A 62,391-nucleotide genomic window follows, 5' to 3' on the forward strand; every position below is an offset into this window, starting at 1 on the left:
TAAAAAAACTATTTGCAGTGTAATAACCAAATTCTACCAGCATGTCCTCGCCTTGGCCTTTGCTGTGAAGAAGATCAATGAGGACTCCCAGATCTTACCTAACATCACTCTTGGGTTCCACATCTATGACAGTTACAACAACCCTAGGATGACCTATCGCACCACCCTGGACCTGCTATTCAAATCCCAGGAATTTGTCCCAAACTACAAATGTAACAGCCAGAAGAATCTCGTGGCCATCATTGGGGGACTAAGTCCTGATACATCATCCTTTATGGCAGAGACTATAAATGTCTACAAAATTCCACAGGTAGTTTGGGATGGAGTGAGAGAGAAAATTATTTTGTAATTAATAGTAGATTCTAGTTGCTTACCATATCTTTCTGCAGGAATTCAATTAAATTCACTTCTGTTTTTCTCACAATTCAATAGACTGGCTCAAGGTAATCCAATTAAATCAAAATTGTTTATTACAATGATGCAGGTGTTTTGACTGCCAGCCAGCAATAGGTCACAACTCTTCTTACTACAATTTGCTTGGTGTAGGATAAAATTTAGTTTAGTGCAAAACTCTACTGTTTTATTTAGCATTTGTTGAAGGATTGGTGCTGTAGGGTTAGTAAATATTTTGCCATTCCTTTCTGCAGGACTTCAGTTTTGCTCTCTTTTCTCTCCCTTCTGAGAGAAAAGGAGCAGGAGACCCTATATCATTTCAGAGAAATCACTATCCAGTCTCTTTTTGAAAGCTTCCAGTGAGGGAGCACCCAAATTTCAAAAAGCAAATTTTTCCATTGGTTAATTATTTTCACAATTAGGAATTTTTTTCTTAGTTCTATGTTGCTTCTCTCCTTGATTAGTTTCCATCTAGTGTTTCTTGTCTTGTTTTCTGGTGGTTTGGAAAATAGTTTTACACCCTCCTCTTTGTAGGAGCCCTCAAATATTGGAACACTGCTATCGTATCTCACGGTTTTAGGGAAGATCGTGTTTCAGCCACTTTCTGCCCATTCCCAACTCAAAGCTATCTGCATATTCACTGATGCCCTCAACTCAGCTCCAGATTCCACCAAGCTAACAGACAATAGGTTACAACTCTCCTTAGTATGTCTTTGTCAGGTCTGAAAGTAATAACTGAATTTAAAACTCAACAAATTTACATGGAAATTGTTGTAGGATTGGGGCTACGTGGTACTTTTGGAGATCTCTATAATAATTGTAGGAATGAAGACATTTTTAATTCTTTCTGTTTCTGCAGAATCTTATGGGCATAGTCTTTCATATGTAAGTATAAGATAGTTAGCAATTTTCCAGATGTTCTAAGGGGATGAACATACTGGGACTCTGTGTTAGAAAAGAGAGTGTGGTTGTAAATTAGTTACATTTCAGATGAGAAAGTATTTCATTTTGGGATTTTAGTTGCTTATCTTTTTTGTCAGAATTATCATAATCTACACAGAATTGGACAAATGTTCATTGTAGGGAGACCTTCATTAAGTTTCTCACAAGTAGTCTTCACATTTCTCCCATGATTTTCATAAATAACAAATTTATTTTTTTCCATTTGTTTAGTTGACTTACGGTTCCTTTGCCCAAGAAGACTTTCAGATTGCTGAGTTATTTCCACTTTACTGCATGGTCCCAAAAGAGGAGCATCAGTTCCCTGGACTTATTCAACTTCTTCTGCATTTTGGATGGACGTGGATTGGACTCTTTGCTTCTGAAAATAAGGAAGAACGTTTTTTGCAGAAACTGCAGCCGTTGCTTTCACAGAACGGGGTCTGTTTAGCTTTCATACAAAATATTCCACAACATCTCCACTTGGAAAATGTGTCAGAATTGTTAGATTCAGTCTCAATTATTTCGAATAAATTGATGGAGCGAAAATCAAACATTTTTATTGTCCATGGAGAATCGTTCACCGTAGTGTGGCTCATAAGTGTCATGTTTCTATGTGGTTCAGAAAATAAAGAGAGTGCATTATTAAGGAAGGTTTGGATACTGTTGAATCCAATTGATTTCATCCTGATGGGAATTCAAAGGAATTGGGGTCTCCAGTTCTTCCATGGGGCTCTTTCCTTTACTGTGCATTCAAGAGAAATTCAAGGCTTTAAAGAATTTCTACAAATTATCAAACCTTCAACCCACAAAGATGGATTTCTTCAAGAGGTTTGGGAGCAATTGTTTGATTGTTCATTTTCAAATACAGAATTACCTTCAATGGTCACTGAAACCTGTACCGGAGAAGAGAATTTGGAGATGCTACCTGGTACTCTGTTTGAGTTTCATATGACTGGCCAAAGCTACAGTATCTACAATGCTGTTTATGCAGTGGCACATTCTTTGCAGAAGGCTATGAGATCAAAATCCCAACCAAGAGAGATTCAAAGGGTTGAATTTCCAAATCTGCTGTCTTGGCAGGTAATCTTTCCATGCCACACCTATCTTGTATTTCAATGATTATCCACCATCACCCACAATCTATTTATCCTCATCTATGGCTGTAAGTCAATAGAGATGCTGAGGCAATAAATTTATTAATTTTATAAAATAAGAGGATGAATATAAACCATTTATTTCCTAATTTCAGTATAGACAACGGGATTTACTGTATGCATCAATTTTCATTGTATAAATAACTTTTCATCTCCACGTAGTATTGGTCTGTCTTGTGAATTTATCCGAATGGGTTCCAAGAAGAATTCAATTGCATTGTGTCTGAAAGCAATTTTTCTTTTTTCGTGCCCAAAAAACATTTCGGAAATGTAGACATTTCGCTTTTCTTATTAGCTTGTGAATAATGATTCTCAGCAGAGCCATGGTGGCACAGTGGTTAGAAAGTGGTACTGCAGGCTACTTGTACTGGCTGCCAGTTGCTGGAGAAGTTCAGCAATCTGACTCCCACTCCCACTGGCTCAAGGTTGATTCAGCCTTCCATCCTTCTGAGGTTGGTAAATGGCTTAGGACCAGGGTATTTACGGAACCGCCTGCTGCCACCGTTTGCCTCCCATCGACCAGTGAGCTCCCATCGGGGGGCCTCCTCAGGGTGCTGTCAGCCAAACAATGTCAGCTGGCAACCCCCAGGGGGAGAGACTTCTCTTTGGGGGCACCTACCCTCTGGAATGAGCTTCCCCCAGGACTTCGACAGCTCCCTGACCTCCGGACCTTCTGCTGTGAGCTGAAGACATACTTATTCTTCCATGCAGGACTGGCATAAAATTAAAAACTATTAGTAATTTTAATGGGGTTTTTTATGGTTTTAATGTGTATTTTAATTAATGGGCCAAATTGAATAGGTTTTTTAAAATCAGTTTTTAGCTGTATATTGTATGTATTTTATTTTAACTGCCCTGAGTCCTTCGGGAGAAGGGCAGTATAGAAATTAAATTATTAATTATTCATTCATTCATTCAAATGAGGAGCCAGATTGTTGGGGGCAAATGCTGACTCTGCAAACCACTTAGAGAGGGTTGCAAAGTACTATGAAGCACTATATAACTCTAAGTGCTATTGCTGTCCGAAATTATTCTCAGCCAGATCTTTAATCTACTTCTCCTTGGTTCATGAATCTTTCAGATTTGGGACGCAGAGCATTCTGTCTCTATCAATGTTCAAGAGGAATGGACCAAAAGTCATTCCTTTTCAGATGTGTCCTCCCCCTTTGAAACAACTCTATGTTTGAAAGAATCTCCCCCCCCCTCTCTCTCTCTCTCTCTCTCTCTCTCTCTCTCTCCCTCTCCCTCTCCCTCTCTCTCCCCCCCCTCTCTCACAGACACATTCAAAACAATTGAGTATCAGATGATAAAGTCCTCCTAAAGGAAATTTGCCAGGTCTCAGGCGGTCAAATACCTTTGTACTAATGAAGAACAAACAATGTAGGATGAGTTTAGATATGGTCCAAGTTTGATTGTCTAGTTCTTTAAATAGTGAATATAAATCATATCTGAATCAAGTTTTGTAATGCCAATACCTTGTTTTGATTTTGATTTGTTAGCTTCTGTTTCATTTCCCCCCTGGAAATAACATTAAATTAATACTAGAAGAGACCTGTGTCTTTCTCTGAAATATAGATTATCTATATTCTAAGTGCAATTATTTGATATTTGTTAGAGCAATGGAAAGAATGACTAAGAGAAATTTAAATACCCGTATACTGACCACTTCTTCATTATTATTCTTTCAACTCTCTTCCATTCTCTTTCAAGTAGCTCCATCCATTTCTTCAAGGCATTTCTTTTAACAATTCAGCTGGGGAGACAGTGTTCCTGAATGAGAAAGGAGAAGCAAGAGGTGGATTTGACATCACCAACTTGATCATTTTTCCAAACAGTTCCTTTCAGAGAATTAGAGTTGGAAAGATTGAGCCTCATACTCCCAGTGTGAAGGAATTAATGATTGACGAAGATGTGATTGTGTGGCACCCAGCTTTTAACCAGGTGTGGACTCATTTAATCAACTATTTCTTGATGCATTATGATCCAATATTGGACACAGTCTCTTTAGAAATCTAATTTGTGATTTTTGAAATGGCATATTCTGTACAGACATTGTCAATGATCAAGCTTTCATCAAATTGACAAAATGACATTATAATTTAAAAGAGAGGTATTCACATTTGGATTGCATTTCAATTTGAAATCATAGGAGTCACAGGATTCTCATAATATTGTAATCACATATCTTTCTTTCTTTCTTTCTTTCTTTTGTCGAGTACATATTAGATAATATATATAAGGATGAATTGAATACATAAAATGAATACAATTAAAGGAAACATTAGGACAGGGACGGTAGGCATGCACCACTTACAGACTTCTTAGGAATGGATTGAGGTCAACAGTAGACAGTTTTAGGCTAAAGTTTTGGGGATTTTGGGATGAGACCACAGAGTCTGCAATCGAGTTTAGAGTGATTCACTTAAAATTTGTATCTATTGTGTGCTCGTGTATTGTTGTGGTTGAAGCTGAAGTAGTCATTGACAGGAAGGACATTGTAGCAGATGATTTTATCAGCTATGCTCAGGTCATACCGAAGGCGGCGTCGTTCTAAATTTTCTAAACCCAGAATTTCAAGTCTGGTGGCATAAGGTATTTTGTTGCGAACAGAGGAGTGGAGGACTCTTCTTGTGAAATATTTCTGGACGCGCTCAATTGTATTAATGTCCAATATGCAGTGCGGGTTCCAGACAGATGAGCTGTATTTGAGAATTGATCTAGCAAATGTTTTGTATGCTCTGGTTAGTAGTATAAACTTACCGGAGAAGAAGCTACGCAAGGTTAGCTTTACAACTCTTAATGCCTTTTTGGCGATGTTGTTACAGTGGGCTTTGGCACTTAGATCATTTGATATGGGTACTCCAAGGTCCTTGACAGAGGGAGGGTCATCTACAAGGTCATATCCACTTAGCTTGTATTTTGTGTTCTGATTCTTTTTGCCAACGTGAAAGACAGAGCATTTGTTGGTTGAGATTTGGAGTTGTCATTTTTTTGACCATACCAACACAAAGTCAAGGTCTTTTTGAAGAGTAGCAACATTGTTGGTAGTGTTAAATAGTTTAACATCATCGGCGAAGAGAATGCAGTTACTTATAATATGATCACAAAGGTCATTTATGTATAGTATGAAGAATGCTGGCCCTAGAATGTTGCCTTGAGGGACACTGCTATTAACAGGTGCAGGAATTGATAGGGCGCTGCCTATTTTGACCACTTGTTGCCTGTTTGACAGGAACACAGTTATCCAATTATGGATAGACACCTTGGTGGGAAGGTAACAATGTTCCTTGTCATACAGCCATGCTGGCTACATGACCGTGGAAAATATGTTTGGACAATGCTGGCTCCATCGGTCAAGAAAAAGAAATGAGCACTGTGTCCTAAAGTTGCATACAACTGGCCATGGAAACCTTTATCTTATAAATACACCTAGACTAATCCTTTGAGAATTCAAATATTCTTCCTCTCACCATAAAGGAGAACAATAGAAACTTTTTAAAAATTTCTTTTTGCAAAAATCTTTTATGTTTAATACCAGGTTCCTCCAATTTCTCTGTGTAATGACCATTGCTCCCCTGGATCCTGGAAGAAAGGGTTGGAAGGAGAGCAGTTCTGTTGCTACGACTGTGTTCCTTGCCCAGAAGGGAAGATTTCAAATGAAAAGGCTAGGTTAGACATTTCAGCAAGTTCTCATTAGATAAACTGAAGCAAATACACCACTTTTAGTATAGCAAATAGTTTTGAGTTCTTAAAGGTGAATATTCACTTCTATACCTGTGAATGTCAACCTGTCTTTCTGAATTCCAAGTTTGCTCAATAAAACCTAAGCTCTTCTATCCACCCTTACAGGTTTTTTCTCCATGTTTTGGAATAATGGAAAAAGTCAAAATGCTCTAAATTTTAATATATTTCAAAATTTATTTATTTATTATTTATTAATTAGATTTTTATACCGCCCTTCTCCCGAAGGACTCAGGGCAGTTCACAGCCAGATAAAATAGACAATAATATAAATACAATATAAAATACTAATTAAAAAACTTATTCAATTTGGCCTAAATTAAGATAAATTTAAAATCATAAAACCCATTTAAAAATTAAAAACCATAAAAATCTAAAATCCTATTCCAGTCCTGCGCGAGTGAACAAATAGGTCTTCAGCTCGCGGCGAAAAGTTCGAAGGTCAGGAAGTTGGCGGAGTCCTGCGGGAAGTTCATTCCAGAGGGTGGGAGCCCCCACAGAGAAGGCCCTTCCCCTGGGGGTCACCAGCCGACATTGCTTGGCAGACGGCACCCTGAGGAGTCCCTCTCTGTGAGAGCACACAGGTCGATGGGAGGCAATCGGTAGCAGTAGGCGGTCCCGTAGATAACCCGGCCCTAAGCCATGGAGAGCTTTAAAGGTAGTAACTAGCACCTTGAAGTGCACCCGAAAGACCACAGGTAGCCAGTGCAGCCTGCGCAGGAATGGTGTTACATGAGAGTGGCTCCCTCTATCACCCACGCAGCTGCATTCTGAACCAGCTGGAGCCTCCGGGTGCTCTTCAAAGGAAGCCCCATGTAGAGAGCATTGCAGTAGTCCAAGCGAGAGTAACAAGAGCATGAGTGACCGTGCATAGGGCATCCCGGTCGAGGAAGGGGTGCAACTGGCGGATCAGGCGAACCTGATGAAAAGCTCTCCTGGAGACGGTCATCACATGATCTTCAAAAGACAACCGCCCATCCAGGAGAACGCCCAAATTGCGCACCCTTTCCACCGGGGCCAATGACTCGCCCCCAACAGTCAGCCGCAGCTGCAGCTGACTGTACTGGGGTGCCGGCATCCACAGCCACTCTGTCTTGGAGGGATTGAGCTTGAGCTTGTTTATCCCCATCCAGACCCGTACGGCTTCCAGGCACTGGGACAGTACTTCGACGGCTTCGTTGGGGTGGCCTGGGGTGGAAAAGTACAGCTGCGTATCATCAGCGTACAGTTGGTACCTCACCCCAAAACCACTGATGATCTCGCCCAGCGGCTTCATGTAGATGTTGAACAGGAGAGGTGAGAGAATCGACCCCTGTGGCACCCCACAAGTGAGGCGCCTCGGGGTCGATCTCTGCCCCCCTGCCAACACCGTCTGCAACCTGTCAGAGAGATAGGAGGAGAACCACCGATAAACGGTGCCTCCCACTCTCAAACTCCCCAGCCGGTGCAGCAGGATACCATGCTCGATGGTATCAAAAGCCGCTGAGAGGTCTAATAGGACCAGGGCGGAGGAGTGACCCCTATCCCTGGCCCTCCAGAGATCATCCACCAATGCGACCAAAGCTGTCTCCGTACTGTATCCGGGCCGAAAGCCAGACTGGAACGGGTCTAGATAGACAGTTTCCTCCAGGTATTGGGGTAATTGACGTGCCACCACACTCTCTACAACCTTCGCCACAAAGCGAAGGTTGGAGACCGGACGATAATTTCCTAAAACAGCTGGGTCCAGGGAAGGCTTCTTGAGGAGGGGTCTCACCACTGCCTCTTTCAAGGCAGTAGGAAAAACCCCTTCCAACAAAGAAGCATTAGTAATCCCCTGGAGCCAGCCTCGTGTCATCTCCTGCATGGCCAGTACCAGCCAGGAGGGGCACGGGTCCAGTAAACATGTGGTGGCATTCAATCTCCCCAACAACCTGTCCATGTCCTCAGGAGCCACAGGATCAAATTCATCCCAAACAGTCTCAACAAGACGCGTCTCCGACCTCTCACCTGGATCTACCCAATTTTGATCCAGTCCCTCCCGAAGCTGAATGATTTTTGTTTTTTTGTTTTTATCGTTTAGATAACCTAAAAATTTATTAGATAGGACAACATTTCATAGAATAATTGTCCTTCCCACTGAACTTCATTTATATGTGGTCCCAGGTGACACAACGATGGAAAAACAGCATTTCCATAGAAACATAATCCAACTGGTAGCCAATAGAAAAAATCTTGAGAGGGATAACAGTTGGCACCCGTAAAGAATATTATTTTGAAAAATATGGAGTGTATAAAATTATGTCTTGACTTTTCTTCCAGATATGGATGACTGTTTCAAATGTTCAGAAGATCATTATCCAAATAAAGAAAAGACAGGATGTATCATGAAACTGTTGGTCTTTCTAACTTTTGAAGAAACTTTAGGAATTGGTTTAGCCTCAGCAGCTCTTTGTCTCTTCTTCTTGACATCTTGGGTACTTGGAACTTTTATTAAGGATAGGGATACTCCCATTGTCAAAGCCAACAACCGGTCCCTCACCTACACCCTCCTTTTCTCTCTTCAGCTATGTTTACTCTCCTCTTTGCTCTTCTTCAGCCAACCTGGCAAAGTGACCTGCCTTCTCCGGCAACCAACTTTTGGCATCACTTTCTCTGTGGCCATTTCAAGTGTACTAGCCAAAACCATCACTATGGTTGTGGCTTTCATGGCCACTAAACCAGGATCTCAGTTGAGGAAATGGGTGGGGAAAAGATTAGCCTTTTCTACTGTCCTTTCCTGCTCTCTCTTGCAAGTATGTATCTTTATTCTTTCGTTGTCAACATATCCCCCGTTCCCTGAGTTGGACATGCACTCAGAGCTCCATGAAATGATTTTACAATGCAATGAGGGTTCACCATCCTTCTTCTACTGTGTCTTGGGCTACATGGGTATCTTGGCCATTGCCAGCTTTATTGTGGCTTTCTTTGCCCGTAAATTACCCAACAGCTTTAATGAAGCCAAGTTCATCACCTTCAGCATGTTGGCCTTTTGCAGTGTGTGGATCTCCTTCTCTCCAGCCTATCTGAGCACAAAAGGCAAAGCCATGGTAGCTGTGGAGGTCTTCTCCATCTTGTCCTCCAGCGCTGCATTATTGGGATGCATATTTTTGCCAAAGTGGTATATCATTGTTTTCCGGCCTGAGCTAAACCAACGGGAACAACTTATAAAAAGGATGTAGTGCATCATGTATTCTTTATGGCTATGGAAATGATTAACAAAAAAGAGTAGAAAACTGCTATCTACAGGAAATTATAGACATCATTATTTCTATCAAACAAAATTTTATATAGGATTGGGATTATTAATAAAATTCTTTGTTGCCTATTCCATCCAAATGAAGTGCCCATTGTGCTATATTTTCAGCAATTTTGCCAAGATTGTTTAACTTAACCCTTTTTTCCTTCAAATACATCAAAGTTTTTTTTGAGATTTTGAGCATCCGTCTCTTTATATTCTTAAGAGATTGGAGAGGTTTACTTTAAGGATGCCTAAAGGTTCTCAGCTTCCAGTTCTGGGTTTTTATAGCTTCACTTCATCAACTTGAATATGGAAAAAAGCTCATAGATGTGGAAGTGTTGGGTGAGTTTGGTTCGGGTGTGTGGCCAACTAGCCATTGCTCCCAGTTTGGCGAACCATCGCCAATCTCCGCTACCTACTCGCCCAATCTGGTCCAATCTGGTAGCATTTCACCCCTGGAAAATAGGAATATGAAGGTGTGTTAGACATGTTTGATGCCTTGAGTTATTTGTAAAAATAATAAAAATTATATGTGTGTGTATATGTGTATATGTGTGCGTGTATATATATTTATGTATATGTGTTTGTGTTTTAATTCCATAATGTCAGTACTGCTGTTGATTCACATTAGCATTCTCTGCCTGGAAATGTGGATGAATTCCTCATCCAAAGGGCTAACTGGTTTAATTCCTTACTAGGTTAAAAAAAAGTTTTGTCTTCTCTGTTAAACCACTCTGTTCATTTTACATGGTTAATGGGAGTCCTGCTCCATTGTAAGAAATGAACCTGAATTTGAACAATGAAGCCTATTCTTATTGTCATTCTCCTTTGGATCATCTTCTCAATATTAAATCATGAGACACTTATTATCCGACCAATACCAAAATAATTATTTCTTACAGGAATCACAATATTTTCTTACTTAGGCCCAAACTTGCTGAGCAAAAGCAAAATTCAACAACAATCAAGATGCAAGAACATACAAATGATTCTGATTTTAAAGATCAGAAATTAGATTGCAATGGATATAGAGCAAAAGTTAGTTTCATGTGCAGGCTGAAGTCATAAGATACATAAAAAGAACATTGGTTAAGTTATCCCAAAGGTGCTTTCAAAATTGAACAGCCCTCTCTCAACAGAGTATTTAGTATTTAGTATTTATTAGATTTTTATACCGCCCTTCTCCCGAAGGACTCAGGGCGGTTCACAGCCACAATAAAAAACAATGACAATATACAGATAAAAACAAAGATTAAAAAACTTATTATATGTTTGGCAAAAATTTAAAACAATATACCATTAAAAACCCGTTAAAATTTATATCAAATATGAATATTAAAATTAAACTCTTTAAAATTATAAAATTTAAAATTACTAAGCCAGTCCCACACGAATAAACAAAGTTTATTTGTTTTATTTGAGTGGGAGGGATAGGACATCATCTATTTCCAATCTACAACAAGTCCTTTCGGCAGTTCCAAAAAGGCCCTGATGATGCCGATAAGCCTCTAGGTGACCTTAGCAACATGCTAAAAGGATGCAAATGACCAGCACTCTGCAAGGTGTATAAATCCTTCCATTCTCCACCATCCAGTCAGAGCTGAAGAAACTTCTTGGATGAGAAGCGAAATGTTTTCAAAGAAAAACCAGTAAGTCCAGTTGCCTCTTGAAAAAGCACCTTTGGTATAACCATGACCTGGATGACTCCATGTTTGGAATGGGATTTGGGGTCCCCAATGCTTATCAGCTTGCACTTTATGGGTTCTCACCACTTTCTGAAGGGCTCGCTTTGAATTTTCCCAAGCTTTTTTCAGGGATTCCATCTAGTCGGTCAAGGACATGGGTAAGAGTGGTTCCCTAGGTAGTTTGGGCATGGGGACAAATTCCATGCCACTAGTGACTTGAAAGTGGTCAGTCTGGTGCTACTGTGCACCACATAGTTGTATGCCACTTTGGCAAAAGGCAGCAATTCTGCCCAATCTGTTTGCTGATAGTTCACATTGAATCTTAAATACTGTTCCACCATTGTGTTTGTGCCTTCCATAGTGCCATTAGTGCTCGGGTGAAATGCCGAACTAAGTCCCTGCGAGGACCCAACGGACTTTATCAATTCCCTCCAGAATTTGACTGAAAACTGGATCCCCCTATCGGAGATGATTGTCCGAGGGACACTATGCAGCCTGTAAATATGCTTTACGAACAGTTTAGCTAATTTATGGGTGGACCGGAGAACGGGGGCAAGCTACGAAGTTGGTCTGTTTCGAGAATCTGTCTATTATGCTCGAAATGACTGTATTACCCCTGCTTTCAGGGAGCTCTATGATAAAGTCCATGGCAATCTCTTCCCATAGCTGGGAATAACTCCATAGAAAGTAGAACTCTGAGACAGGCAGGTTCCTCAAAGAACAATTTTATTGGAGACATCATATTGGGACAAACTGATGAAAACTGACTGTGAAAGTTCCCATGGTTTTCACCTGATTAAAACGTGAAAGTTCCCCCTTTCCCCAAACAATCAGTCACATTGTCCAATCAAGGTGCTGGCTGGTTGTCTGGTTACTTTACTCCTCCTTTCTCCAGCCACCTGTTGGAATGTCCTTGGTTCCCAGAGGAAACTATTTTGTTTTGGCTACAAAATCCCCATCTAACTATGTTCCCCCTCCCTATCCCTTCTTCTCATTGAAGCCTCCAAAATGGCCCTAGCCAGGTTCACTTCAGAGTTGACAATGTTTTTATAATCAAGGATGAAAGGAACAAGAGATCATTCATAGAATATAATTCCAATGATTGAATGTAGGCTCTGTCAACAGAACTTTTTTCAGTGGTCAGTTCTTAACAGTTCAGTGATTTGATTGATTGATTGATTGATTGATATGTGTAGCCAAATTGTTTTCCACTCAGGAACTCCATAGATCAATGGTCCCCAAATCTTTCTGACTCCATGGACCTACACAAAACCTAGATCCCACACATGCACAAATGAAGCTTCACACACTTGCCTGCCACTTATGCAGCAGGTTCCCAATGGACTATTAACTGGTACAGGTCCACAGCCTGGGGATTGGGGACCTCTGCCATAGATAAATTTTTGCCATGATGATGTATTTTTAACCTATTCTTTCAAGTTTCCCAATGTAATTTTCATGACCAATGTAACTGAGTATGTCTGCCTTCCTGCTCCTTGTCTTCTTTTTCTCTTTCCTTCCATCTTTCCCAGCATTAGGGCCTTTTCCAGAGGGCTGAGTTTTCATATGTGGTGTCCAAATAGAATAATTTGTGCCTGATCATTTTTGTTTCAAATAAAAATTCTGAATTGATTTGTTTCATGATCTATTAGTTTCTTTTCTTGGTTGCCAATGAAATTTTCAGGAGTCTTCCCCAACAGCAAAGTTCAAAAGCATCAATATTCTATTTTAAAATCCTACTTTAGCTTCTGCAAAGTCTCAGGGAATATTATGGCAAGCAACACTATGATTCTGATTCTTGTAGGTATAGTTGCCTCACAACATTTTAAAATCTTTTCCAAAGCCTTCATCTAATATATTTAGACTTCAGCAAAGCATTCAACAAAGTGGACCACAACTTACTTCTTGGTAAGGTAGAAGTACTATTCTGTGAAATATTTAGAACATAGAACATGCTTATTTTTATATATACTGTTGTGTTTGACAAAAATAAATAAATAAATAAATAAATAAATAAATAAATAAATAAATAAATAAATAAATAAATAAATAAATAAAATAGAATTACAACATTGGAAGGAACCTTGGAGGTCATTGAGTCCAACCCTCTGCTCAAGCAGGACAATACTATTTTATTTCAGATAAATGGCTGTCGAGCTCTTCTTGAAAGCCTCCAGTGATCAGGAACTTATAATTTCTGAAGGCAAGCCATTCCACTGGTTGATTGTTCTCACCATTAGGAAATTTCTCCTTAGTTCTAGATTGTTTCTTTCCTTGATTAGTTTCCATCCATTGGTTCCCAATGTCAGGGTTCCAAGGAACACTCCCAACGAAATAAAGCTCTGAGGCTTGAGGTTCCTCAAAGTTCCAATTTATTAGCGATGTCATGTTGCCTTCTGGTGCTTTGGAAAATAGTTTGCCCCTCTCATCTTTGTGGTAGCCCCTCAAATATTGGAATCCTGCTATCATATCTCCCCTAGTTCTTCTTTTCACTAGACTAAAGATGCCAAATTCCTGTCACAGTTCTTTATACGTTTTAGCCTCCGGTCCCCTAATCATCTTTGTCTTCTCTGCACTTTTTCTAGAGTCTCAATTTCTTGAGTACTTGTTCCATTAGTGTATTGATATCCTTTTAGTATATTGTAAAAGGCAGATGTTATCTATTTCAATTCCTTTCAATTAACCAGTCAAGAAAATTTGACTTTTTCCCCTTCCACTGTAGAATATCTGGAATTTTCATAAATGATACCATTGGAAACCAAAAATTAAAGATAGCAAGATGGAAATATGATGAAAATATAGATAAACAGATGGAAAAAAAAGGAACGTATTGGTCTTGGAGCAGAAGAACTATGAGTTCCCCAAGTGTGTGTGTGTGTGTGTGTGTGTGTGTGTGTGTGTATGTATGTGTGTGTGAAATCTTCATTCTTATTAAAAAACACATAGTAGATAAATGTAAAACATTTACATTTATGTAAATGTCAGCTGGTGACCTCCAAGGGAAGGGCCTTCTCTGTGGGGGCTCCGGCCCTCTGGAACGAGCTGCCTCCGGGGCTTCGTCAACTCCCCAACCTCCGGACCTTCTGCCACGAGCTGAAGACGTTGTTGTTTCGACGTGCAGGACTAGCTTAAACGTTGTTTTAAATTGGGGTTTTAAATTGGGGTTTTAAATGGGCTTTTTAATTGTATTTAAAAAAATTTAGGCAGTATATTGAATTAGATTTTTATACTGTTTTTTAATCTGTATTATATGTATTGTTGTTTTTATTGGCTGTGAACCGCCCTGAGTCCTTCGGGAGAAGGGCGGTATACAAATGTAATAAATAAATAAATAAAATAAATAAATAAATAAATAAATGTTTTAGTTTATTTTTTTCAAATATCCCTGTCCGCTCTTGTTTCTCTCCCCCCCCCCTTTTTTTTTTTGAGGGGTGGAAGTGCCAATGATTTTTTCTTTTACTTTTATCTAGTTTCCAAAGGATTTTCAAATCAAGACCTGCTAATCTGTACCAAATAGTGTGATGTTTGACCATTTCATCCAACATTTTGCAGGGAAATGGATTCCTGATCCATTAATTAATGTGAAATCTTGGTCCTGATTTCTAGAATTAGAGCAACGCTGTAGCTTCCAACTTCCCAATTCCATTTCCCCACTGTTTTCAAAACAGGTTAAGCATCAGTCACTTATGATGTCACTCCAAAGAAGGAAAGTTGTTGATCAGACATATAAAGAAAACAGTGCCAGGTTGCCAATGGTTCAATGGCAATTACATCCCTTATGAATGACTGCAATCATGCTATTATTCTATCAGGCCACAATATCAAACATTCTGCATAGCAGGGAATAGAAAGTGAGAAAGGATCCATATAAATATTTCAAGAGCCGCAGGGAGGGAGGAAGTGGTCATGCTGACTCTGTGAGATTCATTTCCACAAAGTTCTCTTCCTTCTGTTTTATCTGCCAGAAGTTCTCCTTGAAGACTCGGACATTTTTTCCATCTACAGAGAATCATAAAATTGATCTTCCTTGTGTTCCGGATGCGCAAAGCAGTTCTTCTGAGCTGTCCCGCAAGCGATGCTTTCCCTGTTCCACATGAGTGGTATCAACCTGGCGACCTCGTCATTGGCGGGATGATGTCTCACTTGATTTACCATTTCTATCAACTTCTATTCAAACAGCACCCTTTTGTCAACCTTTATGATTCACCAATGTAAAGGTTTTCCTTTGAATCATCTGACTTTAGACCCACATAGCAAAGAATCATTGATATGACTGTTTGTGTAGGAAATGTAGAGTTTTTCGTAAGAATTCTCTCTGTTGTGAAAGTTTTCTAGCGGTGAGAGAAGAGGGAAGTTTCTTTGTGTTTGTTTCATGAATAACATTCTCATATGTAAAGCGTCTTTGATTGTGTGGAAATTATCAAGAAGAAGAATGCTAAAAAAAAAATCAGATCTGCCACATTTCACAACACAAAAATAAAGGTGTTTTTCCCAAAAACAACTGGACATTATTGTTTTTTTCTTTGAAAATATTTCATTACTTATCCAAGAAGTTCTGATTCAGTTCTGAAGCTTCTTGGATGAGAAGCAAAATTTTATCCGTGAGCTGTCAGACTCCTGAATGCAACATAATATCATTAGCATGTAGTATGATAGACTTCCATGGCTGGCGCAACATGTTCTCATTGGTGCAATATAAATGCAATGTTACACACGTAACCATTTGTCTGAAGTGGTGTAGGGTTTCCTGCCTAAGCAGGGAGTTGGGCTAGAAGACCTCCAAGGTCCCTTCCAACTCTTTTATTCTATTCTATATGTATAGAGGATTGTGTGTTGTTGGTATGATTTATTGGGTTAGGGATTCTTTCTTTCACTGTGAGTTATTGATATGTATTTACGTTAGAGGGGGTGCACGAAAGGAGACTCAGCTAATCTCATTGTACACGTGTTGCGCTTTAACAATAAAGGTTGAATTGAAACTATTTTCAAAGGTAAAAGAACCAAGAAAGTCCAGTTGCCTTTTGGAAAAGTACTTTTGGGACAATTGTGAGCAGGATGGCTGAGAATCTCCATAGACATAAATATTGGAACTTAGTTAAATCTATTGCCATTCTGTTTTACTGAACAGGTAAGGAATGATAGGATAGAGTAAATGTGTTTTAATATTTCTCTTGCAGCCAAAGTGGACACACACCTTAGATATTGATTCTGGAGGAACTTAGAATTATGAGAACTCATAGAATATTCCTTCAGAACTGAAAAGATTCAGATGAAGAAGATCTATGGGTTTAGAGAGAATCTCACCCTTAATCTATGATTCTTTCTAATTCAGTAAAGTTCCTAGAAAACTAAATCAACAGAGAAAACAAGCCACAACATTCTAGGTTAAACTGAATGCTGAAGTAAAAACTCCATGAACTAAGATGAGTAACTTTCTAGAAAAAAAATATAGAGAAAAAAGATTGTGTGCAATATATATTTGGACAGATTACAAAATTATTTCATACTTCAGCCAGAAACAAGTTTTCCAGTTGTCAGTTACAAATAGTACCAGACAACAACAACAACAACAACAACAACAACAACAATAATAATAATAATAATAATAATAATAATAATAATAATAATAATAATAATAGGTGACAGCAGAATCGATAAGAAACAACTTGAAAAAGTCACCAGATATCAAGATTTGAGAATCGAATTGCAGAGACTCTGGCATAAACCAGTGCAGGTGGTTTCAGTGGTACTCGGCACACTGGGAGCTGTGCCTAAAGACCTAGGCAAGCACTTAAAAGCAATTAGCGCTGACAAGATCACCATTAGTCAGCTACAGAAGGCCTCCTTACTGGATATGCTCGCATAATTTGCCGATACATCACGCAGTCCTAAACGCTTGGGAAGTGTTCGACTAGAATAGAATAGAATAGAATTTTTTATTGGCCAAGTGTGATTGGACACACAAGAAATTTGTCTTGGTGCATATGCTCTCAGTGTACATAAAAGAAAAGATACGTTCATCAAGGTACAACACCCACAACACAATTGATGGTCAATATATCAATATAAATCATAAGGATTGCCAGCAACAAGTTATAGTCATACAGTCATAAATGGAAAGAGATTGGTGATGGGAACGATGAGAAGATTAATAGTAGTGCAGATTCAGAAAATAGTAAATAGTTTGACAAATGGAATTATTTATTTAGCAGAATGATGGCCTTCGGGAAAAAACTGTTCTTGTGTCTAGTTGTTCTGGTGTGCAGTGCTCTATAGCGTCGTTTTGAGGGTAGGAGTTGAAACAGTTTATGTCCAGGATGCGAGGAGTCTGTAAATATTTTCATGGCCCTCTTCTTGATTCGTGCAGTATACAGGTCCTCAATGGAAGGCAGATTGGTAGCAATTTTTTTTTCTGCAGTTCTAATTATCCTCTGAAGTCTGTGTTTTTCTTGTTGAGTTGCAGAACCGAACCAGACAGTTATAGAGGTGCAAATGACAGACTCAATAATTCCTCTGTAGAACTGAATCAGCAGCTCCTTGGGCAGTTTGAGCTTACTGGCGCAGAAAGAACATTCTTTGCTATCCTTTCTTAATGATGTTTTTGATGTTAGCTGTCCATTTTAGATCTTGCGATATGATAGAACCTAGAAATTTGAAGGTTTCTATTGTTGATCCTGTGTTGTCTAGTATTGTGAGAGGTGGAAGTATGGAAGGGTTTCTCCTAAAGTCTACCACCATTTCTACGGTTTTGAGTTTTGAGTTTTGACTAGTGATCTGTGATACGAAATCCAACATAGTTATCTCGTTTGCTGTGTATACTGTCATTTTGTGTAAATAACAGTAATAATAATAATAATAATTTGAAAAGGTGTGCTTAATCTATTTTCAGCATAATAACCAAATTCTACCAACACCTCCTTGCCTTGGCCTTTGCTGTGAAGAAGATCAATGAAGACCCTCAGATCTTACGTAACATCACTCTTGGGTTCCACATCTATGACAGCTACATCAATGCAAGGATGACCTATCGCACCACTCTGGACCTGCTTTTCAAATCCCAGGAATTTGTCCCTAACTACAAATGTGATTGCAAGAAGAACCTTATGGCTATCATTGGAGGATTAGGTTCTGATACATCATCTAATATAGCTGAAGTTGTAAGTTTTTACAAGATTCCACAGGTCAGTATGGAGGAGATGAACAGAAAAATATATATATATTTTTTGTTATGGCAGAATTACTGAGAATCAGGTATTAGGTTTGTATTAAGACGTTCTACAGACCTTAAGGCATAATACTTAGCACTCTTTTAAGAAGCTGCAATGCCAGTCGTAGAATCTAGAGTCATTCCATTCCATACCATAGGGGGAAGATTTGAATGGAGCACACACTCATCTTGTGCAAACAAATGAACTATTATAATATGTTTGAAATAATTTCTAGAAATTCCATTCTATATTAATATTTCAAAAGAACTAGAGGAAAAATTCCTTCTTTGGATATCTTTTACAGGAAAACTAGATCCAGAAGGATCAGATTTGAGCTAATGACTCAACAGAGTATTATTCTGCTTTATTTTAGCTGACCTATGGCTCATTAGCCCAAGAGGAGTTTCAGACTAGCAAACGCTCTTCACTTTATTTCATGGTCCCAAAAGAGGACCATCAATACATTGGAATCATTCAACTGCTTCATCATTTCAGATGGACATGGATTGGGATTTTTACTATGGATAACAACAACGGAGAGCGTTTCTTACAGAAAGTGCAGCCCTTACTTTCACAAAATAGAATCTGTTCATCGTTCATAGAAAGGCTTTCACAACTAATCCACATAGAACATTTTGGTGAATTTTATAGCGTAATCTCAAGTATTGTCATTAATTTGAGGAATAGCAACACCACTGCATTTCTTGTCTATGGAGAATCAGGAACAATTATGTGGCTCCGAGGTGTCATGTTTGCAGCAGATCCTGAAAACAAGCAAACTTCATTATTGAGAAAGGTGTGGATCATGACTGCACAGATTGATTTTGTGCTCTCAGGCTTTCAAGTCACGTGGGATCTCCAGATGTTCCACGGGGCTATTTCCTTCAGTGTTCATTCAAGAGCAGTTGCAGGTTTCAAGGAGTTTCTTCAGACCATCAAACCTCATTCAGGTTGCAGAGATGGCTTTCTGCATGACGTCTGGGAACAATCATTTGATTGTTCATTCTCAAAATCAGAATTACAAGAAGCGTCCAATAGGCAATGCCCAGTGGAAAAGAAACTAGAGGATCTTCCTGGACCTGTGTTTGAAATGGAAATGACCGGCCACAGCTACAGTGTCTACAATGCTGTTTATGCTGTGGCTCATGCTTTGCAGGCTCTATTCATGTCAGCATTCAATAAGAAACAAACTATGAGGCGTAAAAAAACTGACCTTCCACATGTGCAGTCTTGGCAGGTATTCTCTCTGCATTGGACACTTCTTTTATTTCAGTGACCAGTTTGATATAGAATTACCAGTTGAACCTATAGCAGAAAGTCTTAATATTTTCTGTTCATGAAATCGAGTTCGATATGAACATCAAGAAACGACTGACTTGTTAAGTAATAGAGTTGTAAAGGAAACCTGGCTTCCTCCTTGACTTTGCTTGTCAGAAGGTGGCAAAGGTCACAAATTTGAAAAATGGACAAAAATCACATTTTTCGGTGTCATTGCAACTCCAAACAGTCACTAAACAATCTGTTGTAAATAGAGGACTACCTGTATTATCCTTTCAACCTTCTCTTTTTTTTCATTCTCCTTCACATAGCTCCATCCATTTCTACATGGCATTTCTTTTAACAATTCGGCTGGAGAGAAAGTTTCCCTGAATGAAAAACGGGAAGTAATGGGTGGATTTGATATTATCAACCTCATCACATTTCCCAATCGGTCTTTTCAAAGAGTTAGAATCGGAAGAATAGATCCGAGTTCTCCAACAGGCAAAGAATTATTCATGGATGAAGATCTGATTGTCTGGCACCCAGCTTTTAATCAGGCATGGACTCATTTAATGGGCTAAATCTTGAGCTATTATGATCCCAGATAGAGGCCTTGGTCTCTTAAACCATACTGAGCAAAGCCTCTTTAGAAATCTAATTTTTATGTTTGTAGGAAAAAATGGCATACTATGAAGAAATATGGCCCATGATCAAGCATTAATCAAATTGACAAAATGATCTTACAATGTAAAAGTCAGGTTTTCTTTTTGGTTGCAATTATCTTTCAAATTATGAACGTTGCCTTATTTTCATAACATTTTCATCCCTCATATTTATTTATTCACCTTGCCTTTTTCAAAGAGGCCCTTTTCCTCATCAATGTAATTTCAACAACTTTTAATGTATAATATAAACCCATCTAGGTAATATTCACTAGCCTTCTGGGAAGTAAAGAATTATTTACACTAATGAAAGAGGGCAACTAATAACTCATGAATGAAGGTGTCATGGATAATGTTGAAGAATCTACTCTGAGTTGGTCACTTGTCAACCTTTGGTCCCGGTGACTGTCCCAGATTGGATCCTGCAGGATTAATAAATATTTGTTTTTAAATCTCCCTTTGCAAGAATCTTTTATGTTTATCCACAGGTTCTTCCCATTTCTCTTTGTAATGACCATTGCTTCCCTGGATACTGGAAGAAGGAGGTTGAAGGGAAACAATTCTGTTGCTATGACTGTGTTCCATGTCCAGAAGGGAAGATTTCAGATCAAAAGGGTAGGTTAGACATTCTAGGAAGCTTTCATTAGGTTGATTTAAGCAAACAAAGGGGAGTGATGGTTCAATGGCTTAATGATGCTGGAGAAGGTAATTAAGCTTCAATGGTTTGAGTCCTAGCACTGTGTGGTGTGGCGAGCTTCCATCACTTGTGTCAGCTTCTGCTGATCTAGCAATTCGAAAGTATGTTACATGAAAGTAGATCAATAGGTACCACTTTGGTGGGGAGATGAGCTGGCTCGTCATGTGGACAGTTAGAATCCTGCTGGCACTGCACTTCCCGTTTGTCCATTTGTGACACAGCTTTGGTGGAGGGACAGGGCCCCATATGATGCTACAGCAAAACAACTCAACTTTATTTCTGATGCAGAGCTAGCTCGCCCCCTTTGAAGACGTTTCGCTTCTCATCCAAGAAGCTTCTTGAACTCTGACTTGATGGTGGGGAATGGAAGGATTTGTATTCCTTGGAGACCGCTGGTCATTTGCATTCTTTTAAAGAGTAGTTGAGACCGCTTGGAGGTTTGTCTGTGTCTTCAGGGGCACTTGAGTAGTGCAAATGGGTGTGGAGCCTTCTTGGAACTGTTGAAAGGGCTGTGTTGTGGAGCTGTGCTTTCTGCAGCTGTGTTCCTTTCTGTCCAGTGTCCCTTCACTGTTGAAGAAAGACTCAGGCTTTTGGGGATGAGTCTGTGTTGTCTGCTTCTCAAACTGAAGCACAAATGGTTCCTATAGTCTGCATGTCTTTTGCTGGAAACCCATTCATACTTCCACATCATTTGAAAGGTATTCATCATAAAGTGCATAGCTAAATGTCAATGAGGTTCTCAGTCATCCAGGTCATGGTTGCCCCAAAGGTGTTTCTAATGACCAGCTGTCTCCAAGGAATATAAATCCTTCCATTCTCCAGTATCCAGTCAGAGCTAAAGAAGCTTCTTGGAGGAGAAGCGAAACATATGCAAAGAAAAAGCAAGAAAGTCAAGTTGCCTCTTGAAAAAGCACCTTTGGGACAACCTCATCCTGGGTGACTGAGAATCTTCATAGACAAACAGTGTTAGCAGTCTTAGGCAGCCAAAGTACTTGTCTGTATTAGCATTATAGTCTCCTGGCTAATGTAACATCGCCATATACTGAATAAATAAGTAAGTTTAAGCAAACTGTACTACACTACCTTTTTTGTATTGGCATCCTTCAATCTCAAAAGACTATGATATCGTGCTCTGGAAACAGCATCTAGTTTGGCTAAAAAGGCCAATTCGAGAGTGGCAATCCCTTCCACAATGAGGGCTGGTACATTCTGTCCCCTGCCCAGCCCCCAGATTTTGCTGGTTCCGGGACTGCCTCTTTGCATCAGCCTGCCGAACAAATGTCTCTTCAAATTGGAGAAGGCCATGCTGCGTCTTTAGCCTCCAAGCTGAATGATCGGAGGTCAAGGTTTCCCAGTTCCCAGGGCCTTTAGGTCCGTCTTGCAGATATCCTTATATCGCAGCTGTGGTCTCCCTCTGAGGCGCTTTCCCTGCACCAATTCTCCATACAGGAGATCTTTCGGAATCTGATCATCAGCCATTCTCACAACATGCCCAAGCCAGCGTAGACGTCGCTGTTTCAGTAGTGTATACATGCTAGAAATTCCAGCATGGTCCAAGACTGTGCTATTTGGAACTTTGTCCTGCCAGGTGATGCCAAAAATACATCGGAGACAGCACATAACACTGTCACTACACTACCTTACCTTAATGTGCAAATAACTAGTCATAGTTCCCATCACCAATCTCTTTCCACTTATGACTGTATGACTATAACTTGTTGCTGGCAATCCTTATGATTTATATTGATATATTGACCATCAATTGTGTTGTAAATGTTGTACCTTGATGAACGTATCTTTTCTTTTATGTACACTGAGAGCATATGCACCAAGACAAATTCCTTGTGTGTCCAATCACACTTGGCCAATAAAATTCTATTCTATTCTATTCTATTCTATTCTATTCTATTCTATTCTATTCTATTCTATTCTATTCTATTCTATTCTATTCTATTCTATTCTATTCTATTAGTGAATATTCATTTTTATAGCTGTGACTCACAATCTGTTGTTCAGATCAATACACTCTGTTACTAGAGACTTACATATATCTTCATGGTTTTCTTTTCCATGTTTTGGAAAAAAATGGGGAAAGTCCAAATGGCCTACATTGCAATAAAATTTAAAATGATACAAAGGGTTGCATTTCAAAGAATAATATTCCTTCCATTTCTGCTTCATTTTATGCCATTCCTAAATTTTCCATTTAAGGAAAAACTGGATTTTCATAGGCATATGATCCATCTGGTAACCAGTGGAAAGAATTCAAAAGGAATAACAGCTGTCACCCATTCAGAAAGTAATGTGAATAATATGGAAGGCCTAGATGACAAATTCCTTTGTTTTCCTTGCAGATATGGATGACTGTTTTGAATGTTCAGAAGATCATTATCCAAATAAAGAAAAGAATGGATGTATCCGGAAACTGGTGGTGTTTCTAACTTTTGAAGAAACCTTAGGAATCGGTTTAGCTTCAGCAGCTCTTGGTTTCTTCTTCCTGACATCTTGGGTACTTGGAACTTTTATTAAGCACAGGGATACTCCCATTGTCAAAGCCAACAACCGGTCCCTCACCTACACCCTCCTTGTCTCTCTTCTGCTCTGTTTTCTCTCCTCTTTCTTCTTCCTCAGCCAACCTGGAAAAGTGACCTGCCTTCTACGACAATCAATGTTTGGTATCACTTTCTCTGTGGCCATTTCTAGTGTACTGGCCAAAACCATCACTGTGGTTGTGGCTTTCATGGCTACTAAACCTGATTCTCAGATGAGGAAATGGGTGGGGAAAAGATTGGCTTTTTCTATTGTCCTCTCATGTTCTCTCTTACAAGTGTGCATTTGTATTGTTTGGTTGTCAACATCTTCCCCATTCCCTGAGTTGGACATGCACTCAGAGCTCCAAGAAATGATTTTTCAATGCAATGAGGGCTCAGCTTTCTTCTTCTATTGTGTCTTGGGCTACATGGGTATCTTGGCCATTGCTAGCTTTATTGTGGCTTTCCTTGCCCGCAAATTACCTGACAGCTTTAACGAAGCCAAGTTCATCACCTTCAGCATGTTGGCCTTTTGCAGTGTTTGGATCTCCTTCTTTCCAGCCTATCTGAGCACAAAAGGCAAAGCCATGGTAGCTGTGGAGGTCTTCTCCATCTTGGCCTCCAGTGCTGCATTACTGGGATGCATATTCCTCCCAAAATGCTACATCATTGTTTTCAGGCCTGACCTCAACCACCGGGAGCAACTCACAAAGAGAAATTAATATATCATGTGTTCTTTCTGGCTCCCTTAATTAAAAGATCAAAGGTGGTTTGTATGCAATTTCAGGGAAAGAACCTGATATGTTGTGCCTTTGCAATCCAGACTCTTCCTTTCATTGAGGTTTCTCTACATTTTCTAGATTTAAAGGGATTTTACCTAGTCTAATGGGTAAGGAACTACAGTACAAAGCAAGAGACCATGAGTTCAAGCCAGCTGGGTAACTTTGGACCAAACACTGTTTCTCAGCCCAGTGTACCTCACAGGGTTATTGATATGTGGAAAAAATAGGGAGGATGGTATATTGGATATGTTTACTGCCTTTGGTTGTTCGTAAAAATAATAAAGTGATATATATTGTAAACATAATAATAATAAATGAAATGAAATAATAAAATTGAATAAAATATAAAATAAAGTAATAAAATGAAACAAACCTGCTACGGCAAGTGAAAGGGATTGAAAAAAGTAAACTGTACAATGACATCATTAACTAAACTCCACCCAGTTTGTAAATGCATAATGAGCTGCATGAAAGGATGTCATTTCCATGTCATAATGAGTATGTTTACTGTCATGTTTTATTATAATTTATTATAAATAAATAGCTAAATAGCTAGGTAAATAGATATCCAGATATCCACAGACGAAGGGAAGGGAGAGGGAGAGGGAGAGGAATAAAGAAAGGGAGATAGAGAGATGGATGGAGAGACAGACATACAGACAGACAGACATATTGATTCTATGGACAGGACAAGTAGCCCAAATTATTTATTTTTTTATTTTTATTTGTTATAACAATATATATAAGCATCACACAAAAGATTATATAGCATATAAACATATATGTGATTAAATATTAGGAGGTATAAGCATATATATATATAAGAAGAAGAAAAAGGAGGCTTCCGCTGGCAACGCAGGCTTCGCGGACGTTCCTTTGGGATCGTCTGCCCTGGGTTTCGTCAAACCGTCCCTGACAGCGTAAATGGGCTGTCAAACGGTTTGGAATTCTCTCCCCCGGTTGAAGAGGGAGGGAAGAGGGGTCAGGTTTGGGTAGAGCTCCCCGGGATCCCCTGGAATTTAACCAGGGGATCGAAGGGTGAGAGCTCCCCTTTAGCCTGACGAAACTCCGTGCCCAGGGTGCTTCTGTTTATACAGAACGAGAAGTCATGACCATCTCTGTGTCAAGATTTATTCCTAAAAGAGAATTCAACACAGACAGAACAGAGCAGGAGGACTAGCAAGAATTTGCAAGTAATAAATCTTAACTTCAGTTCTTAAATAGCTTTCCTTTGAATTAACTTTCAACTTGAGTGGATCTAAAATGGCGTTTGCAATATACAAAGGAAAGCGAAACTATAAAGAAGAGCATAACAAGCTATTTTTTTTAAAATGGAATGAACAAGAACTGTTAATGATTTTTTTCTCCTTTTACCTTTTTCTTTATCATAATGTTTAAGAAGAAAAGTTTATTGAATTTTTTTTTTTAGATTTTACAGTTTATGAATGGCTCTTAAGCAAACAGAACTAACTATTAAAATCTTGCAAACTTCTCATTTCAAATATGGAATTTTTCTTTTTTTAATAGAGAATTTGCAAGTAATAAATCTCAACTTTATTTCTGATGCAGAGCTAGCTCGCCCCCTTTGAAGACGTTTCGCTTCTCATCCAAGAAGCTTCTTGAACTCTGACTTGATGGTGGGGAATGGAAGGATTTGTATTCCTTGGACACAGCTGGTCATTTGCATTCTTTTAAAGAGTAGTTGAGGCCGCTTGGAGGTTTGTCTGTGTCTTCAGGGGCACTTGAGTAGTGCAAATGGGTGTGGAGCCTTCTTGGAACTGCTGAAAGGACTGTGTTGTGGAGCTGTGCTTTCTGCAGCTGTGTTCCTTTCTGTCCTGTGTCCCTTCATTGTTGAAGACAGGCTCAGGCTTTTGGGGATGAGTCTGTGTTATCCGCTTCTCAAACTGAAGCACAAATGGTTCCTGTAGTCTGCATGTTTTTTTGCTGGAAATCCATTCATACTTCCACACCATTTGAAGGGTGTTCATCCCAAAGTGCATAGCTAAATGTCAATGGAGGTTCTCAGTCATCCAGGTCATGGTTGTCCCAAAGGTGTTTCTAATGACCAGCTGTCTCCAAGGAATATAAATCCTTCCATTCCCCACTATCCAGTCAGAGCTAAAGAAGCTTCTTGGAGGAGAAGCGAAACTTATGCAAAGAAAAAGCAAGAAAGTCAAGTTGCCTCTTGAAAAAGCACCTTTGGGACAATCTCATCCTGGGTGACTGAGAATCTTCATAGACAAACAGAGCTAGCAGTTTCAGGCAGCCAAAGTACTTGTCTGTATTAGCATTATAGTCTCCTGGCTAATGTAACATCACCATATACTGAATAAATAAGTAAGTTTAAGCAAACTGTACTACACTACAGTTGTATTGGCATTGGCATCCTTCAATCTCAAAAGACTATGATATCGTGCTCTGGAAACAGCATCTAGTTTGGCTAAAAAGGCCAATTCGAGAGTGGCAATCCCTTCCACAATGAGGGCAGGTACATTCTGTCCCCTGCCCAGCCCCCAGATTTTGCTGGTTCCGGGACTGCCTCTTTGCATCAGCCTGCCGAACAAATGTCTCTCCAAATTGGAGAAGGCCATGTTGAGTCTTTAGCCTCCAAGCTGAACGATCGGAGGTCAAGGTTTCCCAGTTGTTAATGTCCATTCCCAGGGCCTTTCGGTCCCTCTTGCAAATATCCTTATATCACAGCTATGGTCTCCCTCTGAGGCGCTTTCCCTGCACCAATTCTCCATACAGGAGATCTTTCGGAATCTGATCATCAGCCATTCTCACAACATGCCCAAGCCAGCGTAGACGTCGCTGTTTCAGTAGTAGAAATTCCAGCATGTTCCAAGACTGTGCTATTTGGAACTTTGTCCTGCCAGGTGATGCCAAAAATACATCAGAGACAGCACATAACACTGTCACTAAACTACCTTACCTTAATGTGCAAATAACTAGTCATTAGTGAATATTCATTTTTATAGCTGTGACTCACAATCTGTTGTTCAGATCAATACACTCTGTTACTAGAGACTTACATATATCTTCACGGTTTTCTTTTCCATGTTTTGGAAAAAAATGGGGAAAGTCCAAATGGCCCAGATTGCAATAAAATTTAAAATGATACAAAGGGTTGCATTTCAAAGAATAATATTCCTTCCATTTCTGCTTCATTTTATGCCATTCCTAAATTTTCAATTTAAGGAAAAACTGGATTTTCATAGGCATATGATCCATCTGGTAACCAGTGGAAAGAATTCAAAAGGAATAACAACTGTCACCCATTCAGAAAGTAATGTGAATAATATGGAAGGCCTAGATGACAAATTCCTTTGTTTTCCTTGCAGATATGGATGACTGTTTTGAATGTTCAGAAGATCATTATCCAAATAAAGAAAAGAATGGATGTATCCTGAAACTGGTGGTGTTTCTAACTTTTGAAGAAACCTTAGGAATCGGTTTAGCTTCAGCAGCTCTTGGTTTCTTCTTCCTGACATCTTGGGTACTTGGAACTTTTATTAAGCACAGGGATACTCCCATTGTCAAAGCCAACAACCGGTCCCTCACCTACACCCTCCTTGTCTCTCTTCTGCTCTGTTTTCTCTCCTCTTTCTTCTTCCTCAGCCAACCTGGAAAAGTGACCTGCCTTCTACGACAATCAATGTTTGGTATCACTTTCTCTGTGGCCATTTCTAGTGTACTGGCCAAAACCATCACTGTGGTTGTGGCTTTCATGGCTACTAAACCTGGTTCTCAGATGAGGAAATGGGTGGGGAAAAGATTGGCTTTTTCTATTGTCCTCTCATGTTCTCTCTTACAAGTGTGCATTTGTATTGTTTGGTTGTCAACATCTTCCCCATTCCCTGAGTTGGACATGAAATCAGGACTCCAAGAAATGATTTTTCAATGCAATGAAGGCTCAGCTTTCTTCTTCTATTGTGTCTTGGGCTACATGGGTATCTTGGCCATCGCTAGCTTTATTGTGGCTTTCCTTGCCCGCAAATTACCTGACAGCTTTAACGAAGCTAAGTTCATCACCTTCAGCATGTTGGCCTTTTGCAGTGTTTGGATCTCCTTCTTTCCAGCCTATCTGAGCACAAAAGGCAAAGCCATGGTAGCTGTGGAGGTCTTCTCCATCTTGGCCTCCAGTGCTGCATTACTGGGATGCATATTCCTCCCAAAATGCTACATCATTGTTTTCAGGCCTGACCTCAACCACAGAGAACAACTCACAAAGAGAAATTAATATATCATCTGTTCTTTCTGGCTCCCTTAATTAAAATCTATCATCAATCAATCCATTACCTCACACTTAGAAACTAACAACCTACTCTCCAACAAACAATTTGGTTTCAGGAAAAAGTTATCATGTAACTTACAACTTCTCCACTGCAAAAACATATGGACTTCAAATCTAGATCAAGGCAAATCAATAGATGCAATCTACATAGACTTCTGCAAAGCTTTTGACTCAGTAGTACACGATAAACTTCTCCTTAAACTAACATCCTATGGCATCTCAGGACCCCTCCACAAATGGATATCTGCTTTTCTGTCTAACAGACAACAAGTGGTCAAAATTGGCAATGCTTTATCAAATCCTGTTCCTGTCAAGAGTGGCGTTCCTCAAGGCAGCGTCCTTGGACCAACACTCTTTATTCTATACATTAATGATCTTTGTGACCATATCTCAAGTAATTGTGTTCTCTTTGCTGACGATGTCAAACTATTTAACACCACAGACAACACTTCTATCATTCAAAACGACCTTGACCATCTAACCGCTTGGTCTAAAATTGGCAGCTCCAAATTTCAACCAGCAAATGCTCAGTCTTACATATAGGAAAAAGAACTCTAAAACTAAGTACATACTAGATGGACATTACCTTACAGACGACCCCATCCCGTTAAAGACCTTGGAGTTTTCATGTCAAATGATCTAAGTGCCAAAGCCCACTGCAACTACATAGCAAAAAAGCTCTAAGAGTTGTAAACCTAATTTTGCGTAGCTTCTTTTCCAAAACACCACACTACTAACCAGAGCATATAAAACATTTGCTAGACCAATTCTAGAATACAGCTCACCTGTTTGGAACCCTCACCACATCTCTGACATCAATACAATTGAACGTGTCCAGAAATATTTTACAAGAAGAGTTCTCCATTCCTCTGAAAACAACAAAATACCTTATCCCACCAGACTCGAAATCCTAGGCTTAGAAAACTTGGAACTCCGTCGCCTTCGACAAGACCTAAGTTTAACTCACAGAATCATCTATTTTAATGTCCTTCCTGTCAAAGACTACTTCAGCTTTAATTGCAATAATACAAGGGCAACCAATAGATTTAAACTTAATGTAAACCGCTTTAATCTAGATTGCAGAAAATATGACTTCTGCAACAGAATCATCAGTGCTTGGAATACTTTACCTGACTCTGTGGTCTCTTCCCATAATCCTAATAGCTTTAACCAAAAACTTTCTACTATTGACCTCACCCCATTCCTAAGCGGACCATAAGGGGCGTGCATAAGCGCACAAACGTGCCTACCGTTCCTGTCCTATTGTTTTTCTTCTTCTTCCTATATATGTTTATATGTGTATATACTATATAATCTTTTTGTATGATGTTGTGACAAAAATAAATAAATAAATAAATAAAATAAATAAATAAAAGATCAAAGGTGGTTTGTATGCAATTTCAGGGAAAGAACCTGATATTTTGTGCCTTTGCAATTCAGACTCTTCCTTTCATTGAGGTTTCTCTACATTTTCTAGATTTAAAGGGATTTTACCTGGTCTGATGGGTAAGGAACTACAGTACAAAGCAAGAGACCATGAGTTCAAGCCAGCTGGGTAACTTTGGACCAAACACTGTTTTTCAGCCTAGTGTACCTCGCAGGGTTATTGATATGTGAAAAAAATAAGGAGGATGGTATATTGGATATGTTTACTGCCTTTGGTTGTTCGTAAAAATAGTAAAGTGATATATATTGTAAACATAATAATAATAAATGAAATGAAATAATAAAATTGAATAAAATATAAAATAAAGTAATAAAATGAAACAAACCTGCTACGGCAAGTGAAAGGGAAAAAAGTAAACTGTACAATGACATCATTAACTAAACTCCACCCAGTTTGTAAATGCATAATGAGCTGCATGAAAGGATGTCATTTCCATGCCATAATGAGTATGTTTACTGTCATGTTTTATTTTAATTTATTATAAATAAATAGCTAAATAGCTAGGTAAATAGATATCCAGATATCCACAGACGGGGGGGGGAGGGGGAGGGAGAAAGGGAGATAGAGAGATGGATGGAGAGACAGACATACAGACGGACAGACATATTGATTCTATGGACAGGACAAGTAGCCCAAATTATTTATTTTTTTATTTTTATTTGTCATAACAATATATATAAGCATCACACAAAAGATTATATAGTATATAAACATATATATGAGTAAATATTAGGAGGTATAAGCATATATATATATAAGAAGAAGAAAAAGGAGGCTTCCGCTGGCAACGCAGGCTTCGCGGACGTTCCTTTGGGATCGTCTGCCCTGGGTTTCGTCAAACCGTCCCTGACAGCGTAAATGGGCTGTCAAACGGTTTGGAATTCTCTCCCCCGGTTGAAGGGGGAGGGAAGAGGGGTCAGGTTTGGGTAGAGCTCCCCGGGATCCCCTGGAATTTAACCAGGGGATCGAAGGGTGAGAGCTCCCCTTTAGCCTGACGAAACTCCGTGCCCAGGGTGCTTCTGTTTATACAGAACGAGAAGCCGCGACCATCTCTGTGTCAAGATTTATTCCTAAAAGAGAATTCAACACAGACAGAACAGAGCAGGAGGACTAGCAAGAATTTGCAAGTAATAAATCTTAACTTCAGTTCTTAAATAGCTTTCCTTTGAATTAACTTTCAACTTGAGTGGATCTAAAATGGCGTTTGCAATATACAAAGGAAAGCGAAACTATAAAGAAGAGCATAACAAGCTATTTTTTAAAATGGAATGAACAAGAACTGTTAATGATTTTTTTCTCCTTTTACCTTTTTCTTTATCATAATGTTTAAGAAGAAAAGTTTATTGATTTTTTTTAGATTTTACAGTTTATGAATGGCTCTTAAGCAAACAGAACTAACTATTAAAATCTTGCAAACTTCCTCATTTCAAATATGGAATTTTTTCTTTTTTTTTTAATAGAGAATTTGCAAGTAATAAATCTTAACTTCAGTTCTTAAATAGCTTTCCTTTGAACTAACTTTCAACGAGTGGATCTAAAATGGCGTTTGCAATATACAAAGGAAAGCGAAATTATAAAGAAGAGCATAACAAGCTATTTTTTAAAATGGAATGAACAAGAATTGTTAATGATTTTTTTCTCCTTTTACCTTTTTCTTTATTACAATGTTTAAGAAGAAAAGTTTATTGGAATTTTTTTCTCTCTCTCTTTTTGGTAGATTTTACAGTTTAGGAATGATTCTTAAGCAAACAGAGCTAATTATTAAAATCTTGCAAACTTCTTCATTTCAAATATGGAATTTTTTATTATTATTATTATTACTTTTTCTTTTTTTTTTAATAGGAACTTTTGGAGGCTTATCTTTTCTTAATAAGTTTTTAAACAAGAGATTTTTACACCAATATATTAAAGATTGGAAAGTCTTTATTGCTAGATGTTAAGTTGATTGATGAGCAGATGGTGGAAAAGGTGTAAGGAAATGTGTAAGGAAATGTGTAAGATAGAAGACAAGGGGAAGGAGAATGCTTAAGATGTGATTTTGATGGTATCCTTTTTTTTTTTAATATATATATATAGGGTTTAATTTTTATAACTGACATATTTTAGGTATATCACTATTTGATATATGTGAGGTATAAAGGAATGGGAAGATGGAATATTGTTTAACCCTTGGAGGATAGAAAAATTTATGGATGTAATGTTGGTATCTGGTTAAATAGAATTTGTTATAATTGATATATTTTGGCTATAAGTTATAATTTTAATAATGTTATCTGACAGATGTATGAAATATTAATATTAGCAATGTTATTTGATTTATGTAAGTGATATTAAAGATAAGAGAAGATAGAATATTGTTTGGTTTTGGAGATTGGATAAAAATTCAAGAACTTAAGGTGGAAATATGAATTATATTTGGGATACTGTTTAAGGAAGAAAGGTATATTATAGAAGAATTTCTGATGAATACTGGAAGATGGAATATCGTTTTGGTCTTGATCGATGAAGATTGGAGATATATTTGGTCTTAATTGATGAAGATATTTTATTGATGAACTGGAAATATTAACTTAATTGGAAGATTCTGAAGATTTTAGGAGTGGAATGGACTGATATATAATGGACTGGAAGAAGAATGTACTTTTTGTTTCTGGAAGGAGTTAAGGTCTTAGAGAGAGGAGTGACTATGGATTTGACTTATGTTGTATTTTAATTTATGATTGTTAATTTTATACCCTGTACTTTGTTCTGGGAAGTCTCGGGGTGGGAGGGGAGGGGAGAGGGGGAGATGAAGGATCAATGTAAAGGAATGATTGAAGATATGTAATTAAGAAATAGAAATAATTTGAAATGAAAGCGGGCTGCTCAGCTGCCATTTCAGAAGGAATGGAAAGGAGAGGAAGGATGAAGAAAGTAGAAGAAAGTAGGTAGGAAGAGAGGTAGAAAAGGGGAAAGGAGAGGAAGAAGAAAGGGAAAGAGAGGGTTAGAAAGGGTGGAAGAAGAGTAGGGAAGAGAGAGGTAGAAAAGGGGAAAGGAGAGGAAGGATGAAGAAAGTAGAAGAAAGTAGAGAAGGGAGGAGGAAAGGTTTGTTATTACTGTGTATTCGCAAGTTTCTTGTAGGTACACATAGGTCTTCACAGAAGCTGACATATGATGTTACAGTATCTGTGAGTTCATCCAGGTCTGCAGAGGTATCTTTAAAAATATTCCAATCAGTGCAGTCAAAACAGTTAAAGCGGTTAACATTAAATTTAAATCTATTGGTTGCTCTTGTATTATTGCAATTAAAGCTGAAGTAGTCTTTAACAGGAAGGACATTACAATAGATGATTCTATGAGTTAAACTTAGGTCTTGTCGAAGGCGACGGAGTTCCAAGTTTTCTAAGCCTAGGGTTTCAAGTCTGGTGGGATAAGGTATTTTGTTGTTTTCAGAGGAGTGGAGAACTCTTCTTGTAAAATATTTCTGGACACGTTCAATCGTATTGATGTCAGAAATGTGGTATGGGTTCCAAACAGTTGAGCTGTATTCAAGGATTGGTCTAGCAAATATTTTATATGCTCTGGTTAGTAGTGTGGGGTTTTTGGAAAAGAAGCTACGCAAGATTAGGTTTACAACTCTTGGAGCATTTTTTGCTATGTAGTTGCAGTGGGCTTTATACTTAAAATGAATGTTATATTTTATAATTATAATTTTATAATTATAATTATAATGAATGTGCAACTCTAATTCAGGTAGAAACTAGTTGCTCTGTACTTCTCCACAAGTGATGCTTCCCCTGTTCTCATGATTGGCTGCATGTTGTCCCACATAGTTTATCAGTTTTATAAAGTGAAATACAAAGAAAATCCTTGAATAAACATTATGAAATACATTGGAAGGAGTTTTATTCATTCTTTCATTTGTTTATACCTTGAAGAGAATGCATCTGGCCACCTAATCATTTTCAGTGTCTCTAAGATGCTTAAAAAAAATAAAAACCCAATACACAAAGAATAAAAACACACCACTGGGGATAACAATCAATTGGTTGAGCCACTTCGTAGGTTCCAACCCACACTGGGTTCCACAGGCCCATTGACAGAACCAGGTGCTCAGGGCTTTGCAAAAGAGGGTCAAAGTGGGGACCCATCTAATCTCAGCATGGATGATGTTCCAGAAGGAGGAAGCCATCATGAAAAAGAAACTTTTTCTGGGTCCCACCAGATGTCTTGACTTAAGAGAGAGGACACACAACTATCCCTGTTCCACTGGATCACGTGGATGGGATCAGGAAGAGACAGTTCTTCAAATAACCTGGTCCCAAGCAATGTTGGGTTTAAAGGTGACAACCAGCACCTTGAATTGTACCCAGAAGCAAATTGTCAGCCAATGGTGACAATTTCCCTCCAGGAAAAATGACAAAACTGGATCTGCAGAAAACCATACGAGTGGCTGAATTTAGAAACAATTGGAGCCTATGGATACTTTTAAAGGACAGCTCCATGTAGAGTCCCATGTAGAGCTGACGATCTCATAATTGGTGGCCTGGTGTCCCAGATAGTTCATCACTTTTATGAATTCAAATTTAAGAAACATCCTTGTATAAAACCGTATGACAACCAATTGTAAAAGGTTGGTTTTTTTTCTTTTTATAATCTTTGCCAGTTCCCCCAAAATTTCTTTTTTTTTAATTTTCAAAAACCTTTATTAATATTTAAAATATTAAAGTACACATACCTCTATAATGAAGATATGTCCAGAATGATTGTACAATTCAACGTCGTTCTGACGGTACACAAATCTTAAATCTATTCATATATTCCCAGATATTCCTATTTGATCAACTATATGTGAACACAGTTTATGTCTTATTTTGTTCGATGTATTTCCTATTTTTATTTTCTATCCATTGATACCAGTTTTCCCAAGTTGAGTAACAATCCGTGTCTTCCTTATTATTTAATTTTATAGTAGGTTTGTCCATTTCTTCACTTTCAAAAATTTTCAGGATTATTACGCAATCTGTTGGTATAGTGGACATTTTCCAGATTTGTGCAAGTACAATTCTCACTGCTGTAGTAATATGAATAATCAAATATTTAATCTTTTTGGGATATTTTCCTTTAATGATCCCCAGAAGAAACAATTCAAGCTTCAATTCTATTGGGCAATGCATAATTTCAATCAGCCATTTTTTTTTATTTTTATTTTTTGTATTTTAATCCAGTATTTTTTAATTTCTGGGCAAAGCCATCACACATGGAAAAAGGTACCCTGCACTTTTTTACATTTACAGCAATTAGGGTTTAGGTTGGGATACATTTTTGCAAGTCTTGTTGGGGCTAAGTGCCACTAATAGAACATTTTATATTGATTTTCTTTATATGGGGCAGATTTTGTTAATGTGTAATTTTTCTTCCAAATTATTTCCAATTGTCTAACTCTATCTTATGTCCCACATTTTAGCCCATGCTATCATTGGCCCCTTTACTATTTCCTCTTCTAAATCAAAGTTGAATAAGTAATTATATATTTTAGATAGTAATTTCTCTTCCGGGCCTGTTAACAATTTTTCTAGTTGTGTCAAATTTGATTCAAATCCAAATTCCTCTAAGTCTTTTTTGTATCTCGATTGTAGCTGTAGATATGGCCACCAATCTATAATTATTCTCTGCTCCATTAGTTCTTGGTTTGATTTCAATCTTCCCCTGTTGTCCAAAATTTCATGATATTTTATCATTTTACCAATGTCTAATGTATTGCGGTGGATCATTGACTCCATAGTAAATAGCCAGCCCAGTATTTTAAGATAGTGCTTCTTCCCGATTCCCTCCCAAGTCTGTATCAGCGAGTCTCACAATTTACATCTATAGAAATATAAATGTTTCTTATTTCTTATTTTAATGTTTCAGGGCCGCAGTGTTGCTCAGGCTGTAAGATAGCCTGTTATTAAACACAGCTGCCTGCAATTACTGCAGGCTCGAGTCCCACCAGGCCCAAGATTGACTCAGCCTTCCATCCTTTATAAGGTAGGTCAAATGAGGACCCAGATTGTTGGGGGCAATAAGTTGACTTTGTAAATATACAAATAGAATGAGACTATTGCCTTACACAATGTAAGCCGCCCTAAGTCTTCGGAGAAGGGCGGGATATAAATGTAAAAAAAAAATAAAAAAAATTCTGGCCTTCCATATAATTGGTGGCCTGGTGTCCCACATAGTTTATGATTTTTATGAATTCAAATTTAAGGAACATTCTTGTATAAAACCTTATGGCATCCCATTGTAAAAGATTTTTTTTCCTTCTTTTTTTAAATCTTTGCTGGTTCCCCCCAAATTTCTTATATGAGAAAAAGGTGTTTCAGCAAAAATGTAGGCTTCATTTTTAATCTATAGCTTCTCTGTTTTTGAAATGTTTCTAATTGTAGTAAAAGAATGTGTTAAAGCAGGGGTCTCAAACTCAATTCCATTGAGGGCTGCATCAGGGCTGTGGTTGACCTTAGGGGGCGGGCTGGCAGTGGTGGGATTCAGCCAGTTCGCACCTATTCGGGAGAACCGGTTGTTAACTTTCTAAGCAGTTTGGAGAACTGGTTGGTGGAAGAAATCTTATTTTGTTTTTGTTTTTGTTTTCCACTTTAAAGGGCTAATCCTGTAAGGAAGGCAGGAAGGAAACATTCTGGTGGTGTTTCTAGCCTAATCTTTATTGACCTGCTTACAGAAACTGCCTCTCTGGTTAACCCTTACTACACTGAGAGCATATGCACCAAGACAAATTCCTTGTGTGTCCAATCACACTTGGCCAATAAAATTCTATTCTATTCTTTTCTATTCTAAGGCGAAGTGCCCATTGGCATAAGTGACGTTGAGTTGGCCACGCCCACACGGTCACATGACCACCAAGCCACGCCTATCCAGCTGGTCATTAGAGCAGAGAATCGGTTTTTAAATTATTTGAATCCCACCACTGCTGGCTGGGCATGGCCAACTGAGTGGGTGTGGCCAACTGGGTGGGCGTGGCCAGCCTGACGCCACTATCCAAACCACAGGCAAGTTTCCTCTTTGCATTGGGTAGACAGGGCCAAAGCCACGTGGGCCGGCCCCTTACATTTTCCAAAACATCCCCATGGGCCGTATTCGACCACATCGCAGGCTGGATCCGGTTTGTGGTCCTTGTGTTTGATACCCCTGTGTTAAAAGTGTTTGTCAGAGAATCTATGAAACTTTGGTGCAAGAATTTCTTTGAAGCATTTTAGAAAGCTTAGGGTAACTTTTTTTTAAAAAAAACGTTCTACGTAGTTACTCCTCTGAAAACATACCTACAATAAATGACTGATACCTGCTGGGTTTGTTCTATTTTGTGAAAAATTGGTAGAAAACAAATGTGTCATCTTGGAAAAAAAAGCTTTGTATTTATTTCTACAATTATAACAATTAACTATATATTCACTTGCATATGTCCCTTATATTACTTTTGCTGGCATTTGCTCATTAAAAAAAAAAGCTGAACTATCAGCTACTTATTACCTCATCAAAATAAGACAATTATATCCTAGAGGAATTACTATAGGCCAAAACATCAAAGACTGCAGAGAAGGCTATTGAAATTCAACAACAATGAAGGTTTCTGTTTGGCTATAAAGTGAGTCTTGAACCACAGAGAGTTTGGTAGAAGGGGTAGTAATGTCTCTCTCAGATTCATTGCTTCAAGTACCCACCCTCTGTTCTCTTCTGCCAGAGTATCTGTTCAAATCCTTGTAATATTCAAGATAAAAATTTGTACCTACCTAGATCTTGAAACAGAAATGATAGATTTTCTCATTAGACGTATTCTCAAATATAATCTTTAGATCTACCTTTAGATGAAGCATTGGATTATATACGCTTCCCTATGGGAAGGATGGAAGGCAAAACATTTTCACAATAACAGGATCATCAAGATGTTTCTCCTGATGTTTTTGGTGCATAAAATAGGTACACTGAGCTGCCCTGCAAGTGATGCTTTCCTTGTTCCACATGAGTGGTACCAGCCTGGAGACTTCACCATTGGTGGGATGGCGTCTCACATCGTTTACCACTTTTATGAAATGAAATTTGTTGAATACCCTGCTTTAACACCTTACGAATTACCAATGTAAGAATTTTTCTTCACTATCTAATCTTAGACAATCTTGAAAATCCATTATATGAGTAAAAGCTGTTTTACTTGTTCCACATGAGTGGTACCAGCCTGGAGACTTTATCATTGGTGGGATGGCATCTCATTTCATTTTTATGAATTTCAATTTAGTGAAAATCCTTCTATAACTCCTTATGACATACCAGTCTAAGGATTTTTTTTTTTTAATAATCTTATGCAGACTTTCAAAAATCTTTTATATGAATAAAAGCTATTTGTGCATCAATTGAACATTTTTAATATAATCTATGCCTTGTTTTTCTTTCAACTGTATCTGGTTATGACAGAAGAAATAACCTTCTTTACATTCGTTTAAAGTTTTTCACATGAAATGTACAAAATTTCAGCTCAAGAAGTCTCAATTTGAACATTTACTGAGGTAAAGATACATTTTTAGAAAGATTTGGCACTTTCTCTTCTCACAAAACATACATACAGTAAATGAGTGATACTTTTTGAATCTGTTCATATATCATTTTCTGAAAATATCACAGAAAAGAAATACAGTACTTTGAAAAAAGTCACTACTTGTATTTGTTGCAGTAGATATTTTGTGGCAGTCATGGAAATGCTGTTTAAAATAAATCTGAGCTCTCTATGAATTATTAAGCATTGTATCAAAGCTATAAACTTCCTACTATTGTCAGACAAAAAAAGTTTGTTATTCATATAGAATTGATGTCACCTTACAAGGTTGTAAAATCATTATTTTTTCAATGGAGGGATTTAACCTATTTGCAGTATATTCACGAAATTTCATCAACACCTCCTTGCCTTGGCCTTTGCTGTGAAGGAGATCAATGAGGACTCCCAGATCTTACCAAACATCACTCTTGGGTTCCACATCTATGACAGCTACCTCAATGCAAGGATGACCTATTGCACCACTCTGGACCTGCTTTTCAAATCCCAGGAATTTGTCCCTAACTACAAATGTGATAACCAGAAGAATCTCATGGCTATCATTGGGGGACTAGATTTTGTATCATCATCTCATATTACTGAAATTACAAGTTTCTTCAAAATTCCACAAGTAAGTTGTGAAAGAATTAAAGAGAAAAATTCTATTTTCTGGTGCCATTATTGTTATTGAATAATTAAGTAGCATTAAGATTTAATCTCAGGTTTGTGTTAAGGTGTTCTTCCTGGCTTAATGTCTATTAGTTACCATAATTTTGAAACTACTATGCCAAATACTGGAAGCATGAATCCATAGATATTCCATACCAGAGGGAAAATTTGAACTCTTTGCTTCTATGAATAGAATATTCTTCTATGAATAGACGAGAGGTCGAATGACTAGCCTTGTGGTGCAACCAAAACAATCTGGAACTGAACACACTCAAAACTGTAGAAATGATGCTAGACTTTAGGAGAAATCTTCCATACTTCCACCTCTCACAATACTAGACAACACAGTATCAACAGTAGAAACCTTCAAATTTCTAGGTTCTATCATATTGCAAGATCTAAAATGGACAGCTAACATCAAAAACATCATCAAAAAAGGACAGCAAAGAATGTTCTTTCTGTGCCAACTCAGGAAGCTCAAAGTGCCCAAGGAGCTGCTGATTCAGTTCTACAGAGGAATTATTAAGTCTGTCATTTGCACCTCTATAACTGTCTGGTTCAGTTCTGCAACCCAACAAGAAAGACACAGACATCAGAGGATAATTAGAACTGCAGAAAAAATGATTGCTACCAACCTGCCTTCCATTGAGGACCTGTATACTGCACGAATCAAGAAGAGGGCCGTGAAAATATTTGCAGATCCCTCACATCCAGGACATAAACTGTTTCAACTCCTACCCTCAAAACGACGCTATAGAGCATTGCACACCAGAACAACTATACACAAGAACAGTTTTTTCCCAAAGGCAATCACTCTGTTAAAAAAATAATTCCCTCAACACTGTCAAACTATTTACTAAATCTGCACTACTATTAATCTTCTCATCGTTCCCATCACCAATCTCTTTCCACTTATGACTGTATGACTGTAACTTTGTTGCTGGCAATCCTTATGATTTATATTGATATATTGACCATCATTTGTGTTGCAAATGTTGTACCTTGATGAAGGTATCTTTTCTTTTATGTATACCGATTGCGTATGCACCAAGACAAATTCCTTGTGTGTCCAATCACACTTGGCCAATAAAAAAAATCTATTCTATTCTATTCTATTCTATTCTATTCCATTCTATTCTATTCTATGCTATGCTATGCTATGCTATGCTATGCTATGCTATGCTATGCTATGCTATGCTATGCTATGCTATGCTATTCTATTCTATTCTATTCTATTCTATTCTATTCTATTTTATGAAAACAATTGATCAGTTATATGTGTTTGAAATAATTCCAAGTAATTCCATTTCATATTAATACTTAGAAGAATTTCAGGAAAATAATTCCTTCCTTGAATAGATTTTATATGAAACTAGACAGGACAATCACATTTCTTCTAACAACTCAAGAGCATACTACTCCACTTTCTTGCAGCTGACATACAGATCATTAGCTCAAGATGAATTTGAGACCAGTAAGCTCTCTTCACTTTATTTCATGGTCCCAAAAGAGGACCATCAGTACTTTGGGATTATCCAACTACTTCATCATTTCAGGTGGACGTGGATTGGGATTTTTGCTGTTGATAACAACAATGGAGAAAAATTCTTACAGAAAATGCAGCCCTTACTTTCACAGAACAAAATCTGCTCAGCGTTTATAGAAAGGCTTTCACAACTGGCCCACATGGAAGAATTCCAAGATTTTTTTCAAAGAATCTCAATGATTACCATTCATTTGATGAATAGCAAAGTCAATGCAGTTCTTGTCTATGGAGAATCATTGACAATTATGTGGCTAAGATTTGCAATGTTTCCAGGAAATCCTGACAGCAGGAAAATTACATTTGGAAAGGTGTGGATCATGACTGCACAGATTGATTTCATATTGTCAGGATTTCTAATCAACTGGGACCTCCAGATGTTCCATGGGGCAATTTCCTTCACTGTTCATTCAAGAGAAGTTGTAGGTTTCAAGGAATTTCTTCGGACCATCAATCCACTTTCAGAGTACAGAGATGAGTTTCTGCGGGAAGTTTGGGAACAAGCATTTGATTGTTCATTTCCAAAACCTGGGTTACAAGAAATGCATAGTGGGCAGTGCACTGGAGAGATGAAGCTAGAGGATCTTCCTGGACCTGTCTTTGAAATGGAAATGACTGGGCACAGTTACAGTGTCTACAATGCTGTTTATGCTGTGGCTCATGCTTTGCAGGCTCTATACATGTTGGGGTTCAATAGGAAGACAATTACAATGCGTAAAAAAACTGTTCTTCCAAATCTGCAGTCTTGGCAGGTATTCCCTTTGCTTTGGACACTTCTTTTATTTCAATGAGCAATTTGATTTAGAATTATCATTTGAAACCTATGGAGGAAAGTCTTTAATATTTTCTGCATGTGGAATCAAGTATAAGAAACAACATAGAAATAAGGCAGAATTTCCTGACAATGAGAACAATGAATTAGTGGAACACCTTGCCTTCAGATGTTGTATTTGCTCCATCGCTGAAGATTGGGCAGCCATTGTTGTGAAGTGGTATACGGCCACCTCCTTGAGTAGGGTGTTAAGTAGAAGACTTCCAAGGTTCCTTGCAACTTCGTTATACTGTGCTGTGTAAAATAGATACTGATTGCTTACAGATTAATAGAGTTGGAAGGGACCTTGCAGGTCATCTAGTCCAACCCCCTACCCAAGCAGGAGACCCTATACCATTTCTGACAGATGGCAGTCCAGTCTCTTCTTGAAGCCTCCAATGATGAAGCTACCACAACTTCTGAAGGTAACCTCTGTTCCAATGATTGTTCTCATTGTCAGAAAATTTCTCCTTATTTCCAGGTTAAATCTCTTCTTGTTCAGTTTCCAGCCATTATTCCTCCTCTGGCCTTCGGGTGTTTTGGAAAATAGTTTGACCCCCTCTTCTCTGTGACAGCCGCTCAAATATTGGAAGACTGCTATCATATCTCCCCTGGTCCTCCTCATCACTAGACTAGCCATGCCCAGTTCCTGTAACCATTCATTGTGTGTTTTAGCCTCCAGTCTCCTAATCATCCTGGTTGCTCTTCTCTGCACTCTTTCTAGAATCTCAATATCTTTTTTATAGTGTTGTGACCAAAACTGGATGCAGTACTCTAGGTGTGGTCTTACTAAGGCTTTATAGAGTGGTATTTATAGAGTGGTATTCCTCTGTTAATGCAATTTAGGATTGCATTGCCTTTTTTGGATGCCACTGCACACTGTTGCCTCATATTTAACTGTTTGTTCATTAAGACTCCAAGATCCCTCTCACAGTTATTGCTATTAAGCCTGGTTTTCCCCAGTCTATAAGTATACTCCTAGTTTTTCTTGCCTAAGTGTAAGATTTTACTTTTTTCTACATTGAATTTCATTTTGTTAAGATAGGGCCCAGTGTTCTGTCAAGATCCACTTGGATCTTGAGCCTATCTTCTAGGGTATTAGCTATTCCTGCCAGCTTAGTATCATCTACAAATTTGATAAATTCCCCTTCTATTCCCTCATCTAAGTTGTTTATGAAGATATTGAAGATTACTGGGCCTAAGATGGAACCTTGTGGTACCCCACTGCTTACTTCCCTCCATGTAGACATAGACCCATTTAGAACTACTTATTTATTTATTTATTTTATTTATTTATTTTGTCACAGCAATATATATAAGTATCATACAAAAAAGATTATATAGTATATAAACATATATATGAGTAAATATTAAGAGGTATAAGCATAAGAAGAAGAAAAAGAAAAACAATAGGATAGGAACGGTAGGCACGTTTGTGCTCTTATGCACGCCCCTTATGCTCCTCTTAGGAATGGGGTGAGGTCAATAGTAGAAAGTTTTTGGTTAAAGCTTTTGGGATTATGGGAAGAGACCACAGAGTCAGGTAAAGTGTTCCAAGCACTGATGATTCTGTTACAGAAGTCATATTTTCTGCAATCTAGATTAAAGCGGTTAACATTAAGTTTAAATCTATTGGTTGCTCTTTATTATTGCAATTAAAGCTTAAGTAGTCTTTAACAGGAAGGACATTACAATAGATAATTTTATGAGTTAAACTTAGGTCTTGTCGAAGGCGACGGAGTTCCAAGTTTTCTAAGCCTAGGATTTCAAGTCTGGTGGGATAAGGTATTTTGTTGTTTTCAGAGGAATAAGAACTCTTCTTGTAAAATATTTCTGGACATGTTTAATTGTATTGATGTCAGAGATGTGGTGAGGGTTCCAAACAGGCGAGCTGTATTCTAGAATTGGTCTAGCAAATGTTTTATATGCTCTGTTTAGTAGTGTAGTGTTTTTGGAAAAGAAGATACGCAAGATTAGGTTTACAACTCTTAGAGCCTTTTTTGCTATGTATTTGCAGTGGGCTTTGGCACTTAGATCATTTGATATGAAAACTCCAAGGTCTTTAACAGGGTTAATACTTGTTGAATATGATTTGTCAGCGAGTTGCAAATCCATCTGGTGGTGAAGCTATCTATCCCACTTTTTTCTAGCTTACCAAGAAATAGGTTATGGTCTACTTTGTCAAATGCCTTGCTGAAGTCTAAATATATTATGTCCACAGTATTTCGCTGGTCTACTAATTTAGTCACTACGTTGAAGAATGAAATAAGATTGGTTTGGGACACTTTTTAACAAATCCGTGCTGATACAGAAAACTGATTTCTCTTGTTATTCTGTTCTTTTATTACTCTTTATTACTCATTCTTTCATTCTGATCATCCAGAACAGTGGTAGTCAACCTGGCCCCTACCGCCCACTAGTGGGCGTTCCAGCTTTCATGGTGGACTGTAGGGGTTTTGTCCGATACTGAAGCACTTTCCTTTTTTTTTAATTTAATTGACTTTTTAAAAAATTTCATAGCATTATTTTAAAACATTTTCATTAGGTTTTCATAAAATTCCCCGTGACAATTTAAATTTCTGAAAATATACTATTTGTATCGCCCGCGCATAAGTTTAGTTTACGTTATGTAAGTGAAACTAAATGGCGCTATAGTGCAACTGCAAACAGAAGAGCCTCGTCCCAGAATAGCTCGCACATCTCCCCCCGCACCACCCAGCTGTAACAGACAAGCAGAGCTGGTAGTCGACGCCCACCCCCCAAACCCAATCCACGATGTGCGAGAGGCATGCGCAGACGATGATACACTTTATAAATCACCATTACTGTGGAACCGGTGGGCGGTTAGAAAATTTTACTACTAACAGAGATACAAAAGTGGGCGGTAGGTATAAAAAAGTTGACTACCCCTGATCCAGAAGCTACTATATAAATTATGGTTTAAGTGTCAATAAGAGTTAATAAGTTAATCACCATAGCCTGCACAATAAGACATAGTTAAAATGATAATTTATATTACTTTTCATTGTCACTTCCAAAAACAATCATTTCTACAAGAAATTTCTCTGTGGCTCATGAAATTTTCATAGGGGACAAGCAAAGCTTTTTGTCTCTACCAGAGTTTTAGAGGAGTAAAATAAAAATAGTCCTTTTTACAGGGGGCATCCATAGTATCAAACAAACCTATCTTTGCAATAATCTCTTTCTCTCATCTGTGTGTCAAAGAATGCTTGAGCCTCAGGTTCTAAAATCTGTTGAAAGGAAGTTGGTCAAACCTGAGACTCTCAAACAGCTTTGTACCAACAAGGAAATATTATATATGCTCTATCTTGAATTAATTATTTAAGTAGTGGACATAAAACATAATTGAAGAAAGTTACATAATTCCAAAAACCTACTTTCATTCGGCTTCAGTTCACACTTACCTTTTCTTAAAATAATATCAAATAAACAATAGAATGGTCATGTACGTTTCCATACAATATTGATCCTCAAATTTCTAAGTGTACATATTCAATAAAAGTCATTGGAATATAAAGAATTATTGAATAAAACTTTATTGTTATGTTCTCTTTTCTATTATATCAATTCCCTCTCTCTTCTATTCCCTTTCAAACAGCTCCACTCATTTCTTCAAGGCATTGGTTTTAACAATTCAGCTGGGGAAAGAGTATTCCTGAATGAGAAAGGGGAAGCAAGAGGTGGATTCGACATCACCAACTTGATCACTTTTCCAAACAGATCCTTTCAGAGAGTCAAAGTTGGAAAGATGGATCTCAAGGCACCAAAGGGGAAGGAATTATTCATTGATGAAGATGTGATTGTCTGGCACCCAGCTTTTAACCAGGTATTGAATTATTGAATTAACAATGCCTTAATCCGTTATGATCCCATATTGAATGCACTCTCTTTAGAAGTCTAAATTCTGTGTCTTAAATAAACAATGACATATTCCTTCAAATGTTGTTGATGATCAAGGGTTCCTCAAATTAACGAAATGATAATGTATCTGTAAAAGCCATGGTTGCATATTTGGTTTCAATTTCATAAGAAATCATATGAATGGTCAGGTTTATTATTATTATTATTATTATTATTATTATTATTATTATTATTATTATTATTATTATTATTATTATTATTATTATTAATTTATTTATTTATTGACGTTGGCCTTCAAATAGGCCCATTTGTACATTACTCTGATTAGTAATTTTTTAAGTTGTTGATGAAGTTGATAAACTCAGTATTCTTTGTGGAAGTGAAAAATAATTTTCCCTCATTTTTTTTATTTGCATTTATATCCCGCCCTTCTCCGAAGACTCACGGCGGCTTACACTATGTTAAGCAATAGTCTTCATCCATTTGTATATTATATACAAAGTCAACTTATTGCCCCCCAACAATCTGGGTCCTCATTTTACCTACCTTATAAAGGATGGAAGGCTGAGTCAACCTTGGGCCCGGTGGGACTTGAACCTGCAGTAATTGCAAGCAGCTGTGTTAATAACAGACTGTCTTAGCAGTCTGAGCCACCAGAGGCCCTCATAAAGGAAAACGTCACAACCTCATAAAGGAAAACGTCACAAACTGTTTGAAATTTCTCCCTTTTCAAAACCTTTTTATGATTATCACCAGGTTCTTCCACTTTCCAGATGTAATGATCCTTGTTTCTGTGGATCCTGGAAGAAAGGGATTGAGGGAAATCAATTCTGCTGCTATGATTGTGTTCCATGCCCTAAAGGGAAGATTTCAAACCAAAATGGTAGGTAGTCATTCTTCTTTGAACTTAAGGAACATTTATTAAACTAATTTAGGATGCATAAGGTTAAGTGAGTTTCAATGGTATAGAATTACTACAATGATAAATTCCTTGATTTTTCTTCCAGATATGGATGACTGTTTTGAATGTTCAGAAGATCATTATCCAAATGAAGAAAAGAATGGATGTATCCTGAAACTGGTGATATTTCTAACCTTTGAAGAAACCTTAGGAATTGGTTTGGCCTCAATTGCTCTTTGTTTCTTCTTCTTGACATCTTGGGTACTTGGAACATTTATTAAGCACAGGGATACTCCCATTGTCAAAGCCAACAACCGGTCCCTCACCTACACTCTCCTTGTCTCTCTTCAGCTCTGTTTTCTCTCCTCTTTGCTCTTCCTCAGCCAACCAGGCAATGTGACTTGCTTTATCCGACAAGTAATGTTTGGTGTCACTTTCACAGTGGCCATTTCTAGTGTACTGGCCAAAACCATCACTGTGGTTGTGGCTTTCATGGCCACTAAACCAGGATCTCAGATGAGGAGATGGGTGGGGAAAAGATTGGCTTTTTCTATTGTCCTTTCATGCTCTCACTTACAAGTATGTATTTGTATTCTTTGGCTGTCGACCTCTCCCCCATTCCCTGAGTTGGACATGCAATCAGAGCTCCAAGAAGTTATTTTACAATGCAATGAGGGGTCAACTTTCTTCTTCTATTGTGTCTTGGGCTACATGGGTATCTTGGCCATTGCTAGCTTTACTGTAGCTTTCCTTGCCCGTAAATTACCCAACAGCTTTAATGAAGCCAAGTTCATCACTTTCAGCATGTTGGCCTTTTGCAGTGTGTGGGTCTCCTTCTTTCCAGCCTATTTGAGCACCAAAGGAAAAGCCATGGTAGCTGTGGAGATCTTCTCCATCTTGGCCTCCAGTGCTGCATTACTGGGATGCATATTTCTGCCCAAATGCTTCATCATTGTTTTCAGGCCTCAGCTAAACCGCAGAGAGCAACTCACAAAGAGAAATTAGTATATATGTTCTTTCTGGCTCCCCTAATTAAAAGATCAAAGGTGGTTTGTATAAAATTTCAGGGAAAGAACCTGATATTTGGTGCTTTTACAATCCGTACTCTTTCTTTCATTGAGGTTTCTCTATAATTTCTAGATTTAAAGGGATTTTAGCCTGGTCTAATGGGTAAGGAACTGTGGTAGAAAGCAAGGGATCATTAGTTCAAGTCCTTCCTTGGCCATGAAAGCCAGCTGGGTAACTTTGGACCAAACACTGTTTCTCAGACCAGTCTACCTCACACAGTTGTTGCTGTGTGGAAAAAAAATAGGAGGATGGTATATTGGATATGTTTGCTCCCTTTGGTTGTTTCTAAAAATAATGAAGTGGTATATATTATAAAAAAGAAAGAAATGAAATGAAATGGAATGAAATGAAGCACTGAAATAAAATAAAATAATATAAAATAAAATATAAAATAAAGTAATAAAATGAAATAAGCCTGCTATGGCAAGTGAAAAGGATTGAAAGATGTAAAATGTATGACGACATCATTAACTAAATTCCACCCAGTTTGTAAATGCATAATGAGCTACACAGAAGGCTGACATTTCCATGCCATAAAGAGTATCTTTACTTTTATGTTTTATTCTAATTTATTATAAATAGATAGTTTTAAGGGTAATCTGGGTTCACAACCAAGGTTGTGGACTGTTGAGCAGAGTCCCCTACGCATGAAAATGACTGAGACCGGTTGTATACAATAACAGTCACTTGCGGACAAACTGGGGTTTGATATTCCTTTACTTTTAAGGAAAAGGCAAAGACATAGTCCAAAAACAATTCCAGGTCATACACATATAAAGCCGATTAGTCAGGGATGTTACAAATATCAAGTCTTCTTACCGACGTAGACTTGCAAAACAAACAAGCAAGGTCTTCTTTCAGTTTGGCAAAACACAGTTCAATTCACAACAGTCAGTATCTTGAGGAATCAGTAACTAGCCATGGCTTAAGGCCTGGGTACTTACGGGACCGCCTGCTGTTACCGCATGCCTCCCACCGACCCGTACGCTCTCACAGAGAGGGACTTCTCAGGGTGCCGTCCGCCAAGCAATGTCGGCTGGTGGCCCCCAGGGGAAGATCTTTCTCTGTGGGGGCTCCCACCCTCTGGAACGAACTTCCCCCAGGTTTACGCCAAATACCTGACCTTCGGACCTTCCGCCGCAAATTGAAAACTCATGTATTCGTCTGGCCAAATTTTATCTAAATTTTATTTTTATTGGTTTTAAATTTATTATTAATTTTAATGGGGTTTTTAGTTATATATGGCCATTTTTATAATAAGTTTTTTAATTAGTATTTTAAATTGTATATTTTGTACTGTTTGTTTTTATCTTGGCTGTACACCGCCCTGAGTCCTTCGGGAGAAGGGCGGTATAAAAATTGAATAAATAAATAAATAAATCAAGCAATGATCATAAAGCTCAAGTACAGTTGCAGCATGTCTTCAGCTTAGAATGCTGTAGCGTCCCTGTAGATTTCCCAACAAGCCATAATTTAGTAGTCCTTTTATACATTGGCTACAGAGCTCAACCAATCAGGATGCTTGCATGATTCAGCACAGTCTTAAAGCAATATCATGCCTTTCTATAAACATACATGGTTAGCTTATATATTGGCTGGCCAACTAGTTAGGCAAAAAGCAATTTCCTGACAGATAGCTAAATAGCTAGGTAGCTAGATATCCATATATCGATATATACAGAGAGAGGGTGGGGAGAGGAAAAGGGGGAGGGAGAGGGAGAGAAATAGAGAAAGTGAGATAGAGAGATGGATGGATGGATGGACGGACGAATGGTCAGACAGACAGACAGACAGATTGATTCTATGGACAGGGCAAGTACCCGAAATTATTATAAAAGTGCAACCTTAATCAGATAGAAACTAGTTATTGGTAACATGATGTCCCACATAGTTAACCAGTTTTATAAATTGAAAGTTAAGGAAAATCCTTGAATAAACCTTACGATATACATTGTAAGGAGTTTTATTTATTCACTTGTTTATTTATCCATTTAAGAGAAAGTGGAAGGGGGTGGAAGATGAAGGATTAATGTACAGGAATGATTGAAGATATGTAATTAAAACATGGAAATAATTTGATATGAAACCGGGGCTGCTCAGCTGCCATTTCAGAAGGGAATGGAAAGGGAGAGAGGAGTAGAGAGAGCGAAGGAAGAAAGTAGGTAGGAAAAGAGAGAAGTAGAAGAGGGGAAAAGGAGAGAAAGAAGAAAGGGGAAAGAGAGAAGGTTAGAAAGGGGGAAGAAGAGAGGAGTGGGGAAGGAGGAGAGGAAGTAGAAAAGTGAAGAGGAGGAAGGATGGAGAAAGTAGAAGAAGGTAGAGAAGGGAAGAGGAAAGGTTGTGTTAAGGAAGGAAGTAGCTGAGCAGGCCCGAATAAGTAACAAATGGAAGTTAATGATTAATGTTGAATAAGAGTCTGTACATTGTTGGAAAATGGAAATAAAACTTTTTAAGAAAAAAAAAAGAGAGAGAAAGTACTGTATTTTTTGGAGTATAAGACGCAACTCCCCCACCCCCAAAAAAGTGGGTAAAAATTCAGCTGTGTCTTATACTCCAAATATGCGCATTTTCACCCTATCAGGCCCTCAGAAGCATTCTGCAGTCCTCAGCACAACCCATTTTTGCAAAAAAACATTTTTCGCGAGAAAAGGCCTTGCAGAAGAAAGTGCTTCTGAGGGCCTGGAGGGCGAAAACGTGACACGTAGAGGGCTTGGGAGCCAAGAAACAGGCCCATTTTTGGCAAAAAGGGGCTATGCAGAACACTGAAGAGTGCTTCTGGGGGCAGGGGAGGGCGATACATTGAAGCCCTGAGGCCAAAAACTATTTTTTTCTTGTTTTCCTCCTGTAAATTTAGGTGCATCTTATAGTCTGCAAAATACGGTATACGGCCACCCAATCACTTTCAGTGTCTCTGAGATGTTCAAAAAGATAAAAACATAATATGCGAAGAGTTAAAAACATACCTCTGGGGATAACAATTAATCAGTTGAGCCACTTCAAAGCTTCCAACCCACCTGTTTGTGTCAACAGGCCTGTTGACAGAACCGGGTGCTCAGGGCTTTGCAAAAGAAGGTCCAGAGGTGGCTTTCAGCAGTTCTGACCAATTATGGAGAACCAGTAGTCAAAATTTTGAGTAGTTTGGAAAAATAGTAGTAAGAATTCTGACTGGCCCAACCCCGATTTGTTCTCTGCCTCCCAAATCCCAGCTGATCGGGAGGAAATGGAGATTTTGCTGTATCCTTCCCCTGGAGTAGGGTGGGAATTGAGATTTTACAGTATCCTTCCCCTGCCACACCCACCAAGCTATGCCCACAGAACCGGTAGTATAAAAAATTGAAACCTACCACTGGGACCAATCTAAACCCACAACTATCCCTCTCCCCCTGTTCCACTGGATCACGTGAATGTGATCAGGAAGAGACAGTTCTTCAAAAAACCTGGTCCCAAGCGATGTTGGGTTTAAAGTTGACAACCTGCGCCTTGAATTGTACCCAGAAGCAAATTGTCAGCCAATGCAACTCCTCCAGGAAAGGTGACACAACTGGGTCTGCAGAAAACCATACGAGTGGCTGCATTTGGAAACAATTGGAGCCTATGGATACTTTTAAAGGACAGCTCCATGTAGAGTCCCATGTAGAACTGATGATCTCATAATTGGTGGCCTGGTGTCCCACTTAGTTCATCACTTTTATGAATTGAAATTTAAGGAACAGCTTTTATGAAACTTTATGGCATCCCATTGTACAAGGTGTTTTTTTCCTCCTTTTTACAATCTTTGCCAGTTCCCCAAAAATTTCTTATATGAATAAAAAATGTTTCAGCAAAATATCGGCTTCATTTTTAATTTATAACTTCTCTGTTTTTGAAATGTTTCTAATTGTAGGAAAAGAAATAATATTCTTCAGAATATGTTAAAGCAAGGGTGTCAAACTTAATTTCATTGAGGGCCGCATCAGGGCTGTGGTTGACCTTGGGGGCCTGGCCGGACATGGCCAACAGAGTGGGTGTGGCCAACTGGGCGGGCATGGCCAGCTTGGCACCTGTCGTGTCCCCATCCCCCTTCGATGACCGGGTTAAGGAAGTCCATATCAAACGTGGCAACGAAGCCTCTGGAGCTTGCCAAATTCCTTTGAGGTTTATCAGGGCAGGCAGGAGTCCAAGTTGTGACTTCAGCGATAGAGTCCGATATCAGCATACTAGATGAGACTTTGCTTGACTCAAGGTTGGAATGCCAAAAGCAGGTCCTTTATATAGGCTGTGGGGAGTGGCTCCATGACACAGCATTTATCCAGGCCTGCCCCTCCCTTCCTTCTGCTGGTGTCACCTCTCAGATCCCCAGAAGCAATGATCCTCCCACTTTGAATTCTCTTCAGCTGGATCTGCTGTCAGTAATTCCAGCACGTGGCTGGCTTCCTGCTCACACGCTGTAGGAGTGAAGTTTATTGGGCTTGTCTGTTCACTCCTGACATCCTCTCCGGGCATGGGGCCAGGGCCGTGGCTGGAGGCATGACAGGCCGTTCATCTTCATTATCAGACTCGGAGTCTGATAACAGGCCCGGGTGGAGACGGGAGGGGCCCAACTGAGGAGAGAAGGGAGGACGAGGAACAACAGCACCATTCCCGAAACTGCTGGCATGTTTCCTCATTGCATTGCGTAGACTAGGCCAAAGCCACATGGGCTGGCCCCTTACATTTTCCAGGACGTCCTCACAGGCCGGATTCAGCCACATCACAGGCTGGATCTGGCCTGTGGGCCTTGTGTTTGACACCCCTGTGTTAAAGTGTTTGTCAGAGAATATATAATCTATCTGTGTAAGATCACTGTAGTTATTTGTGGTATGACTAGGGAATTTTGGGCATGAGCCATTGCTGTCTACAAAGAATGAGCTAAAGAATGTGTTGAAGAGGTTTGCTTTAACTGCTTCATCATTGCATTCTTTACCGTTAGGTCCTTTTAGGGGTGGGATAGACCTTGAGTCTTTAAGTTTGTTATTTACAAAATTATAGAAAGCACGGTTGAATTTCGTGCACAGGAGGGTCTCTTCTTTTTTGGTGTGGTAATTGGTGCTTTCAGTTTTTATTTGGTGGCATACATTTTTGTAGCAGCTTTTAAAGTTAGCCACATAGCCAGTTTTGTTTTTTTGCCAGAGGGATTTTTGGGGGGATTGGAGCTTTTTTATTAATATGGGTAGTTTGTTTTTCCTATTTTTCTAATGATTGGTAGTACATATGGTTTAGTAACTCTATAGATTTTCAGCAAAAAAATGTTATAATGGTCTTCAGCAGTTTTAGAGCCAGAGAATAGAATTTGCCAATCAAGAGATGAGAGGTTGGTGTCTGAGATCATAGTTGGCTTTTTTGAAGGTGTAGTTGGGTATCCCATTATTTTAGTGATTTTTGTAAGGTAGCAATTGTGCATTTAAAAAAGTATTTAAACATCAGACACTTATTCTTTCATCAAAAACAAAGTAATTATATCCTACAGGAATCACCTTATTTTCTTCACTAGGCAAAAACATGCACAGAAGGCTATTTCAATTCAACAATTAATGTATCTAGAACCCAAAGGGATTGGCACAAGGATAATAATGGCTGTTTGTCAGAGTCATTGCTACCACTTTCCTCCCTCTATTCTCCTCTGCCAGTGTGTCTCTTCAAACCCTGATGCTATTCAAAACACGAATTTGCACTCTCAAGGATATCATAATGGTAGGTTTTCTGATTAGGTGCACTCTCTGATATAAACCTTGAATTAATTACTGTATCAGCTATTGGAATAATACAACCTTTATTGTAGGATAGGATGAAAGACTGAAGAGTGAAGATGTTGCTCCTTCTGGTGTTTCTGGTGAAGAAAATAGTGACTCTGAGCTGCCCTGCAAGTGATGCTTTCCTTGTTCCACATGAGTGGTACCAACCTGGGGACGTCATCATTGGTGGGATAGTGTCCCACACCTATTACAACCTTTATGAAATTAATTTTAAGGAACATCCTTATAAAACATATAATGACACACCAAAGTAAGGATTCTTTCCCCCCCCCTTTTTTTAAAATGTTAATTAGTTTCCCAAAAATTGCTTATGAAAGTCAAAGGTTCTCAGTATAAATGTAAGCTTTTTATCTAATCTAAGTCGATCTTTCAAATGTTGTTAGTTATGGAATAAACATTTTTATTTACTTTATGGTGAAGTGTTTGTCACATAATGTATGAAACTTTGGTGCAAAACATCTTTTGAAGAACACTTAGTATCCTTAAGATAATAATTTTTAAGAAAAATAATAATCTGTATTTGTCACTCTGAACAAAACATACATACGATAAATGACAGATACATGCTGGAATTGTTCATATTCCATTTTGGGGGGAAATTAGAAAATAAATGGAGCTCCATAAAAAAGCATTGTTTTTTAATTTATTGTAGAGGATATTTGTTGCAAATTGTGCAAATAGTGTAGAAAAGCAAACTTGAACAACGTACAAATTATTCAATGTTTTAGAAAATCTATTACTATCCTAAATTCATCAGAGAAAGAATTTTTTGTTATTTCATATAGAAATGATGCCATCTTATGAGAATTTGCCAACTTCCTTTTTCAACTGCGGTATTTAAATCATTTGCAGTGTAATAATCAAATTCTACCAGCACATCCTTGCCTTGGCTTTTGCTGTGAAGGAGATCAATGAGGACTCCCAGATCTTACGTAATGTCACTCTTGGCTTCCACATCTATGACAGTTACTACAATTCAAGGATGACCTATCGCACCACTCTGGACCTACTTTTCAAATCACAGGAATTTTTCCCTAATTACAAATGTGATAGCCAGAAGATTCTCATGGCTATCATTGGGGGACTGGATTTTGTCACATCATCTTATATAGCTGAAATTATAGGATTCTTCAAGGTTCCACAAGTAAGTTTTGAAGAGGTTGAGCAGAAAATTCTTAGTCTTATGGCTGTTATGGAATAATTAATGGACATCAAACATTAGGTTTGGGTTCCTTTTAAGATGTTCTCCATGGCTGAAGCTCTCCTACTTGGACTTCTTTTCTTAAACTACAGTGCCAGTTACAGGAAATTATTATCAAGGATCAATACCTGAGGGAAGATTTGAATGGCTTCTATAAAAACAATTTATCTAGTACATGTGCTTGAAATTTTTTCACACAATGAGAACATCCTCAGAATAACAGAGTTGGAAGAGACATTGGAGGTCTTCTAGTCCCAGAAATTTGTTACTATATTCGTAAAAGAATGCTAGGGGGAAAACGTTCATTTCATGTGAACAGAAGATAGGAAAGTTAAATGTAATCTAAAGACTCTAAAGAATACTACTGGATTTTCTTTTAGCTGACATACGGCTCATTAGCCCAAGAGGAATTTCAGACCAGTAAGCTCTCTTCACTTTATTTCATGGTCCCCAAAGAGGACCATCAGTACATTGGGATTATCCAACTGCTTCGTCATTTCAGGTGGACGTGGATTGGGATATTTTCAGTTGATAACAAGAATGGAGAAAATTTCTTACAGAAAATGCAGCCCTTACTTTACCAGAATGCAATCTGTTCAGCGTTTATAGAAAGGCTTCCTCAACAACTCCACTTTGAAAAATTCCCAGAATTATATCAAATGATCTCCATTATTTCCATTAATATGATGAATAAAAAAGCCAATGTGTTTCTTGTCTATGGAGAATCCTGGACAACTATATGGCTAAGATTTGTAACATTTGTGGTAGATTCTGAAAGCAAGGAAACAGCATTATTAAGAAAGATATGGATCATGACTGCACAGATTGATTTTGTATTATTAGGCACTCAAATCATGTTGGATGTGAAGATGTACAATGGGGCTATTTCCTTCACTGTTCACTCAACAGCGGTTGTAGGTTTCAAGGAATTTCTTCAGACCATAAATCCTTTTTCAGGCTACAGTGATGGGTTTCGGCAGAATGTTTGGGAACAAGCATTTGATTGTTCATTTCCAAAACCAGGGTTACAAGCAATGGAAAATATTCAATGCACTGGAGAGATGAAGCTGGAGGATCTTCCTGCACCTCTGTTTGAAATGGAAATGACTGGCCAAAGCTACAGTATCTACAATTCTGTTTATGCTGTGGCTCATGCTTTGCAGGCTCTACACATGTTGGGGTTCAATAGGAAGAAAACTATGATGGGTAAAAAGACTGATCTTCCAAATCTGCAGGCTTGGCAGGTATTCTCTTTGAATTGGACTCTTCTTTTACTTCAGTGAGCAGTTTGATGTAGAATTATGTTTTGAACCCATTCTGGAAAGACTTAATATTTTCTGCATGTAGAATCATCTTAAGTATGAAAAAAACATAGAAATAGGGAAGAATTAATTGATAGAAGAATGAATTAATGCAAAAACGTGACTTCAGAAATCCTGGTTGCTACGTAACAGGATATTTTAATGAAGTTATTTGAGAGTCATTTGTCTAAATCATTGCAGGGTCTTCTCCTTGAGCACAGGGATTTATTAGAAGACATCCAAGGTCCCTTCAAATGTTGTGTTGTGTAAAACAGATACAGAAAAATTGGTTTGTGTTCTTATTTTGTTATTCAGGTATTCTATTCTGATCACACAGAAGCTGCTATAAAACTCATGATTTAGGTATCAGTAGTAGTTATTTATTAAATCATCATTGCACAATAAGAGTTAGTTAAAATGATAATTTACATTACCTTTCATTGTCTCTTCCCAAAAAAAAAAATCAATTCTCCAAGAACTTTTGTGTAGCTCATGAACTTTTCATGAGTGACAAGCTGAGCTTTCTGTCTGTATCAGAGATTTAGGGAAATGAAGTGGTGGTCTTTCTTAGATGTGGCATGCATAGTTTGAAAAAACTCTATGTCTGCAGTAGTCTCTGCTTCTCATTTATCTATCAAAGAATGTTTAAGTCTCCGATTCTAAAATCTGGCTAAAAGAAATTAATCTGACTCTCAATAGCTTTGTACCAATGTGGAAAGATTAGATACGATTTATCTTGAAATAGTTGTTTAAGTAGTGGACATAAAACATAATGGAAGGACGTGACGTAATTCCAAAAGCCTGTTTTCATTGTTCTTCAGTTTATTCCTACCTTTCCTTAAAATAATGTCAAATAAATAATGGATTGGACATTTAGATTCCCATGCAATATTGATGATCAAATTTCTAAGTATACATATTTAATAATAGTTATTGGAATATGAAAAATAAGTGAATGAAACTTGAATATGTTGTTCTCTTCTCTACTATATTGCTTTCAACTGTCTATCTCTTCTCTTTCAAGTAGCTCCATCCATTTCTTCAAGGCATTTCTTTCAACAATTCAGCTGGGGAGAGAGTGTTCCTGAATGAGAAAGGGGAAGCAACAGGTGGATTCGACATCACCAACTTGATCACTTTTCCAAATAGATCCTTTCAAAGAGTTAGAGTTGGAAAGCTGGATCTAGAGGCTCCGAAAGGGAAGGAATTATTCATTGATGAAGCTGTAATTTTCTGGAACCCAAATTTTAACCAGGTTTCGATTATTTTAAAAATTATTTATTTAAGAATTATTGTATCAAAAATGCTCTAATCTATTATGTTCTGATATTGAATATAATCCCTTTAGAAATCTGATTTCTGGCTTTTTAAAATAAAGAGTGGCACATTCTTTTCAAATATTGATCCAGCGCTCATCAAATTGACAAAATGATATCACAATGCAAAAGCCATCTTTGCATATTTGCTTTCATTTCCATTTGAAATCACAGGAGTGCCCATGTTTCCATGAGATTGTCGCCCTGTGCAATTATTTGCTCTCCTTCTTCTTCAAACAAGACCTGTTCATTGTGGTTTCTACATCTTTTTAAGTTGTGGATGAAATGAATAAATTCCGTATTCTTTTCCATGAGATTGTCACCAAGTCTTATTATTTTCTCAGCCTGTCCTTCAAAAAGGAAATTTTGTACATCACTGCAATTTCTACTTTTTAAAATTCCTACATCTTTTTTATGTATCCTTTGGCAAATAAAAAATAATTTCCCTCCGTAAAGGAGAAACATTACGAACTCTGTTAAATATCACCGATTTCAAAACCTTTTATTTTATCACCAGGTTCCTCCACTTTCTCGATGCAATGATCCTTGTTTCCCTGGATCCTGGAAGAAAGGGATCGAGGGGGATCAGTTCTGCTGCTATGACTGTGTTCCATGCCCAGAAGGGAAGATTTCAGATAAAAATGGTAGGGTAGAAATTCTACCAAAATTCATTAGACTTAAGCAAACTTTAATAACTTACTTGGATACATAAGATTAATAAGATGATTTTTCAATAGTATGGAATATCAAGAAAGGAGAATATTTGCAGCTCCGGGTTGAAATGAATAGTCCTTGGTGCTCTCTGCACTTACCTGTTTTCTTGCATATGTTTCATTACCTGTTTGCTGTCAGTTGCCTGGTTATCTAGTATAGGGACTTTATTTAAATCAGCCCAATCATGTTTCCACAACCCAGAAAAACAGGAAAAAAAATGGGGCATCTATACAACACATTCCAACAAAATGGATACCCACAAAACTTTATTTAAAAGAACTCTGACCACTCAAACCAATATAGCACAACCAACACAAACCCTAAAAAGAAATACACTGCAATACATCACAAATATCTCAAAAGCAACAAACTGACTATACAACCACATGGAATCAGTGTAGTACACAAGCCAACTGAAGCCCTTAAAAACATCCTAAGCAAACCAAAAGACAGAGCAATCCCAGAAGAAAAGAAGGGGCTATGTAAACATGCAATGTAAGAACTGCAACAAGCGCTATTTGGGACAAATAGGTAGAAGACTAGAAGTATGAATCCGTGAAAACCAACTGGCAGTCAGAAGACATGAAGAAAATTCTGTAATTTCATGACATATAGACAAATTTAACTATAGTTTCAGTTGGGAAAATGGGACAATGTGACCAGGCCAAGTCCCAAAATGCCATGGAATTTCTATGCTCCTGGCACTCTGAAAAATCAGCCATCAATAGACACATAGACATTAACAACATCTACAGACTATGCAGAAGAGGCAATCAATCAGACCAAAAGAGAACAAAAAGACTCCAGCACCTCTCCATCAGTAATCAGCACCCAGATCAGCATAGATTAACTCCAAGGTTAACTTCAGACCAACAATCAAGTAAAAAAATACCTCAATCAAGAAATTGCCAAAGAGCCACCAGTAAACAGCCCAACCAAAGATTCTCTAAGAAGGTCCCTATGTGGATCTATGTGGTCTATGTGGATAGACAGACAAAACACGAGAATATAAACTGACAGCAAGTAGCACTCCTTACTAACACTGTGGTATCTAGTTTGAGTTAATGAAACATCTGCAAGAGAACAAGGAAGATTAGAGACCACCAAGAACCCCTCAATAATATGGAAAGCCTAGATGAAAAAAATATCCTTGATTTTCCTTCCAGATATGGAAGATTGCTTTGAATGTCCAGAAGATCATTATCCAAATAAAGAAAAGAATGGATGTATCCTGAAACTGCTGGTTTTTCTAACTTTTGAAGAAACCTTAGGAATTGGTTCAGCCTCAGCAGCTCTTTATTTCTTCTTCTTGACATCTTGGGTACTTGGAACTTTTATTAAGCACAGGGATACTCCCATCGTCAAAGCCAACAACCGGTCCCTCACCTACACCCTGCTTGTCTCTCTTCTGCTCTGTTTTCTCTCCTCTTTCTTCTTTCTCAGCCAGCCTGGCAAAATAACCTGCCTTCTCCGACAACCAATGTTTGGCATCACTTTCTCAGTGGCCATTTCTAGTGTTCTGGCCAAAACGATCACTGTGGTTGTGGCTTTCGTGGCTACTAAACCTGGTTCTCAGATGAGGAAATGGGTGGGGAAAAGATTTGCCTTTTCTATTGTCCTTTCATGCTCCCTCTTTCAAGTATGTATTTGTATTCTTTGGTTATCGACATCTCCCCCATTCCCTGAGTTGGACATGCACTCAATGTCTCAAGAAATGATTTTACAATGCAACGAGGGTTCAAGTTTCTTCTTCTATTGTGTCTTGGGCTACATGGGTATCTTGGCCATTGCCAGCTTTATTGTGGCTTTTCTTGCCCGTAAATTACCTGACAGCTTTAATGAAGCCAAGTTCATCACCTTCAGCATGTTGGCCTTTTGCAGTGTGTGGATCTCCTTCTTTCCAGCCTATCTGAGCACAAAAGGCAAAGCCATAGTAGCTGTGGAGGTCTTCTCCATCTTGGCCTCCAGCTTTGCATTACTGGCATGCATATTCCTCCCAAAATGCTACATCATTTTTTTCCGGCCTGACCTCAACCACAGGGAACAACTCACAAAGAGAAATTAGTACATCCCGGGATTTTTCTTTCCCAGAGAAATTGTAGAAAAAATGACTAGAAATACTATTATCTAAATGAAACCTGGACGTGTTGGAACATAGCAGTTTTTATTTCTGTGAAAGAAAGATTTGTGTATGATGTTTATGGTTATTAAGGTTTATTATGATTGCACGTTCCAAAATCTGTGCTCATGTTGCTTTATGTTCACCATTTTCCAAGATTCCTTAAACGAATGCTTTCTCCTTTTCAACATATCCATTGAACTTGATTTTGGTCATCTAATTTTCTTATTTTCTGTTAGGATATTTCAGATATTCGCTCAAATGAAATCTAATATATGCTGAGAGATTTCATGGTTTATATACTATGAATTCATAAAGCATTACATAAGTACAGTGAAAAGCTGGTTTCCATTTTAAAAACATATAATTAATACAGTATCATAGTATATTAACTTTGGATTTGTTAATGTTCTTTTAAATTTAAAATGTATTGAGTTTGTGATTCTTGTAAGCTTAACTGCATATTGGAAAAGGATGACCATTATTTGAGTATATTCCTATGCAGAGACTTTAAGCAATAAATTAGATTATTTGAACCTTCATGTGTGGAGCTGTTTTTTTTCTGTCTGATATTAATCTCCACTCCTACAATTGTTTACTGGGGGACCAATGGGAAACACCAGAATGCCATCTGATCTAGAAGCAGAAGCGGAAGCTGGCCATGCCACAGTGGATGCTATACTGCACAATTTATGCAATCTGTTGCCTTTGACAATGTTCCAAATAATACAAAAGATGCAGAATTTAGTGTATCCAATATCTGTCCACTTCAAATCAAACCTGGCAGGAGCCATTTCTCATTTCTCAGTTGCCACAGACTATGGAGGTGGGGCAGGGAGAGGGGAGATAGAGATTGGAATGCATTGCCAGACAAAGCATTGATCTTTCTCTTGGGAACCAAGGTCATCTCCACAGGTGTCAGATGAACAAGGATGGTAGTGCATTAGGAACGCCCACCAATTCATTTAATTGGACAATGTGACTAGTATCACTTGGGGAGGGAATCATTTGCTATTTTAATTATTTTATTTTATTAAATTTATTTTAAATTTATTTATTTGTCAAACACAACTATATATATATATATATATATATATATATATATATATATATATATATATATATATATATATATATATATATATATATATATATATATATATATATATGGTCTTTAGTTATTTGGTTTTCTCGTCCGTAAAATTGGAAGTGTCTTGGTAGCGTTTCGGCGAAGTCTCATTTCGTTTCGGCGTCGCAAGACCTCCATATCAAAAACCGAATAACAAAGACCATCTACAACCTATCCGCCCTTCTCCAAAGACCCAGGGCGGCTTACACTGTGTTAAGCAATAGTCTTCATCCATTTGTATATTATATACAAAGTCAACTTTTATTGCCCCCAACAATCTGGGTCCTCATTTAACCTACCTTATAAAGGATGGAAGGCTGAGTCAACCTTGGGCCTGGTGGGACTTGAACTTGCAGTAATTGCAAGCAGCTGTGTTAATAGCAGACAGACTTAGTCTGCTGAGCCACCAGAGGCCCTTATATAAGTATAAGTATGTAATAACTAGATGAAATTGGATACAATCAAAGGGAACATTAGGACAGGAACAATAGGCGCGTTGGTGCTCTTATGCACGCCCCTTACAGACCTCTTAGGAATGGGGTGAGGTCAACAGTAGATAGTCTTTGCTTAAAGCTTTGGGGATTTTGGGAAGAGACCAAGACTCAGGTAGTGCATTCCAGGCATTAACAACTCTGTTACTGAAGTCATATTTTCTACAATCAACATTGGAGTGGGTCACTTTAAGTTTAAATCTATTATGTGCTCATGTATTGTTGTGGTTGAAGCTGAAGTAGTCTTCGACAGGAAGGACATTGTAGCAGATGATTTTATGAGTTATACTCAGGTTAAGCCAAAGGCGGCGGAGTTATACATTTTGTAAACCCAGGATTTCAAATCTGGTGGCATAAGGTATTTTCTTGTGATCAGATGAGTGGAGAACTCTTCTTGTAAAATATTTCTGGACATGCTCAATTGTATTAATGTCAAGAAATGATTATTGGGTTCAGACAGGTGAGCTGTATTCAAGAATTGGTCTGGCAAATGTTTTATATGCTCTGGTTAGTAGTGTAATCTTTCTGGAGAAGAAGCTACGCAAGATTAGGTTTACAACTCTTAAAGACTTTTTGGCGATGTAGTTGCACTGCGTTTTGGCACTTAGATGGTTTGATATGAAAACTCCAAGGTCTTTAACAGGGTGGGTGTCATCTTCAAGGTAATGTCCATCGAATTTGTATTTTGTGTTTGGATTCTTTTTTCCAATGTGTAAGACAGAGAATTTGTTGGTTGAGATTTGGAGTTGACAAATTTTTGACCATTCCGACACAAAGTCAAGGTCTTTTTGAAGGGTAGCCACATTGTTGTTAGTGTTAAATAGTTTAACATCATCATAGTTAACATTATACTGAAACACTGGAAA

The 62,391-nt window shown here is 38.1% G+C and overlaps 4 protein-coding genes across 4 annotated transcripts; all 4 read left to right on the forward strand.

The window, feature by feature from the left end:
* The first annotated feature begins 8,533 nt into the window (after nt 1-8,533).
* Nucleotides 8,534-9,430, forward strand: LOC131197054 (vomeronasal type-2 receptor 26-like). The gene has a single exon (XM_058180666.1). The coding sequence runs from the start codon at nt 8,534-8,536 to the stop codon at nt 9,428-9,430; it is 897 nt and encodes a 298-aa protein (XP_058036649.1).
* Nucleotides 9,431-18,818: 9,388 nt separating this feature from the next.
* LOC131197055 (vomeronasal type-2 receptor 26-like) lies at nt 18,819-24,254 on the forward strand. Its single transcript, XM_058180667.1, has 4 exons — nt 18,819-19,619; nt 19,972-20,199; nt 20,793-20,919; nt 23,356-24,254. Exons 1-4 carry the CDS (start codon nt 18,819-18,821, stop codon nt 24,252-24,254), a joined length of 2,055 nt encoding a protein of 684 aa, XP_058036650.1.
* Nucleotides 24,255-38,085: 13,831 nt separating this feature from the next.
* Nucleotides 38,086-47,423, forward strand: LOC131197056 (vomeronasal type-2 receptor 26-like). The gene is made up of 6 exons (XM_058180668.1): nt 38,086-38,165; nt 38,952-39,243; nt 40,716-41,576; nt 45,255-45,482; nt 46,274-46,400; nt 46,525-47,423. Exons 1-6 carry the CDS (start codon nt 38,086-38,088, stop codon nt 47,421-47,423), a joined length of 2,487 nt encoding a protein of 828 aa, XP_058036651.1.
* A 7,475-nt stretch (nt 47,424-54,898) lies between these two features.
* On the forward strand, nt 54,899-59,851 carry LOC131197057 (vomeronasal type-2 receptor 26-like). The gene is made up of 4 exons (XM_058180669.1): nt 54,899-55,699; nt 56,784-57,011; nt 57,590-57,716; nt 58,953-59,851. Exons 1-4 carry the CDS (start codon nt 54,899-54,901, stop codon nt 59,849-59,851), a joined length of 2,055 nt encoding a protein of 684 aa, XP_058036652.1.
* Nucleotides 59,852-62,391: the final 2,540 nt, after the last annotated feature.

Source organism: Ahaetulla prasina, chromosome 4 (genome assembly GCF_028640845.1).
Source record: "Ahaetulla prasina isolate Xishuangbanna chromosome 4, ASM2864084v1, whole genome shotgun sequence".
NCBI lineage: Eukaryota > Metazoa > Chordata > Lepidosauria > Squamata > Colubridae > Ahaetulla > Ahaetulla prasina.

Bases quoted from the DNA above. Each gene is read 5' to 3' on its own strand.
- LOC131197057 (XM_058180669.1), top strand. From the start codon at position 54,899: ATGGTCCCCAAAGAGGACCATCAGTACATTGGGATTATCCAACTGCTT. The intron at 57,012-57,589 runs GTTTCGATTATT...TTTTATCACCAG, and splicing joins GGAACCCAAATTTTAACCAG to GTTCCTCCACTTTCTCGATG. The intron at 57,717-58,952 runs GTAGGGTAGAAA...TTTTCCTTCCAG, and splicing joins GAAGATTTCAGATAAAAATG to ATATGGAAGATTGCTTTGAA.
- LOC131197054 (XM_058180666.1), top strand. From the start codon at position 8,534: ATGGATGACTGTTTCAAATGTTCAGAAGATCATTATCCAAATAAAGAA.
- LOC131197055 (XM_058180667.1), top strand. From the start codon at position 18,819: ATGGTCCCAAAAGAGGACCATCAATACATTGGAATCATTCAACTGCTT. The intron at 19,620-19,971 runs GTATTCTCTCTG...TCCTTCACATAG, and splicing joins CACATGTGCAGTCTTGGCAG to CTCCATCCATTTCTACATGG. The intron at 20,200-20,792 runs GCATGGACTCAT...GTTTATCCACAG, and splicing joins GGCACCCAGCTTTTAATCAG to GTTCTTCCCATTTCTCTTTG.
- LOC131197056 (XM_058180668.1), top strand. From the start codon at position 38,086: ATGGCGTCTCACATCGTTTACCACTTTTATGAAATGAAATTTGTTGAA. The intron at 38,166-38,951 runs GTAAGAATTTTT...ACCTATTTGCAG, and splicing joins ACACCTTACGAATTACCAAT to TATATTCACGAAATTTCATC. The intron at 46,401-46,524 runs GTAGGTAGTCAT...TTTTTCTTCCAG, and splicing joins GAAGATTTCAAACCAAAATG to ATATGGATGACTGTTTTGAA.